At 40.4% G+C, this 72,089-nt stretch overlaps 3 non-coding genes across 3 annotated transcripts; 1 reads left to right on the top strand and 2 right to left on the bottom strand.

Annotated features, from left to right (window-relative positions):
• Nucleotides 1-4,976: 4,976 nt before the first annotated feature.
• LOC141624168 (small nucleolar RNA R71) lies at nt 4,977-5,083 on the bottom strand. Its single transcript, XR_012533979.1, has one exon. It is a non-coding gene; the product is annotated as a small nucleolar RNA R71 (small nucleolar RNA).
• Nucleotides 5,084-27,827: 22,744 nt separating this feature from the next.
• Nucleotides 27,828-27,934, top strand: LOC141624202 (small nucleolar RNA R71). The gene has a single exon (XR_012534013.1). It is a non-coding gene; the product is annotated as a small nucleolar RNA R71 (small nucleolar RNA).
• Nucleotides 27,935-62,581: 34,647 nt separating this feature from the next.
• LOC141624717 (small nucleolar RNA R71) lies at nt 62,582-62,688 on the bottom strand. Its single transcript, XR_012534522.1, has one exon. It is a non-coding gene; the product is annotated as a small nucleolar RNA R71 (small nucleolar RNA).
• Nucleotides 62,689-72,089: the final 9,401 nt, after the last annotated feature.

Raw genomic sequence — 72,089 nt, 5'->3', positions numbered from 1 at the left:
GTTTTGGTTCAGATTATTAGTTCAGTTTTAATCTTACCCAGGTTGTATATATTAGTTATTAAGTATCGATAATCATCATGCATTGCTGCTTGTTATTTTAATTTAGCTTCGTAAACTTCTTATTTTAATTTAGTTTGTTCTCTATCTAAAATAATCATGTCATTGAGGTCCAAGTTTCACAAAATAACCTTCTAGTTTCACAAACTAGGGTCTCTGCTTCACACAAAAAGAAATAAATAAATTTCATCCGTAACCTTCTAGTCCTGGACAAAATGATTGAGTCACGGGTTAAAACCAATTCAAACGTTTAACAACAGAGATTCAAAAAACAAGGCCTAAGATTCACTAAATAAAGTCCGAGATTCACTAAATAAAGTATCAGGATTATTAGTTCAAATAATTAAAAAGATTTTTGTTTCAGATTATTAGTTCACTTTTAATAATGATTTTTGTTGAAGAACATGAGTTCACTTTTAAGAAAAGGCCAAGTTGTATGTATCAGGATATTTTGTTGATTTGTTAAAAACACTTCCATTCCCAAGAAAAGGACATTGAACAATCAGAAAGCATTCAATCAAAAAATTTAATATATGGGTAATGCGAACAGGCAATGTTGACAGTTGTGCCAAATACCAGGCCTATAAATTTCTAATTTCTAAAACATAATAGTATATCCCAATAACCTCTCTTCTCTCTTCTGTAAAACATTTCAAAAATCCCTATTGCACACAATGTCTCATTTATTTGTATTCCCCTATACTTGTGTTTGGCGAATGTTCCAGGTTATATGGATCAAGGGTGGTATGTTTGTCGCGACCTCTCTAAATTGGCAGATTGTTTAACGAGCCAAGGTTATGAGATTGAGTCTTTAGTGCCTATTATGTGCAGGCAGACCTCTCATTTTATGGGAGTAGTACTAATTCAATTTGGCTCAGATGACGCTAGCTGCAAATAAGCTTTTAAGTTGCAGGAGAAATTCGAGCAATTTGGGCGTACCAGATCTGAATGGCTGGCTACCTATTCCCGAGTTCAGGGGCCCTTTCTGTGGGTAGCATCTAGGCTTGATTCAAATTATTTTAACTACACTCCAGTATGTATAAGTGTCCCATATGCGTCTAAACACGTAGGAAGATCACTCGCTGATGAAGATGAATGTTGCACCTATAGCTATATCAATATTGCTCTATGTGCATTGCCTAGAACAAATAGGGGTGCTTGATCAAAAATGATTAAATTCTATTTTTCAGCTTTTTATTTAATTATCGGCTTTATTTATTTTATTTCCGAATGTTGTTGTTTAGTTAATCCGAGTGCCATAAACCTGCGAAATTTTATGTGATGAAAAACTACAAGATTTTTAAGTTTGCTGAATATTACTTATGTTTTAGTTACTTGGGGTACGTTTTAGTTACAAGGACATTATTATCGAGTTATTATTTATCGATCATTTGGCTCAGAATGCAGAGTACTTGACTGAGTAAACGAGTTGAACTCGAGGCTGTTCTCGCTCAGATTGTGCTGGGAAATTATTTCCAATCTCCAGCAGTCCAGCACGCTCTCAAACAACCAACCGACAAGTAAATGTAAAAAAAAAGATGATTTTAGCCATTGACAACCACCAAGTTACATAAAATTAGCTTCTAAGACTCACAAAACAAACTTTAAGATTCACAGAATCACCTTCATGATTCAAAAACTAAAACAACAGTACAAAAGAATTATTTATCATGAGATTATACGATACCTGTTTCAACATGACTATTATCAGCTTTCATTGTAATATCTACAATCTCCATAGAAATATTTGATCTAAAGCGAGCTGCAAAATCGTTAAAGAGTTGTATGAAATCGTTAGGTTATTGAAGAATTGCAGACGATTTCTCGGTTTTTCTGCAAGTTTTATTGTATTGAAGAATGTAGGAGGTCTTCTTGTTTACGAAAGCGCTCAACTTGATCATATTCGAACATTATATCAACAATTTATGAGTGAATTGACAGAATTATATGGAAAGATTAGATTTATATCAAAATATGAAATTACCTTCAAATAAATCGAATAAATCGCCCAAATCGTTGCAATTGATCAGAAAATCACTGGAATTGATCGGAAAATTGCTTCAATTGATCAAATTGATCGGAAAATCGCTGCAATCTACGAACAATCGCTCCAATTGATTAGGTTATGGAGATTGATTTGGGAATGATGGCTGCAAGCAAGGAACTGTAGCTTGATGATGAAGATAGCTCGTTTTTTGATGATGAAGAAAGACCGTTGTTTCTTTGAGTTGGGCGTGTGTTTTGTATAAAGTCATTGAGTAAATTTTTGTTGAGCCCAGTAGGAAGCACGCAAGATATCTGTCCGCCCAACAAGTATCAATTTGGTGAGGCCGGCCGCCTCACCATAATTAACGGCCTCATCGGATCCGGACCGTATATATAGAAATTGAATCATGTGAGACACCCTTCTTAAGGTGAGGCGGCTGAACCATTTACTCACTATTGGATCTAATTATTACAAATTGATGTGACCATAATTAGAGCATAATTAGTCCCCGAATTAGCCTTGTTCCCATGCTTTTTAGTGCATATTTGGTTTATTTATTGTCTTTAGTTCTTTGTTTTGCATATTCTTTGAGGTTTTGTGTCCTTGGTAGGAAAGGAGTGCAAACCTTGCATTTTCATGGCAAAACGAGACTAAATTGATTGAATTCAATGACCATGCATCAAGGAGAGACAAGATTAGAAGGCCTTTGTACATACTATAGTAGATGGACAATGATGAGAAAAGATCCTTGCATCCCCGAGGAAATCCCCAAGGATATTGTGAAGGAAAGGGAAGAAAAGAAGAAGAAAGCACGCTGCAAGACAATCCGTGCGTCTTCTCAAGAAGACGCCCGTCGACTAAGCCACAATCCGTGCGTCTTCCTTACAAGACTCCCGGGCAGCAACAACCAGAAGATGCCCGTCTTCTCCCAAAGACGCCCGGGCAGCAATTGAAGAATCCGGCCGTCCCGTGCCTAAGACGCACGGATTCCAAGACAGCACAACTTCGTTTCTTCAAGCTTCAAGAAAGATGTCCATCCTTCCAAAAATACCGGCGTTTCCCTAAGTAGGGACTTAATCGTCATTTAAGCCCTTAGTTAACCCTAATTCCTACACCTAATCCCCACTATAAATACCCCATTAGTTTAATTAGAAGAACATGTTCTTCTTATCAATTCTTAGAGTAGTTAATATCAATCAAATCTCTCTTTAGTTTTGTAATCAACAATTAATCAAGTTTTAATACAAGTTTTATTTCCTTAATCTCTCTTTTGTTCATCCTTTATTTTGGGTAATTGAAGATTATTTGGGTTATTATTGGGGGATTGACAACCTCTCAATCAAGCATCAAGTACTTCTTTTATTCTTTACTTTATTATTGGAATCATTAGTAGGTATAATTCTCTTAATCCTTTTTTAATTATTGCTAATTACTTTCATTTGTTCATCATGTTTCACTTTGTCGGTATGATTGACAACCTTGCTAGCATGTTCAACATGATAATGAGTGATTAGTTCCATAGCTAGGGTTAATGGGTAATTGGGGGAAACCAACATGGGGAATGATTCATGCTTAAATTAATATGCTTTCATGGTTTTTTTGCTTGCTTGTTATGATCTCAACTCATGCACATGTTATGTTTGATGAAATGCGAGTCTATGAATCCTTGCATTTTTTACCCATCGCCTATCTTTTCTATGAGACTTGTAAGCCATAAACCAACTCGAGTCTCATTAGACCATGCGTGTTGTTGAGTAGGGAAGACTAAGACGACTTGTAGGTGTTGTACAATCTAATCGATTTGGCTCCGGGACCCAAACTTTCCTAGGATTGTAAGATATAACCCAACTCAATCCATCACAACAATAACTGCTTGCTTATAATTTGAGAACATATTTGTATGATCAATTCCCATGAATCCCCTATGACCCCATGACATCCTAGTGCTTTTTATCAATTGTTTACAACCCTTTTCAATTCATCTTGCTTATTTACTTTCATTGCTATTTAGTTTAGTGACCTTCTACATCAACCCAAATTGTGACACCCCTAAGACACCTCTAGTTGCAATAGAAATCTCACTTCAATTCCCGTCCCTTGGGATCCGACCTTTACTTGCCTCTTTACTAATTGTAGAGTTGTTTGTGAAGCTATAAATTGTGTTTTGGTCTAGGTGCTCCTAACGACAAGTTACCGAAAAGATTTAGTCCGACCCAAAGATGGCGCCGTTGCCGGGGACGATGTTAACTTAATTTAGATTTTCTTATATTGTTATTAGTTGTGTCTTTCTTTTCCTTGGGGAATTAAAACTCCTCAAGGTTTGTTCTAATTGTTTTCAAGTTGTTTGATATTTTGCATGTCTAGAAGGTCACAAGGTGACTTGTTACCCTTTGATCGTGAAATTGAAAGAACTTTAACAACCAATAGAAGACTTGCTAGAAGAAATTTGAGAGGTATTAGTGAGGTTGTAGATATTCAACCAACTATTGAGTTCATCAACCCTTTTGCAAGAGAAGGTGAGGAGAACCCAACACAAAATACAACACAAAATCAACCCACAATGCCTAAGTTTTCATCACATTCCGTACCCACCGAGGAGAACCTACCTAATGGTACTCCCACACCACAACATCTAACCGGAAATTTCATTGCCAAATCCGCATTTATCCAATTAGTCGAAAGAAGCCAATTTGGGGGGATGCCTAGTGAAGACCCTCACTCTCATATGGAGGCTTTTTGTGACTATTGTGATGCGATTTCTCAAACCGGTGTAACTCAAGACCAAATTCGATGGGTCTTATTTCCTTTTTCTCTAATTGGCACCGCGAAACAATGGTTGAAGAGCCTTGATAAGGCCACTCTCGAAATTGATTCTTGGAAGAAATTGGCTCTAGCTTTCTACAAAAAGTTCTACCCACCGGAAAAGACTAACATGCTAAGAGCTCAAATTACGAGTTTTAAGCAAAGGGATGAAGAATCTTTGTATGAAGCTTGGGAGCGGTTCAAAGGAATTTGTCGCTCATGTCCTCACCATGGACTTAGCGAGTGGTTCTTGGTACAACAATTTTGGAACGGTGTATATGAAGATTCAAGGAACATTCTCAACATGGGATCAAATGGAATGTTCACCGAAGTTGATGACATTCAAACTTGGAACAAAATCGATGAAATGGCGGTCCATAACTCACAATATAGTAGACCTCGCAAGGCTACTAGAGGAGGAAAGCATGAAGTGGACTCCGTTACTCAATTGGGTGATCAACTTAGTGATCACATTGATACCATCAATTTGAAGTTTGAAAAGGATATGGCTAGACTTGAAGAAGCCTCAAAATCACCAAAGCATCATGTTAATGCCATGATGGCATCTTCATCAATCCCAAGTGGGATATGTGAGAATTGTGGAACTTTGGGACATGACCAAGTGAATGTAGGGGAATAAATGAACAAGTGAATGCTTTCCAAGCATACAAGAGTGGTACCCCTTATTCCAACTATTACAATGAAAACACCAAATTCCATCCAAATCTCTCATACAAAAGCCAAAATGTTCAAAACCCTCAAACAACATACACCCCACCTCCCATGAGAAACCAAAATCAAAGACCCTTTTACAACCAAAACCAAGGTTACCAAAATCAATCTCCATACAATCAACAAAATGACCAAGGTTTTGATGTTCAAAAAGCGGTACTTCAAATGCAAAAGAATCAACAAGAATTTTTCACTCAAATGCAAAAGGATAGTCAAGCAAAGGAAACCACCATCAACAACATCCTAGCTCACACCAAAATGTTGGAAACCCAATTGACCCAACTAGCATCTTCAAGCTTATAAAGACAAAAGAGGCAATTACCACCTCAAAGTAATCCCCTAAGACATGAAACGGTTAGTGCCATTCACTTGAGAAGTGGTACAAGGTATGAAGCACCGAAGAAGCAAGTTGAGGATGAGGTTGTAGAAGCTAGTGACAAGGAAGAAATTGTGCAAAACTCCAAAGATGGAGAATCATCAAAAGAAGAAATTTCAAAGAAAAATGAAGACAAGGTCAAGGAGAAGGAGCCCATTGTGATTAGACTTCCTTTTCCGAGTCGTCAAGCCAAGCCCAAATTTGATGACCAACTTGGAAAATTTATGGAAATTGTGAAGAATTTGGAAGTCTCAATTCCTTTCACGGAATTAATCAATCACGTACCGGCCTATGCGAAATACATGAAAGACATCCTCACAAAAAAGAAGTCGATCCGGAAGCTTGAGACTATCGCCTTCACTAAGGTGAGTAGTGCAATACTTCAAGGGAGTTCACCTCCAAAACTCAAGGATCCGGGAAGCTTCTCAATACCGTGTACCATTGGCGACACCACGATCAACAAAGCCTTGTGTGATATAGGGGCTAGTGTGAGTGTTATGCCGTACTCGGTAAATAAAAGGTTGGGGATGGGAGAGCTTAAATGCACCAATATCACACTCCAAATGGCCGATAGATCGACGAAGACACCATTAGGGATATGGGAAGATGTTCCGTGTGGATAATTGGGAAATTTTTCATCCCGGTGGACTTTGTCATTGTCGATATGGAAGAAGATTCCAACATTCCAATCATTCTAGGAAGACCTTTGTTACACACTGCGGGTGCGGTGATTGATGTGAAATATGGAGAGCTTACTCTAGAAGTGGGAGATGAGAGTATAACTTTCAATCTTGACAAGACTATGAGAGCTCCCCGTTTGCATGAACCATGTTTTATGATTGATCATTATATCCGGAAGGATGATAGGAAGAAGTCGGAACTCCAATGGAAGAAGAAAATTGAAGATGCTCCATTCAAAGAGCAAGTGAATTATAACAAAGAGAGCTTGCAAAGCTCACCAAAGTCAAGCAATGAAGAGGATGGCCTCATTGGCCAAGATAAGATAATGGCAGGGTTGTCTCTATCAACTCAAGAGATCTTTAGTGATCAAGTAGATGAAGTGTGTGGTCTTTTGGACGATGAGTTTGAAGGGATTTTCAATCCCTATATTGGTAATGCTATCGATCAAGACCGACAACAAGGGCAAAGATCTGTTGAAGATCTTTATCACGACAATGAACAAGCTTTTGATTACTTCTTCAAGGTGTTGAGCAACATCAACAACACGTTGGACATGCCCCCTTGACATCTCATCAAGAATGAGAGTTTGGTGGAGTCCTCCCTAAACCACCATTTGTAAATATTTCTAACTCCCTAACTCGCATTTTAATTCTCATATTGCATTTTTTGTCATTTTTGGATTTTTATGCCTTGATCAAGATAATTATCATGTTTGAGAGAAGTGAGGGAGGGACTAATAATTTTAATTGATGTGTAGTGCTTTAGCTTAGTGTGGGGATAGCAATTGCCTAGGCTATCCATGCCTTAGTAGTGCCCCCACAATGAAGAACACGAAATTTTGAAGAATGAAAAATGACAAGGGATATGCTAATACACGGATGGAACTGAATCCGGGTAAAAGGGAAAGAATCCGAGCGTTTTCAAGAGAACCCGCCCGTCTTCAGGCAATCCGGGCATCTTGGTCCGAATCCGCCAGTCCTTCATGAGCTGAATTTTTGAAATTTTGGGACTGTTAGAAAATTCGGGCGTCCTGCAAAGAATCCGCCCATCCTCAGAAAGACGACCGTCCTGCAAGAGAAGACGCCCGTCTTTTTGGCTAAGAAAAACAAGAAAAATCCCTGGAAAGGAATCCGCCCGTCTTCACTGAAAGACGCCTGTCCCGCACTTACAAATCCGTGTGTCTTTGCTAGAATCCGCCCGTCTTTAGGCGAGGATTTCTCAACCCAGAACAGGCAGAATCCGGGCGTCCCGAAGGAAATCCGCCCGTCTTCCCCCTGCATTTCAAAATTTTCGGGTCTTTTATAAACCCCCTCCCACATTCATTTCTTCATTCCTTCATTCCAAACACTACCCATAAACCCCAATACTCAAAACCCTCATCCTCTCCATCACAAAAACAAGATTTCCTCAAACACATTCATCAAAATCAAATCATATCATCCTTTTAACAAAAATTAATCACTCCTCTTTCAACAAAAATCAAACCAAGCAACAAAATCTTCAACCTTTGAGTCGATTTTTGAATTTATAAAGGCAAAGCCTTTCATCCTTAAATTGATTTGGGTACACTTGGAAATTGAAGATTTTCACTCTTTTCTTGGTTCAAGCATCAATGGCAAGGACAAAAGGAGCAACAAAGGCACCAAAGGCAAAGGCACTCTCAACAAGACAAAAGAGTCTTCAAGCAAAGAAAGCCTCATTGGCTATGGTGGTAGCTAGCTCAAACTTGGAAGTACAACAAGAACAACCTCCCTTGGAAGCAACTACTTCTACTACTCCGGAAATTTCTCAACTTTCGAACTATCCGGAGGTAATTTTCATTTCCAAATCCCATAGGGACACTTTTGTCAAGTTTGCTAGAAAATCATTTCTATCCACCAAGTTTATTTGTGAAGATGCCTTAGATAAGTTGGGTGTCCTTGAGGAAACTAGAGCCTTCTTTAAAGCCATGGGGTTGGAAAAATTGTTTGCAACAAAAGAATTGACATACCCCTCCCTTACCTTAGAATTCTTGAGTTCTTTGAAAGTCAATAAGGTAGAGACCATGGAAAACATCGAGTTCTGCCTAGCTAATGTTAGTAGGCGCATCTCCTTTGAGGAAATGGGTAAAGCATTGGGTCTTGATGATTCACATAGTTATTTCAAGAATGTTGGCAAGTATGACCCCGACCCTCTTTGGGAGGCGATTTCCGGAAGGAAATTTGAGAACTATCATGCTAGTCGCGCTCTATTAGTCCACCATCCGGACATTATAGTGTGGCACAAGGTCATAGGAAACACAATCATTGCAAGAAAAGACACCAACCACTTTACCAAGCTCGATTTTGTTCCTATTGAGTCGGCCTTGAACGTTGGAAGGGAATTCACCAAGCCTTTCAACACTCTAAGGCTTTTGGTGGATATATGGCTAAATGTTGATTGTGGGAAGCAAGGCACTACCGTTATTGTGAATGGAGGTCTAGTCACTCTTCTAGCTAAATACTTTGATCCGAAATTCAACAAGGATAGCAAGTATGTGGCAAAAAAGGGGGGTCATCTCATTGATATTGATACTATGATAAACAAGTACAAGTGGATCTCTCATAACCCTCTTGACACCAAGTATGGGTGGCTCACTAGTGAGGCTAGATCTTTTACTTTGCCTTCGAAGATTTGTCGTTTAAGTGTCCACCGGACCAACTATCTACTTCCCCTTTCAAAAGAGGCCGAATACATAATCCGACAACAAAAGAGTGAAATTGAAATTCCCTCCTCTTCCATTGTCACACCACCCTATCCTTTCAAGTACCAAGAGTTCAAACCCGAAGGTGTTGAAGCAAGCAAAGATTTTATGACTCTTCTTATGCAAGAGATGCACAAGCAAGCTTTCAAGGATCGGTAAGATGCTTACTTAGCCCAATATCCACCCCTCCTTCATTTAGCTAGGTAAGGACTACTTGATCCTTCATGTCCTTTGCCTAGTTGGGCGGATAGGAAAGTCTTCTTTCCGAGTGCATCTAGGGATGAGAGTCCGGGTGACGATGAGGTTGTTGGTGATGCGGTTGATGAGGATGATGATGATGAAGAGGCTAGTGAAGAAGAAGAAGAAGAGGATGATGAACAAAGTGAACAACAAAGTGAAGAAGGAAGTAGTGATGAGTCCACTTCTATTGAGGAAGATGATGATAGTGATGATATGATGGAAGATTAGCAAGCTTTGGAGGCTCCTACCCTCTTATGGTTTGTCTATCTCTCTCTTTGTTTTATTTATTTAATCTTGATCATGATTGGTAGTCCTAGCAACATAGAGGACTAACACCTCGGCCCCATTGAGGTGTTCTTATTTCATTGTTCACACTTTTGAAAATCCAAAATGACAAATTTAGTTTCATGCATTGCATTGTGTGTGCATGAACTACACCCAACCTTAGGACATTAGAAATAATGTCTAACTCGGTTTGGGGAAGTACATATATACACAACGGGAGGTAATCTAAATTATCCTCTCCGTCATAAACAAAAACCCATGCATCATGTAGTGTAGATTAGTGTAGCTTGCATTTAGTGTAGAATTCATGCATCATGCTTGCATGATTTCCCATCATTTTGGCCATTGAGGACAATGCCCATAAAAGTGTGGGGATGGGGAATTCTAACTTAACTTTTATTCAAAAATCCAAAAAAAATTGAAAAATTTCGAAAAAACCATAAAAATTTGAAAAATTGAAAAACCAAAAACAAGTTCATTTCCTTTATAGTGTAGTCGTGTATATATTGTTGTATATATTGTGTTTGTTTTACCCTTGTTCACATTGATCGACTACGCCACATCCGAGACATGAGGATATTGAAGACCGCATGGTATGATCTTTCCAATCTCCTTTTTCCTCTTTATGTTAATGACTATGTGACTTTATTTTGATTGATGCGGTACAACAAAGTGAACTTAGGACTTGCATTTAGTTTATATGTCATAATAGTTGGTAGAATAATTTGCATTAGGATGTTCATATGATAGTTGCATCATGGCATGTAGTTGCATATTAGAAAAATTTTGTGAAACCGTCTACTTGGGAAGCTTGACAAGTGTATATAGGCCCTAGTAGATGCTTTTTCTTCTTAAGACTTTGCTTGTTAGAATACTTGTAAAACACCCTAGGATGTGTCATGCTAGTATCCTTTGTTCTACCACATCCATCCATCCATCATCCATGTTCTACCACATTTTTGTCATCAAAGGGAATGGGCACAAAAAGAAATCAATTTGAGTTCAATGAAATGAAAAGTGAAAGAAAGTTTGCAAAAAAATGCATCAAATGAAAAGAGGAGCAAAAATAGAACTCCTAAGGCTTCAAATATAAGCCACCCTCACTACATATGGGGTGACTTTGAAAATGTTCAAAAGAAATGCAAAGAAAGTTGTCAAGTGTTGAAATGCCAAAAATCAAAAAGAAATGGCAAGAAAGTGTTCTCAAATGTTATATGCCACATGAAATTGGGGGGAAAAACAAAAACGAAAGCAAACTCCCAAAGTAAAACTCAAATATTTATCGATCCCTTTATCCACGGTATCCATTTTTGTGCATGGTAGAGAGAGGACGACCCTTCTTCTTGTTTAGGCAAGAGGGGGAATTCCGCGATCCTCCAGTGTTTCTAACACCATAGGGAGTCTACTCTTGACAAAAGCATTTAACGATTGAGGACAAAGGTACTCTAGCTTGACACAACTTGGAGGTGATTTATTGGTATCCTTCTAGCTATAGTAGTTTGAACAAATTGCATCTATGAAGGAGTGTGTACCCTTGAATTGCTTCCCTTGTAGATAATTTCTGCCACTTAGATGAGGAAAGTGGCTATTCTTTTGTAGATGCATCCATTATTTGATTTTGTGTGCTTAATGTTTGGATGTGTCGCCATTTTGGCAAGACCCACCTTGCCTTGCAAGAAGGCATCCTACCTCATGGTTGTCTTGTTGTGAGTTGAAGGGGCGGAGTGAGACCCGCTAATTGCCTCATATCGGCTATGTTATTAGGTTAGTTTAAATAATGGTCCTAGTCTTTGTCACCTCTTTACTCGGGACGAGCAAAGGTTCGGTTTGGGGATATTTGATGTGACCATAATTAGAGCATATTTAGTCCCCGAATTAGCCTTATTCCCATGCTTTTTAGTGCATATTTGGGTCATTTATTGCCTTTAGTTCTTTGTTTTGCATATTCTTTGAGGTTTTGTGTCCTTTGTAGGAAAGGAGTGCAAACCTTGCATTTTCATGGCAAAATGAGACTAAATTGATTGAATTCAATGACCAAGCATCAAGGAGAGACAAGATTAGAAGGCCTTTGTACATACTATAGTAGATGGGCAATGATGAGAAAAGATCCTTGCATCCCCGAGGAAATCCCCAAGGATTTTGTGAAGGAAAGGGAATAAAAGAAGAAGAAAGCACGCTGCAAGACAATCCGTGCGTCTTCTCAAGAAGACGCCCGTCCACTAAGCCACAATCCGTGCGTCTTCCTTACAAGACGCCCGGCAAAGAAGAACCGAAGACGCCCGTCTTCTCCCAAAGACGCCCGGCAAAGAATTGAAGAATCCGGCCGTCCGTGCCTAAGACGCACGGATTCCAAGACAGCACAACTTCGTTTCTTCAAGCTTCAAGAAAGATGCCCATCCTTCCAAAAATACCGGCGTTTCCCTAAGTAGGGACTTAATCGTCATTTAAGCCCTTAGTTAACCCTAATTCCTACACCTAATCCCCACTATAAATACCCCATTAGTCTAATTAGAAGAGCATGTTCTTCTTATCAATTCTTAGAGTAGTTAATATCAATCAAATCTCTCTTTAGTTTTGTAATCAACAATTAATCAAGTTTTAATACAAGTTTTATTTCCTTAATCTCTCTTTTGTTCATCCTTTATTTTGGGTAATTGAAGATTATTTGGGTTATTATTGGGAGATTGACAACCTCTCAATCAAGCATCAAGTACTTCTTTTATTCTTTGCTTTATTATTGGAATAATTAGTAGGTATAATTCTCTTAATCCCTTTTTTAATTATTGCTAATTACTTTCATTTGTTCATCATGTTTCACTTTGTTGGTATGATTGACAACCTTGCTAGCATGTTCAACTTGATAATGAGTGAGTAGTTCCATAGCTAAGGTTACTGGGTAATTAGGGAAAACCAACATGGGGAATGATTCATGCTTAAATTAATATGCTTTCATGGTTTATTTGCTTGCTTGTTATGATCTCAACTCATGCACATGTTATGTTTGATTAAATGCGAGCCTATGAATCCTTGCATTTTTTACCCATCACCTATCTTTTCAATGAGACTTGTAAGACATAAACCAACTCGAGTCTCATTAGACCATTCATGTTGTTGAGTAGGGAAGATTAAGTCGACTTGTAGGTGTTGTACAATCTAATCGATTCGGCTCCGGGACCCAAACTTTCCTAGGATTGTAAGATATAACCCAACTCAATCCATCACAACAATAATTGCTTGCTTATAATTTGAGAACATGTTTGTATGATCAATTCTCATGAATCCCCTATGACCCCATGACACCCTAGTGCTTTTTATCAATTGTTTACAACCCTTTTCAATTCATCTTGCTTATTTACTTTCATTGCTATTTAGTTTAGTGACCTTCTACATCAACCTAAATTGTGACACCCCTAAGACACCTCTAGTTGCAATAGAAATCTCATTTCAATTCCCGTCCCTTGGGATCCGACCTTTACTTGCCTCATTACTAATTGTAGAGTTGTTTGTGATGCTATAAATTGTGTTTTGGTCTAGGTGCTCCTAACGACAAGTTACCGAAAAGATTTAGTCCGACCACAAATGCACCAGATGTTGACACGTATCCCCTATATACTCCCAACTAACTCACTTTCCCTCATTTACAATCTCACTTCCCCTCATTTATTTCTCTCTCTTCCTTCAGCTACTTTTCCGCCATTATCGCCATTATCACCGAGCTTCTACGAGCTCATCTATTCCGCCATTTTCCTTCATCCTCAATCATTTACTCCATCACATTTACTCCGTTCACTCTCTCTCTTCTGCTCGTCTTCAGCTGAGCTCCGTCTTAACCATTCACTCCGTCTTCACCATTCGCTGAACTCCGTCACATTTGTTCCGCCATTGAAGTCGATTTCTCCTCTTCTTCGTATGTTTCTTTCCATTTCTTTACTAAATTTATTTAATTAGTTTAATTACTCAGTTTTCTCTTATTTTTCTATTTTCCTTCACTCGACTTCGTTTGATTTCTATGCATTTCGTTTCTGCTCGATTATGCTCGCAATTTGATTGAAACTTTCTCTTATTTTTCTATTTTCCGTTTCTTTACTAAATTATTGTTGTTATTATGCAGGTTTTGATCTCTTTGTGAGCATAATAGAACATAGTAGGAACGCATAAAATCAATTAGAGTCGATTTATCCGCTTTTTCGTATGTTCCTTTCTATTTCTTTACTTGATTTTGATTTTTTTGCTTATTTAGTTAAATTTTAGGTTATAAACTTCATTAATTAGTTTAATTAAGGAGTTTTGCACTTGTTTTACTATTTTCCTTCAGTCGACTTCCATCGATTTTTATGCGTTCCTTATCTGCTTAATTATTCTTTGAATTGAAGTTTCATTGTTATTGTTCATTGTTAGTTATGGCCGATTTCATGTATCCTATGTTTTTGATGAAATTCTCCTTAGGAAATGCTCCTCAATCTGACTTCTGACTTCTTCTGTTGTTGCTTCATTGTTAATTTTAGTAGTTTTGCCTCTATTTTGCTAGTTTTTGCCTACTTGATTATAATATTTTATGATTAGCTTGTCATTCTTTGGCTGCGTGTTGCATTTTCAGAGGTTTGCATAAATTACAGTAGCTACTTTGTCTTCTTAAATATGTTGTTGCTTGAGTGTTCATTACTAATTAATTTGTTTCTCTGCTTCTTTGTAAGGTCCTTCCCCTTTCTTACCTTATTAAATTACTTTAATCACTGAGTTTTTCCCTTAACTTCAGTTAATTTATGTGCCTTCAGTTAATTTAAACCTTTTTATTTTCCCTACTTTTGTGATTTCTAGATCTAATTCACCAAATAAAGAAAAGAGCAAAATAGATGACTTTAACCACTTATAATGACCAAGTTTCACAAAACAAGCCCTTAGATTCACTGAACAAGGTCTAAGAATTCCCCAAATAAAGAAAATAGCAAAATAGATGATTTTAACCACTTATAACGACAAAGTTTCACAAAACAAGCCCTTAGATTTACTGAATAAGGTCTGAGATTCACAAAACAAGGTCTGTGAATTCACCAAATAAAGAAAAGAGCAAAATAGATGATTTTAACCACTTATAATGACCAAGTTTCACAAAACAAACCCTTAGATTCACTGAATAAGGTCTGAGATTCACAAAACAAGGTCTGTGAATTCACCAAATAAAGAAAAGAGCAAAATAGATGATTTTAACCACTTATAATGACCAAGTTTTACAAAACAAGCCCTTAGATTCACTGAACAAGGTCTGAGATTCACAAAACAAGGTCTGAGAATCTAAACCTTTTTATTTTCTCTGCTTTCGTGATTCCTAGATCTAATTTTGTGACCCTCCTTCACCTTTGTTTATTTTCCCAGCTTGTTAGTCCAACTAACTAGGAATTTGGGTTTTGTATTTTCACATTTTTTTTTGTTTAACTAATAGTTATATTTCACTTGTTTCATGGACAAGTATGACAAATTGGTGCAATGGTTGTGTTGTTAATCTTCTTGACCAAGATCAAGTGTCATTTCGCGAACTTTATGTCACTGAAAAACAAACAGCTATGGATTTCTCTTTTTCGTCGTTAAAGGAAGTTATAGTGCCTGACCGTCACTATCAAGCATATCATTATGTTTTTAATAATCAAGATCTTATGCAACAAATCTTCTCTAAAATTGATCATTACGAAGATAAAGCACATATGGCGCTCGTATGTCAAAATTGGGCTCAACTATTTCTGATCCACAAAAGTGTATCTGGGGTCAGCATGGCATATTGGCTTTCTTTAGACATAAATGATGTGAATTGTGTTCGGACTATTCGTAGGGTTCCTAGAATAGTCTTTCAAACGTGCAAATGTTTCATGACGGAGGATATGACTGCCAAATTCTTACTGCATTATCACCAAGCAAAAATTCCATCTCAGAGTACTCATCTAACTGCTCTTGATGATGTTGCCCGCAGTCAAGTTAATGAGTTATTGCATGCTTTAGCTACGCCGAGTGAAGAACGAGATATAGCTATTGGCATTGCTACTGACTTACTAGTCACTCGTAGAAATATATCATTTCTTGACTTACCTTTGATGATGTATATATAGCCTAGAGTTGTCCCTTGTTTGTAATGTACTATCTGTATAACTAGGGCTTCGCACTTTAAGGTTTTAACTTTGCCCTTTTGTTATTTTGTATAATTTCGTAGTAGTGTCAACCTTCTATATAATTATTTATGTCTTAGTTTAACATTTTGGATAACATAAATTATCATGTAATCTTGTACTTTGTTTTAAATATTTGCATGGATCACTTTTCTATATATAATGCAATGTTCTTTTCTTCTGATTTTCCATTTAATTTTGTATTTGTTTGCTTACATATTGTTCCATGCAATGAACAAGGGAAAAGGTGTAGGGGGGCGGATTAGGCGGATCCGCGGTGCGTCCACCTAATCTAACCCTAAACACTTTCCCGTCCCGTTTTAGGACATCCGACCCCTATTTTAAATCCCGTCCCAAAAAAGGGGTTCACCCGTCCCTTGTAGGGTGTCTTTTGGTCTTCCTGCCCCTCGAATGAGTAGCAAGGGAAAGGGTTTAGTGTTGGATTAGGGGATTAAGCGGATCCGCGGTAGCGGTCCGCCTAATCCAACCCTAAACCATTTCCCGTCCCGTTTTAGGACACCCGGCCCCTACTTTAAATCCCGTCCCAAAAAAGGGGTTCACCCGCCCCCTGTAGGGTGTCTTTTGGTCTTCCTGTCCCTCGAATGAGTAGCACGGGAAAGGGTTTAGGGTTGGATTAGGCGGATCCGCGGTAGCAGTCCGCCTAATCCGACCCTAAACCCTTTTCCGTCCCGTTTTAGGACACCCGGCCCCTACTTTAAATCCCTTCCCCAAAAAAAGGGTTCACCCGTCCCCCTTGTAGAGTGTCTTTTGGTCTTCCTGCCCCTCGAATGAGTAGCAAGAGAAAGGGTTTATGGTTGGATTAGGCGGACCGCGGGAAAGGGAAAGGGTTTAGGGTTGCATGTAGCGGATCCGCCTAATCCAACCCTAAACCCTTTCCCGTCCCGTTTTAGGACACCCGGTCCCCTACTTTAAATCCTGGAACTTATTTTGTGAATCCTGGAACTTATTTTGTGAATTGTGGAACTTATTTTGTGAATCGTGGAACTTATTATGTGAATCCTGGAACTTATTTTGTGAATCCTGGAACTTATTTTGTGAACTTATTTTGTGAATCTTCTAACTTATTTTGTGACTGCTGGAACTTATTTTGTGAATGCTGGTAGTTAATTTGTGAACCTTGGTACTTATTTTGTGAACGTTGAAACTTATTTTGTGAATCTTGACCATAACATTCTGAAACTTGTAACTGAATTGTTGTATACTTTCCTTAGTTTGCATTTCCTTATTAAGGAATTTTGCTATATTAATTTAAATAATAAACAAACTAAATATAGTCAAGTTTTCTTTATTTTGTGAACTTATTTTCCTTGCTTTGTGAATAATAAGCTTTACTAAGTAGTAGGAAGCAAGCCAAGTCAGGATGAAACGACGTGTTGAACAAGTTACTGATTCTACGGAAGCACCTACTAAAGCTACTGAACCACTCTCTGAGCCAGCTACCAAAAAAAAAAAGAATTTACAAAGATAGACTGCCTGTGTTGAGGACTCGGATATCTCCTGCTGGGCTTTACAACTTTCTCAACAATGAGGATAATCCACCATCAGATAACCAGATTCAAGCTATACAACAAATGGGATTTGGTTCTCTCTTGCTTCTTAAAATAGATGTTGTTCCAGGTAACTTGACGTATTGGCTAGTTTCGAATTACGACCCCTTTAAAGGATCGTTGTTTGATGGGAAACTCCCTGTTTTAGAGGAAGATATACATCTGTGCCTGGGATTGCCAATGGGTCCAAACATTGTCGTTGAAGCAAAAATTCGAGATAAGTGCCCTTCTTTTTTGTCTGTTTTAGAGGAGTTCAAAAGTCAATACGAAGGTAGTTCCATTGAGGTCAAAGACATTATGCACAAGCTCTCTACACAAAGAGATGGTGGAGATGATTTCAAGCGCAATTTCATCATTTATATCATCAATGCTCTTTTAGGCGGTGTTGTAGGGAATCTGGCAAGTTTGAGACTTCTTAAAAGTTTGGTAACCACTGACATGATCTCCGAATTCAACCGGTGCAATTTCATCAAACGGAAATTGGTTGCCCAAGTTGAGTCTTGGCAAAAGGAGGAGTTCGAGATTAAAAAGCTTAAAGAAAATTGGTTTGGTGGACCTATTATGGTCTTGGTTTTCATCTATCTAGATCGATGTGTCTTCAAATCACGCCTTGTTACTCGGCAGTTTCCAACGCTCTCAACTTGGACAAAAGAAGCTATATCCAAGAGAGTTAAGGAGGAAGTGAATGACAAAAATTCGGACAAGAAAACTTTCGGCAGGGGTTCTATTGAGCCTCCAATGGTCATCAACCACCATATTCCACAGTTGTGTCCTCCTCCTCCAAAGATTGAGCTTGGCCAGTCTTCTAAGTCAACAATTCAACATAAAGCATCTGAAGCTGAAGCTGAAAAATACCTCTACCTGGGAATGAAGGCACTGGTGAGTTTGTCCATAAACTTGCGCTTTCCGCAAAGGCAATGGCTCAAGCTTTTGCGGACTACAAATCACTTGCTATTCAAGCTCCCTCCAAACTGCCTCAACAACAGTGAAGAAACTAGTTGCAGCTGTAGACGGTATGGCAGAAGGTTTTAAGTTATCTCAACAAGAGGATGATGCTGAAAATGTGGAGGGTGTGAAGAATGAGGAAAAGGTCTCAGACATTGTGGATGAGAATATCGTTAAGAAAGTGGTTGGCGATATTCATGAGAATGTGGAGAAAGGTGGGGAGAATGTGGATAATTTGTATGGGTGGTCTCAGGCTAATTTTTAGGCGGGATTGGATGCGATGAGTGAAAGTTTGCAACCAATATCGCCACATCATTCACCACCACCAAATGCAGAATACCCATCCTTTAGGCTCCTAGCAGCTGATGACCATTTGTTGTCTCAACCTGAACCTGCAACATCTTCTCAACCTGAGCCTGACACATATGCTGCTGTGTCATCCCTCCTTGTGGATGTCATCCCTCCTTTCATTGAGCCTATTCCTTTGGTAGGGAATACATCCTCTCACGCTGCTCTGGATGATGTTCCTCCTGTCAAGGACGTCACTGAGTGATGTGACCAATATTTGAGCATATTTAGTCCCCAAACTAGCTTCGTTCCTATGCTTTTTAGTCCATAATTGGGACATTTACTATCTTTAGTCCTTTGTTTAGCATATTCTTTGAGGTTTTGTTTCCTTGGTAGGAGAGGAGTGCAAACCTTGCATTTTAATGGCAAAATGAAGTTAAATTGATCTAATCTAATGACCAAGCATCAAAGTGAAGACAAGACTAGAAGGCCTATGTAAATAAAGTAGTAGATGGGCAATGATGAAGACAATCCTTGCATCTCCGACAAGATTGGTCGGACTATATCTTTTCGGTTACTTGTCGTTAGGAGAACCTAGACCAAAACACAATTTATAACTTCACCAACAACTCTACAATTAGTAAAGAGGCAAGTAAAGGTCGGATCCCAAGGGACGGGAATTGAAGTGAGATTTCTATTGCAACTAGCGGTGTCTTAGGGATGTCACAATTGGGGTTGATGTAGAAGATCACTAAACTAAATAGAAATGAAAGTAAACAAGCAATATGAATTAAAAGAGATGTAAATAATTGATAAAAAGCACTAGGGTGTCATGGGGTCATAGGGGATTCATGGGAATTGATCATACAAACATGTTCTCAAATTATAAGCAAGCAATTATTGTAGTGATGGATTGAGTTGGTTTATATCTTACAATCCTAGGAAAGTTTGGGTCCCGGAGCCGAATCGATTAGATTGTACAACACCTACAAGTAGACTTAGTCTTCCCTACTCAACAACATGCATGGTCTAATGAGACTCGAGTTGGTTTATATCTTACAAGTCTCATTGAAAAGATAGGTGATGGGTACAAAATGCAAGGATTCATAGGCTCGCATTTCATCAAACATAACATGTGCATGAGTTGAGATCAAAACAAGCAAGCAAATAAACCATGAAAGCATATTAATTTAAGCATGAATCAATCCCCATGTTGGTTTCCCCTAATTGCCCATTAACCCTAGCTAAGGAACTACTCACTCATTATCATGTTGAACATGCTAACAAGGTTGTCAATCATACCAACAAAGTGAAACATGATGAATAAATGAAAGTAATTAGCAATAATTAAAAAGGGATTAAGAGAATTATACCTACTAATGATTCCAATAATAAAGCAAAGAATAAAAGAAGTACTTGATGCTTGATTGAGAGGTTGTCAATCTCCCAACAATACCCAAATATTCTTCAATTACCCAAAATAAAGGATGAACAAGAGAGATATTAAGGAAATAAAACTTTTATTAAAACTTGATTAATTGTTGATTACAATATTAGAGAGATTTGATTGATATTAACTATACTAAAGATTGCTAAGAAGAACATGCTCTTCTAATTAGACTAATGGGGTATTTATAGTGGAGATCAGGTGTAGGAATTAGGGTTAACTAAGGGCTTAAATGACGATTAAGTCCCTACTTAAGGAAACGTCGGTATTTTTGGAAGGATGGGCATCTTTCATGAAGCTTGAAGAAACGAAATTGTCTGCCTGGGAATCCGTGCGTCTTTAGCACGGGACATGCGGATTCTGGGGTCTCTGCCCGTGCGTCTTGGGGAGAAGACGGGCGTCTTCTGGGGTTGCTGCCCGGGCGTCTTGGAGTGAAGACGCACGGATTGTGAAGGTGGAGAACGGGCGTCTTCAGGACAATCCGCACGGATTGCTGTGCAGTTTCATTTCTTCTTCTTTTCTTCCTTTTTCTTCATAAGATCCTTGGGGATTTCCTCGGGGATGCAAGGATCTTTTCTCATCATTGCCCATTTACCATAGTATGTACAAAGGCCTTCTAATCTTGTCTCTCCTTGATGCTTGGTCATTTGAATTTAATCAATTTAGTCTCGTTTTGCCATGAAAATGCAAGGTTTGCACTCATTTCCTACCAAAGACACAAAACCTCAAAGAATATGCAAAACAAAGAACTAAAGACAATAAATGACCCAAATATGCACTAAAAAGCTTGGGAACAAGGCTAATTCGAGGACTAAATATGCTCTAATTATGGTCACATCAAATTTCCCCAAACCGAACCTTTGCTCGTCCCGAGTAAAGAGGTGACAAAGACTAGGACCATTATTTAAAATAACCTAATAATATAGCCGATATGAGATAATTAGCGAGTCTCACTCCGCCCCTTCAACTCACAACAAGACAACCATGAGGTAGAATGCCTTCTTGCAAGGCAAGGTGGGTCTTGCCAAAATGGCGACACATCCAAACATTAAGCACACAAAATAAGTAATCGATGCATCTACAAAAGAATAGCCACTTTCCTCATCTAAGTGGCGGAAATTATCTACAAGGGAAGCAATTCAAGGGTACACAGTCCTTCATAGATGCAATTTCTTCAAACTACGAAGCCTAGAAGGATACCAATAAATCACCTCCAAGTTGTGTCAAGCTAGGGTACCTTTGTCCTCAATCGTTAAATGCTTTTGTCAAGAATAGACTCCCTATGGTGTTAGAAACACTGGAGGATCGCGGATTTCCCCCTCTTGCCTAGACAAGAAGAAGGGTCGTCCCCTCTCTACCATGCACAAAAATGGATACGATGGATAAAGGGATCAATAGATATTTGAGTTTCACTTTGGGAGTTTGCTTTTGTTTTTGTTTTTCCCCCCAATTTCTTGTGGCATATAACATTTGAGAACACTTTCTTGCCATTTCTTTTTGATTTTTGGCATTTCAACACTTGACAACTTTCAACTTTTTGCATTTCTTTTGAACATTTTCAAAGTCACCCCATATATAGTGAGGGTGGCTTATATTTGAAGCTTTATGAGTTCTATTTTTGCTCCTCTTTTCATTTGATGCATTTTTTGCAAACTTTCTTTCACTTTTCATTTCATTGAACTCAAATTGATTTCTTTTTGTGCCCATTCCCTTTGATGACAAAAATGTGGTAGAACATGGATGATGGATGGATGGATGCATGGTTTCAAGGGTCACCTTGGAATAAACGGTAGCCAATGAGTTATCACACCACAAGGTACTCTTGACTAGGCCTTAATCCATGGGTCAAAGGATACTAGCATGACACATCCTAGGGTGTTTTACAAGTATTCTAACAAGCAAAGTCTTGAGAAGAAAAAGCACCTACTAGGGCCTATATACACTTGTCAAGTTTCCCAAGTAGACGGTTTCACAAAATTTTCTAACATGCAACTACATGCCATGATGCAACTAACATATAAACATCCTAATGCAAATGATTCTACCAACTAATATGACATATACACTAAATGCAAGTCCTAAGTTCACATTGTTTACCGTATCAATCAAAATAAAGCCACCTAGTCATTGACATAAAGAGGAAAAAGGGGTTTGGAAAGATCATACCATGCGGTCTTCAATATCCTCATGTCTCGGATGTGGCGTAGTCGATCAATGTGAACAATGATAAAACAAACATAATATATACAACAATATATACACGACTACACTACAAAGGAAATGAACTTGTTTTTGGTTTTTTCAATTTCTCAAATTTTTATGGTTTTTTTCGAAATTTTTCAATTTTTTTGGCTTTTTGGAATAAAAGTTAAGTTAGAATTCCCCATCCCCACACTAATATGGGCATTGTCCTCAATGGCCAAAATGATGGGAAATCATGCAAGCATGATGCATGAATTCTACACTAAATGCAAGCTACACTACATGATGCATGGTTTTTTTTTTGTTTATGATGGAGAGCGTAATTTAGATTACCTCCCGTTGTGTATGCATGTACTTCCCCAAACCGAGTTAGACATTATTTCTAATCTTCTAAGGATGGGTGTAGTTCATGCACACATGATGCAATGCATGAAACTAAATTTGTCATTTTGGATTTTCAAAAGTGGGAACAATAAAATAAGAACACCTCAATGGGGCCGAGGTGTTAGTCCTCTATGTTGCTAGGACTACTCCAACCATGATCAAGATAAATAAATAAAACAAAGAAGTAGACAAACCTCAAGAGGGTAGGAGCCTCCAAAGCTTGCTAATCTTCCATCATATCATCATCATCATCTTCCTCAATAGAAGTGGACTCATCACCACTTCCTTCTTCACTTTCTTGTTCACTTTGTTCATCATCCTCTTCTTCTTCTTCACTAGCCTCTTCATCAATGCTATCATCAACCGCATCACCGACAACCTCATCGTCACCCGGAATCTCACCTGTAGATGCACTCGGAAAGAAAACTTTCCTATCCGCCCAACTAGGCAAAGGACATGAAGGATCAAGTAGTCCTTGCCTAGCTAAATGTAGGAGGGGTGTATATTGGGCTAAGTAAGCATCTTTCCGATCCTTAAAAGCTTGCTTGTGCATCTCTTGCATAAGAAGAGTCATATAATCTTTGCTTGCTTCAACACCTTCGGGTTTGAACTCTTGGTACTTGAAAGGATAAAGTGGTGTGACAATGGAAGAGGAGGGCATTTCAATTTCACCCCTTTGTTGTCGGATAATATATTCGGCCTCTTTTGAGAGGGGAAGGATATAGTTGGTCCAATGGACACTTAAACGACAAATCTTCGAAGGCAAAGTAAAAGATCTAGCCTCACTAGTGAGCCACCCATACTTGGTGTCAAGAGGGTTATGAGAGACCCACTTGTATTTGTTTATCATAGCATCCACATCAATGAGATGACCACCCTTTTTCGCCACATACTTGCTATCCTTGTTGAAGTTCGGATCAAAGTACTTAGCCAAAAGAGTGACTAGACCTCCATTCACAATAACGGTAGTGCCTTGCTTCCCACAATCAACATTTAGCCATCTATCCACCAAAAGCCTTAGAGAATTGAAAGGCTTGGTGAATTCCCTTCCAATATTTAAGGCCGACTCAAGAAGACCAAAATCGAGTTGTTAAAGTGGTTGGTGTCTTTTCTTGCAATGATGGTATTCCCTATGACCTTGTGCCACACTCTAATGCCCGGATGGTGGACTAATAGAGCGCGACTAGCATGAAAGTTCTCAAATTTCCTTCCGGAAATCGTCTCCCAAAGAGGAGCGGGGTCATACTTGACAACATTCTTGAAATAACTAGGTGAATCACTAAGACCCAATGCTTTACCCATTTCCTCAAAGGTGATGCGCCTACTAACATTAGCAAGGCGGAACTCGATGTTTTCCATAGTCTCAACCTTTGTAACTTTCAAAGAACTCAAGAATTCTAAGGTAAGGGAGGGGTATGTCAATTCTTTTGTTGCAAACAATTTGCCCAACCCCATGGCTTCAAAGAAGGCTCTAGTTTGCTCAAGGACACCCAACTTATCTAAGTCATCTTCACAAATAAACTTGGTGGATAGAAAGGATTTTCTAGCATACTTGGCAAAAGTTTCCCTATAGAAGTTAGAGATGAAAATTACCTCCGGATAGTTCGAAAGTTGAGCAATTTCCGGAGTAGTTGATGTTGTTGTTTCCAAGGGAGGTTGTTATTGTTGCACTTCCAAGTTTGAACTAGCTACCACCATAGCCAATGAGGCTTTCTTTGCTTGAAGACTCTTTTGTTTTGTTGAGAGTGCCTTTGCCTTTGGTGCCTTTGTTGCTCCTTTTGTCCTTGCCATTGATGTTTGAACCAAGAAAAGAGTGAAAATCTTCAATTTCCAAGTATACCCAAATCGATTTTAAGATGAAAGGCTTTGCCTTTATGAATTCAAACATCGACTCAAAGGTTGAAGATTTTGGTGCTTGGTTTGATTTTTGTTGAAAAAGGAGTGATTAAATGTTGTTGAAAGGATGTTTTGATTTGATTTTGATGAATGTGGTTGAGGAAATCTTGTTTTGGTGATGGAGAGGATGAGGGATTTGAATTTTGGGGTTTATGGGTAGTGTTTTGAATGAAGGAATGAAGAAATGAATGGGGGATGGGGTTTATAAAAGACCCGAAAAATTTGAATTGCAGGGGGAGACGGGCGGTTTTCCTTTGGGACGCCGGATTACTCGTCGTTTCAGGCTTCGGAATCTCGCCTAAAGACGGGCGTCTTTCAAAGCAAAGACGCTCGGATTGTTCAGTGCAAGGACGGGCGTCTTTCACTGAAACGGGCGGATTCTCTTCCAGTGATTTTTCTTGTTTTTCTCAGCCAAAAAGACGGGCATCTTCTCTTTGCAGGACGGGCGTCTTTTTGAGGACGGGCGGATTCTTTTGCAGGACGCCCGGATTTGTCAACAGTCCCAAAATTTCAAAAATTCAACTCAGAGGGACGGGCGTCTTTCGTGACAAATACGCCCGAGGTTGCACGAAGACAAAGTGGATTCTCTTGAAAACGCTCGGATTACGCCCCATTTACCGGATTCATTCCATCCGTGTACTTGCATATCCCTTGTAATTTTTCATCCTTCAAAATCCCGTGTTCTTCATTGTGGAGGCACTACTAAGGCATGGATAGCCTAGGCAATTGTTATCCCCACACTAAGCTAAAGCACTACACATCAATTGAAATCATTAGTCTCTCCCTCACTTCTCTCAAAAATGATTATTATCTTGATCAAAGCAGAAAAATCCAAGAATGACAAAAATGCAATGTAAGAATTAAAATGCGAGTTAGGGAGTTAGAAATATTTACAAATGGTGGTTTAGGGAGGACTCCACCAAACTCTCATCCTTAGTGAGATGTCATGGGGGCATGTCCAAGGTGTTGTTGATGTTGCTCAACACCTTGAAGAAGTAATCAAAAGCTTGTTCATTATCATGATAAAGATCTTCAATAGATCTTTGCCCTTGTTGTCGGTCTTGATCGATAGCATTACCAATATAGAGATTGAAAATCCCTTCAAACTCATCGTCCCAAAGACCACAAACTTCATCTACTTGATCACTAAAGATCTCTTGAGTTGATAGAGACAACTCTCCCATTTTCTTGTCTTGGCCAATGAGGCCATCCTCTTCATTGCTTGACTTTGGTGAGCTTTGCAACCTCTCTTTGTCACAATTCACTTGCTCTTTGAATGGAGCATCTTCAATTTTCTTCTTCCATTGGAATTCCGACTTCTTCCTATCATCCTTCCGACTATAATGATCAATCATAAAACATGGTTCATGTAAACGGAGAGCTCTCATGGTCTTGTCAAGATTGAAAGTTATTCTCTCATCTCCCACTTCTAGAGTGAGCTCTCCATGTTTTACATCAATAACCGCACCCGCGGTGTGTAAGAAAGGTCTTCCTAGAATGATTGGAATGTTGGAATCTTCTTCCATGTCAACAATGACAAAGTCCACCGGGATGAAAAATTTCCCAATTCGTACGGGAACATCTTCCAATATCCCTAATGGTGTCTTCGTCGATCTATCGGCCATTTGGAGTGTAATATTGGTGCATTTAAGCTCTCTCATCCCCAACATTTTACTCACCGAGTACGGCATAACACTCACACTAGCCCCTAGATCACATAAGGTTTTGTTGATCGTGGTGTCGCCAATGGTACACGATATTGAGAAGCTTCCCGGATCCTTGAGTTTTGGAGGTGAACTCCCTTGAAGTATTGCACTACTCACCTTAGTGAAGGCAATAGTCTCAAGCTTCTGGATAGACTTCTTCTTTGTGAGGATGTCTTTCATGTATTTCGCATAGGCCGGCACGTGATTGATTAATTCTATGAAAGGAATTGAGACTTCCAAATTCTTCACAATTTCCATAAATTTTCCAAGTTGGTCATCAAATTTGGGCTTGGCTTGACGACTTGGAAAAAGTAGTCTAATCACAATGAGCTCCTTCTCCTTGACCTTGTCTTCATTTTTCTTTGAAATTTCTTCTTTTGATGGTTCCCCATCTTTAGAGTTTTGCACAATTTCTTCTTTATCACTAGCTTCCACAACTTCATCCTCAACTTGCTTCTTCGGTGCTTCATACCTTGTACCACTCCTCAAGTGAATGGCACTAACCGTTTCATGTCTTGGGGGATTACTTTGAGGTGGTAATTGCCCCTTTTGTCTTTGTGAGTTTAAGGATTCTAGTTGAGTCAATTGGGTTTCCAACATTTTGGTGTGAGCTAGGATGTTGTTGATGGTGGTTTCCTTTGCTTGACTATCTTTTTAAATTTGAGTGAAAAACTCTTGCTGATTTTTTTGCATTTGAAGGACCGCTTTTTGAACATCAAAACCTTGGTCATTTTGTTGATTGTATGGAGATTGATTTTGGTAACCTTGGTTTTGGTTGTAAAAGGGTATTTTATTTTGGTTTCTCATGGGAGGTGGGGTGTATGTTGTTTGAGGGTTTTGAACATTTTGGCTTTTGTATGAGAGATTTGGATAGAACTTGGTGTTTTCATTGTAATAGTTGGAATAAGGGGTACCACTCTTGTATGCTTGGAAATCATCCACTTGTTCATTTGTTCCCCTACATTCACTTTGGTCATGTCCCAAAGTTCCACAATTCTCACATATCCCACTTGGGATTGATGAAGATGCCGTCATGGCACTAACATGATGCATTGGTGATTTTAAGGCTTCTTCAAGTCTAGCCTTAGCTTTTTCAAACTTCAAATTGATGGTATCAATGTGAGCACTAAGTTGAGCACCCAATTGAGTAACGGAGTCCACTTCATGCTTTCCTCCTCTAGTAGCCTTGCGAGGTCTACTATATTGTGAGTTATGGACCACCATTTCCTCAATTTTGTTCCAAGTTTGATTGTCATCAACTTCGGTGAACATTCCATTTGATCCCATGTTGAGAATGTTCCTCGAATCTTCATAAAGACCGTTACAAAATTGTTGTACCAAGAACCACTCGCTAAGTCCATGGTGAGGACATGGGCGGCAAATTCCTTTGAATCCCTCCTAAGCTTCATACAAAGATTCTTCATCCCTTTGCTTAAAGCCCGTAATTTGATCTCTTAGCATGTTTGTCTTTTCCGGTGGATAGAATTTTTTGTAGAAAGCTAGAGCCAACTTTTTCCAAGTATCAATTCCGAGAGTGGCCTTATCAAGGCTTTTCAACCATTGTTTCGCGGTGCCAATTAGAGAAAAAATGAAATAAGACCCATCGAATTTGGTCTTGAGTTACACCGGTTTGAGAAATCGCATCACAATAATCGCAAAAAGCCTCCATATGAGAATGAGGGTCTTCACTAGGCATCCCCCCAAATTGGCTTCTTTCGACTAATTGGATAAATGCGGATTTGGCAATGAAATTTCCGGTTAGATGTTGTGGTGTGGGAGTACCATTGGGTAGGTTATCCTCGGTGGGTACGGAATGTGATGAAAACTTAGGCATTGTGGGTTGATTTTGTGTTGGGTTCTCCTCACCTTCTCTTGCAAAACGGTTGATGAACTCAATAGTTGGTTGAATGTCTACAACCTCACCAATACCTCTCAAATTTATGCTAGCAAGTCTACTATTGGTTGTCAAAGTTCTTTCAATTTCACGATCAAAGGGTAACAAGTCACCTTGTAACCTTCTAGACATGAAAAAATGTCAAACAACTGGAAAAGAATTAGAGCAAACCTTGAGGAGTTTTACTTTCCCAAGGCAAAGAAAGACACAACTAATAACAATATAAGAAAATCTAAATCAAGTTAACACCGTCCCCGACAACGGCGTCATTTTTGGTCGGACTATATCTTTTCGGTTACTTGTCGTTAGGAGAACCTAGACCAAAACACAATTTATAACTTCACCAACAACTCTATAATTAGTAAAGAGGCAAGTAAAGGTCGGATCCCAAGGGATGGGAATTGAAATGAGATTTCTATTGCAACTAGCGGTGTCTTAGGGGTGTCACAATTGGGGTTGATGTAGAAGATCACTAAACTAAATAGCAATGAAAGTAAACAAGCAAGATGAATTAAAAGAGATGTAAATAATTGATAAAAAGCACTAGGGTGTCATGGGGTCATAGGGATTCATGGGAATTGATCATACAAACATGTTCTCAAATTATAAGCAAGCAATTATTGTTGTGATGGATTAAGTTGGTTTATATCTTACAATCCAAGGAAAGTTTGAGTCCCGAGGCCGAATCGATTAGATTGTACAACACCTACAAGTCGACTTAGTCTCTCCTACTCAACAACATGCATGGTCTAATGAGACTCGAGTTGGTTTATGTCTTACAAGTCTCATTGAAAAGATAGGTGATGGGTAAAAATGCAAGGATTCATAGGCTCGCATTTCATCAAACATAACATGTGCATGAGTTGAGATCAAAACAAGCAAGCAAATAAACCATGAAAGCATATTAATTTAAGCATGAATCATTCCCCGTGTTGGTTTCCCCTAATTACCCATTAACCGTAGCTAAGGAACTACTCACTCATTATCATGTTGAACATGCTAGCAAGGTTGTCAATCATACCAACAAAGTGAAACATGATGAATAAATGAAAGTAATTAGCAATAATTAAAAAGGGATTAAGAGAATTATACCTACTAATCATTCCAATAATAAAGCAAAGAATAAAAGTAGTACTTGATGCTTGATTGAGAGGTTGTCAATCTCCCAACAATAATCCAAATAATCTTCAATTACCCAAAATAAAGGATGAATAAGAGAGAGATTAAGGAAATAAAACTTGTATTAAAACTTGATTAATTGTTGATTACAATATTAGAGAGATTTGATTGATATTAACTATACTAAAGATTGCTAAGAAGAACATGCTCTTCTAATTAGACTAATGGGGTATTTATAGTGGGGATTAGGTGTAGGAATTAGGGTTAACTAAGGGCTTAAATAACGATTAAGTCCCTACTTAAGGAAACGCCGATTTTTTTTGGAAGGATGGGCATCTTTCTTGAAGCTTGAAGAAACGAAATTGTCTGCCTGGGAATCCGTGCGTCTTTAGCACGGGACGGGTGGATTCTGGGGTCTCTGCCCGGGCGTCTTGGGGAGAAGACGGACGTCTTCTGGGGTTGTTGCCCGGGCGTTTTGGAGTGAAGACGCATGGATTGTGAAGGTGGAGGACGGGCGTCTTCAGGACAATCCGCACGGATTGCTGTGCAGTTTCATTTCTTCTTCTTTTCTTCCTTTTTCTTCATAAGATCCTTGGGCATTTCCTCGGGGATGCAAGGTTCTTTTCTCATCATTGTCCATTTACCATAGTATGTACAAAGGCCTTCTAATCTTGTCTCTCCTTGATGCTTGGTCATTTGAATTTAATCAGTTTAGTCTCGTTTTGCCATGAAAATGCAAGGTTTGCACTCCTTTCCTACCAAGGACACAAAACCTCAAAGAATATGCAAAACAAAGAACTAAAGACAATAAATGACCCAAATATGCACTAAAAAGCATGGGAACAAGGCTAATTCGGGGACTGAATATGCTCTAATTATGGTCACATCAAAGATCCTTGAGGATTGTTGGAAGAAGAAAAGAAGAAAAGAAGAAAAAGGTTGTTGAACTAGAATCCGGCCGTCGCAGCATCGGGACGCTCGTCCAAACCTCCACAATCCGAGCGCCCCTCCAGCCAATCCGCTGATCCAACATCTCCGCAATCCGAGCGTCCAACCCACCAGTCCGCTCGTCCAACTCCCACAATCCACTCGTCCCGACCCCTAGGCCGCTCAGATTGTCATCCAGTATAGCATGCCTTCTCCTTGTTCTACTCGGGATGCGCATATTTCTGAAAGACTAGCAAAAAGGAGACTCGCATCTTTCTTCGAGAGGAGCATTTCCTCAACTTTTCTTAAGGGTCTTAATCGTCATTTAAGCCCTTAGTAACCCTAATTTATGTACCTAATCCCCACTATAAATACCCCATTGTACTAATTAGATTATCATCAATCCTTAGTATAATTTATGTTCTTCTAATCTCTCTTTAATCTTGTAATCAACTTTTAATTAAGCATTAATACAAATCTCATTTCCTTAATTTCTCTATTGTTTATCATTTATTTTGGGTAATTGAAGATTATTTGGGGTTTATTTGGAGGATTGACAACCTTCCAATCATTCATCAAGTACCTTCTATTATTCTTTTCTTATTATTTTGGAATTATCACTAGGTATAATTCTCTTAATCCCTTTTTAATTATTGTTAATCATCTTCTTTTATTCATCATGTTTTGCTTTGTTAATATGATTGACAACCTTGTTAGCATGTTAAACTTGATAATGAGTGAGTAGTTTCCTTAGCTAGAGTTAATGGGGAATTAGGGGAAACCAACATGGGGATGATTCATGCTTAATATAATATGTTCACATAATTTATTTGCTTGCTTGTTGTGATCTCAACTTATGCACATGTTATGTTTGATGAAATGCGAGCCTATGAATCCTTGCATTTTTTACCCATCACTTACCTTTTCAATGAGACTTGTAAGACATAAACCAACTCGAGTCTCATTAGACCATGCATATAGTTGAGTAGAGAGGATTAAGTCGACTTGTAGGTGTTGTACAATCTAATCGATTTGGCTCCGGACCCAAACCTTCCTAGGATTGTAAGATATAAACCAACTCGATTCTATCACAATAATAATTGCTTGCTTATAATTTGAGAATATGTTTGTATGATCAATTCCCATGAATCCCCAATGAACCCATGACACCCTAGTGCTTTTAATCAATTGTTTACATCTCATTTTAGTTACCTTGCTTGTTTATTTACATTGTTATTTAGTTTAGTGATCTTCTTATCTCAACGCAAATCTTGACACCCTTAGACACCACTACTTGCAATCGAAAATCCTACATCAATACCCGTCCCTTGGGATCCGGCCTTTACTTACCTCTTTACAAATAGTAGAGTATTTTGTGAAGTTATAAATATTTTTTTGGTCTAGGTGCTCCTAACGACAAGTAACCGAAAAGTATAGTCCGACCAAAATGGAGTCGTTCTTGGGGACGGTGTTAACTTGATTTGATTTTCCTTGATTATTATTAGTTGTGTCTTTCTTTGCCTTGGGTAAGTAAAACTCCTCAAGGTTTGTTCTAATTATTTTCAAGTTGTTCGCTATTTTGCAAGATGGATCTTATAGATTGTTTTGTTGAAGACCACTTGAGTATACCTTTCTTCGAAGACCCCATGCAAGCATTGGAAGCCTTAGAAGCAAGTGAGGCTAGAAATAAGCATTGGGAATTGGAGGTAGATCTTCTTGAGGCCGCTCTAGCCAACAAAGAACTTACTTACGAGCAATCCTAATTAGTACACAACATCCATGTGGAAGCATATCAACCCATGGAACAAGAACAAGTAATTGTAGAAGACATCATACAAACCGAAGAGCAAGTGGAATTTATCATGGAATTTGAGTATGATGAGATTAGTGAGCTAGAAGAACAAGTTGAATATGCCATGATAATGGAGTGTCTAATGGAAATGGAGCAAGTTCTTAGTGAACCTTCAATGGAGGAGAATGTGGTACAAGTTCCGACTTTAAAATCCCTTCCCCCAAATTTGAAATATGCTTATCTTGACAAATCTAAGACCAAACCCGTGATTGTTAATGACAAACTTGATGAGAACCAATTGGGAAAATTACTTAATGTGTTGAAACAACATGAAAAGGCTATAGATTATAGTCTAGATGACCTTAAAGGGATAAGTCCCAACTTTTCTATGCATAGAATTCATCTAGAGGAAGACCATAGACCTACCATCCAATCTCAAAGGAGATTAAACCCCCATATGCAAGAAGTTATTAAAGGAGAGGTTATGAAATTACTTGATGCGGGAATCATATATCCCATATCGGACCCTTTGTGGGTGATGTGACCATAATTAGAGTATAGTCTCCGAATTAGCCTTGTTCCTATGCTTTTTAGTGCATATTTGGGTCATTTATTGTCTTAAGTTCTTTGTTTTGCATATTCTTTGAGGTTTTGTGTCCTTGGTAGGAAAGGAGTGCAAACCTTGCATTTTCATGGCAAAATGAGGCTAAATTGATTGAATTCAATGACCAAGCATCAAGGAGAGATAAGATTAGAAGGCCTTTGTACATACTATAGTAGATGGGCAATGATGAGAAAAGATCCTTGCATCCCTGAGGAAATCCTCAATGATTTTATGAAGAAAAAGGAAGAAAAGAAGAAGGAAAGAAACTGCCTGACAATCCGTGCAGATTGCCCCGAAGACGCCCGTCCACCATCACAATCCGAGCGTCTTCCTCCAGAAGACGCCCGGGCAGAGCCTCCAGAAGACGCCCGTCTTCACCCTCTGGATGCCCGTCCAGGAGCTCCCAAATCCGCCCGTCCCATGCTAAAGACGCCCGGATTCCCAGATAGTTCCATTTCGTCTTCTACAAGCTTCAAGGAAGGATGCACATCTTTTTCTAAGACCGGCGAAAAAGAGACCGGCGATTCCTCAAGGACTTAATCGTCATTTAAGCCCTTAGTAAACCCTAATTTATGTACCTAATCCACACTATAAATACCCCATTAGTCTAATTAGAAGAGCGTGTTCTTCTTAGCAATCTTTAGTGTAGTTAATATCAATCAAATCTCTCTTTAATCTTGTAATCAACATTTAGTCAAGTTTTAATACAAGTTTTATTTCCTTAATCTCTCTCTTTTTCATCCTTTATTTTGGGTAATTGAAGATTATTTGGGTTATTATTAGGAGATTGACAACCTTCCAATCAAGCATCAAGTACTTCTTTTATTCTTTGCTTTATTATTGGAATCATTAGTAGGTATAATTCTCTTAATCCCTTTTTAATTATTGTTAATTTATTTCATTTATTCATCATGTTTCACTTTGTTAGTATGATTGACAACCTTGCTAGCATGTTCAACATGATAATGAGTGAGTAGTTTCCTTAGCTAGGGTTAATGGGTAATTAGGGGAAACCAACATGGGGAATGATTCATGCTTAAATTAATATGCTTTTATAGTTTATTTGCTTGCTTGTTGTGATCTCAACTTATGCACATGTTATGTTTGATGAAATGCTAAGCCTATGAATCCTTGCATTTATAACCATCACCTATCTTTTCAATGAGATTTGTAAGACATAAACCAACTCGAGTCTCATTAGACCATGCATATTGTTGAGTAGGGAAGATTAAGTCGACTTGTAGGTGTTGTACAATCTAATCGATTCGGCTCCGGGACCCAAACGTTCCTAGGATTGTAAGATATAAACCAACTCGATCCATCACAACAATAATTGCTTGCTTATAACTTGAGAATATGTTTGTATGATCTATTCCCATGAATCCCCTATGACCCCATGACACCCTAGTGCCTTTTATCAATTGCTGACACCCCTTTTTATCCATCTTGCTTGTTTACTTTCATTGCTATTTAGTTTAGTGATCTTCTACTTCAAACCCCAATTGTGACACCCTTAGATACCACTAGTTGCAATAGAAATCTCATCTCAATTCCCGTCCCTTGGGATCCGACCTTTACTTACCTCTTTACTAATTGTAGAGTTGTTGGTGAAGTTATAAATTATGTTTTGGTCTAGGTGCTCCTACGACAAGTACTGAAAACTAAACGCCACAAGGGAACACGGCCAAAAATGGTGCCGTTGTCGGGGTAACTTGATTTAGATTTTCTTGTATTGTTATTAGTTGTGTCTTTCTTTGCCTTGGGGAAGTAAAACTCCTCAAGGTTTGTTCTAATTGTTTTCGAGTTGTTTGATATTTTGCATGTCTAGAAGATCACAAGGTAACTTGTTACCCTTTGTGTGGACAAGGCCCTCGGGAACTGCGTCCGCGGGATCCACACTAGGCATAATCGACTCGAGGTTCTTTCGAATCGAATTAAGACAAATTAGAGTCACCACCAAGTTTTATGGGAACTTGGAACCGTTCAGGTCAACTTTACACCTTTTATCGAAAAGCATAAAGCCAATCGACTACGAGTGATTAAAGATAAAGACTTGTACCCTATATCACTCGATTTGAATGACTCTCGTAATCCAATGGTATTTAGACGGATCCACAAACCATAGATCTTGAGTAAGGGGTGAGGGTACGTGTTAGGAAGCCCATAAGGACACCTAACCCCGCCCGTCAATAACGGCCTCTACTAAGTCAAGTATCGGATTTCAAACAAGGTCATAGCTACTACGATATATGATATGCAAACATCGTTTTAAAACCCTAACATGTGAAGTTTCTATGTTGATTTAGATGCAACTAAACTAACTTTGTCAAAGTTGTAATTTAGCATGTGGGTTGATTGATCTAACAACATACAAAACAAAGCAAACAAGGCTTAGGGGGAATGGGGGAGCCGTTGGGATCTACCCTATTACAACCCGGGCATGTCATGCCAACACAACAAGAAATTAAAGATACAACTCGATCTAAATACAATTGCTATATACGACACCATACACGACACCCTACATGGCCAATCCGGCCCAGGAAAACGTGCACAAGGGGTGGCCCACGGCTTACATGACCCACGGCCTTAGGTCACTCCTCGTAATGTGTGCTTTCACTTAATCTTATCGAATTAGACATTGGGTCACACACCAAAGCATGCATTAGCATAAATCGGGCCATGTTGCTTTAAACAACATGCGATTTACTACGTTCTTGCATGCATTGGGGCACAACCATCTAACCAAACAAGACTAAGGTTTTTGGAAGAGGTTTTGACTCGATAAAAGAAAGCTAACTTGAAAATTACAACTCGATGAACAAACGATAAATTACAAGCGACAAAACAATAAAGAACAAACGATGTAAAACAAACGAAACAAGAAAGACCAAAGGACACGACCAAGCCATGGCCACTCTAGACACGGATACCCTAGGTCCTAGGTCAGGTTCATTAGTTAGATCAATTGATTGCGAAACAAGTTCGAAAGTGGGCTAGAAAACAAGTTAGAAACGACGTTGATCGATTGAAAAGATGTCTTGCAAATGTGTATTCTACACGGCCTAAAGGGGTCAAATTAGGTCAAGAAGTTACGATATTAAGGCTACTCATCGAGTGTTAATAGGAAGGTGCTAATCACGCACTCCTATGCTAGCGAGAAATCAAGTGAAAAGAGAGATGCGTTCAATTAGGTTATAGAATTGTTAGTTGATTTTTAAAGCTATGTCGATGTACCCTAACGTGTCTAATTAGGTTATTAAACTGATCTAATGTCATCTAAACGAGTTATATGTTAACAATCAGAGGTCATACTAACATGTGACGGGTCCTAGGGTGGGTCGAATTACACGAAATAAAAGAGGGGTCAAAAGCGAAGAGCGAAGTTAGAATTCATTTTATTAATGCCCTACCTTGAACACGAGGATATGTAAATGAGACGGGGGTTACGACCGACTGATGTAGCGGATTTCTTTCCCATCTCAAGTCAACGCGGGTGTTCATGGTGGTACTTTAACTCATACTCGGACTAAACTAGTTTCATAGTTAATGATAACAAACGATAAACAAAATAAAACGAAACAATAAAAAACAAACATAAAAAAACGAAATAAAAGGGAGAAAGAGGAGGATTTGATGCACCCTCAACCTACATGTATCTTTGACACCGTCTTGGGTCGTAATCGATGGTAGATTTTATCTCGAGAGGCCGTCGTCGACGAAGAAACAAAGCAAACAACACGTTTTTTGCAAATCTGGACAGCAACTTTCAAACTGCGATTTCTCTCTCGTTTCACGGTGAAAATTCGATTTAAAAGATGTTTTGAAAACTAGAAAGAGAGGAGAACAGAGATTTTAAAACAATCCCTGCTCGTTTTGAGTTATTGGGCACGAAAAACGAGCACAAACAGAACTGGACAGACAGGAAAAGCCGCGAAAACAGAGTGTATAACACTCTGTTTTTCGAGGGAATTCGTGTACTCTCAAGGGCAATTTGGCTCGTAAATCTTTGTCTAATGTGTAGATGGATGTTGTATGGTTAATTTGGAACAAGAAACTCGAATTTTGATGGAGGTTTGAAGGGAGAACGAAGGGTTTCAAAGAGGACACACAAACTGATTCTCAGTTTGTAAGTCGGTTTTGTCGAGGGTTTTTGGGAGGCAATTAGGGTTTGTTTCTGGAGTTTAAAGCTTGTAAGTGAAGGTAGTATGTATGGAGAACTTATAGCTATGAAAGTATGGCAGAGGGGGGGTATTTATAAGGAGTTAAAGTAGGGTAAAAGGGAGCCATGAGCAGTCGGGCTCGGTTTGCATAGCTGCTGCCCATCAGCTATTCGTGGGTTTTTTAGGGTTTGTATGGGGGGTTTTCTTGGTGGTTAAGCTAAGGTAATATGGGTAGGATACTAGGGTATGGGTTAGGGTTAATGGGCACGGGTTTTGGTGGTATTTGGAGCGGGTTTTGGGCTCGGGATCTAGCACGCAAAACAGGGGGGCTGCTTTGTGTATGCGGGCTGTTTGGGGAGGATTTGGGACGGGATTTGGGCCGTGGGTAAGGGGGTTCGAACTGGGTTTGGATGGGTAGAGGCCTAGGTTGGTTAGTGTACTCGAGATTCGTGCCAACTCGTAAAGAAAACGGGCTCAAAAACCGAGCTATAGTCGAGCTCCAAAACGCGTGCTAAAACGAGTTTTCGATTTTCAAATTCGATTTTTCAAATCTAATTAACACATTAAAATAAACGATTTTTCAAATCAAATATACTCATAAAATGATTTTTCAAATTAATTATTTATTTTATTTTCAATAAAAAAAACTTGAGAAAATAAATTCAAAATAAAGCAATAAAATGAATTCACTTTAAAAAAACATTTAATTTAAATATCATTTAAATTAACAAAATACTTCGTCGACAACGCTCATTCTACATTGTAAAACGAACCCAAATAATGACAATGACAACTAAAGAATACATGTGTCCTATCATCATCGGGTGTTTGTCGGGTTCTCTATAAATTCCAATATCGACGGATACGGGTATCTACAGAGCCCCCACTTTGACTGAGGCTTGGACAAGGCGAAAGTCAAAGTATACCCCAGTCCCTTTCGACCGAGGATTCTCAAGGGTCGTTTATAGTCCATTAGACTTGCGTATATAAGCTCGCCAGCCATAAGAAGAGATCATACCTGAAACTTCGCTGGGGATTGACTCTTGCTTTTGTTGTGTCAAATTATCATCATTGGTCATCGACCCATAAATTGCATAAATGGTGGATTGAGCCTTATCCTTAGGCGCCTACGTATCCGTTTCTAACGGAATCAAACCCGCGTCGTAGTTCGGCAGCTGCTGACACTTGCCCAAAGTTTATCATCTGCTGGCATTTGCCCAAATTCATCATCTGCTGACATTTGCCCAAAGCTTATCATCTGCTGGCAGGTGTCCAAATGGGACGGGACTTTCCGAGGAGGTTGCCGTCGCTTTCATCATTTGCTTTCAGCTACGGAATTCTTCTATTTCATACTCTTGTATTGAATTGAATTCTTGGTGGATGTCATCCTTTACATCTTGATAATGGTCTCTGAAGCCAACGGCTTCAGAGCCCCCAGTTTGCAATGGCTCTAAAGTCGAAGACTTTAGAGCCCCCAGTTGAAGCATATCCTGCTATATTTGAAACATAGAAAACGTACCAGCAATAATCATCACATAAGCACATTTGGATCATCGATCTTAAAATTGGATCATTTGAAAGATTGGGTCATCGACCCGAAAATTGAATTTGAAAATTTTGAATAATTGGGCCATCGACCCGAAGTTTAAATTTGACATCACTTGGTATGTTGGGCCATCGACCCTTCAAAAATTGAATTGGAAAATTTTAAATGATTGGGCCATCGACCCGAAAAGATTCTACTACTTGGATCATCTATCCACAATTCGCAAAAAGTTTTTGGAATTTTGAAATTTTGAAATTTTTGAAATCGAACCTTGATGGGTGAGCATGAAACACGACACATACACTCTGTATGACTTGCAGACAACGTGGACGTAGCCCGCTACCGTAAAACAAAAAAGAAAATAAAATCGTAAGTGTGCACGAGTTTAAATTCAAATATTGACTTGTTGGGGGTAGAAATGTAAATTGGCCAATATGGTGCCGAAAAATGCGATGAATGAGCGAAAACCCGACGCATCGTGTTAAAGACTGGTGTGAACTGGGGCGGGCCTAAGAGGCGCGCGACCCGAGGCCCACACGACAAAAAAAAAACGCCACCCTAGGGGTGTCACCCTAGGTGTTTCCTTCCCTTATACTTTCTATATATAAGGAAGAGTTGCACTGCAAAATTTATTCTGCTTTCCCAAACTGGTGCAAATAACATAAATCATTATGAATAATCTAGTGAGTGCTATGCGAGCATGGGAGACAGACTTCACTGTCTAAGAGAGACAAGAATTAAAGACCGCTCAACTGGCGCAATTACTTCCCTTACGCCAGATCCGCCTTCAACCTGCTTTGTTAGAATACTGCCTTAGCTATTGGGATCCTCGTAACCATGTCTTTGCTTTTCCTGAGGGGGAGATCCGCCTTTACCGGAAGAGTTTTACGCTCGCCCGGGAGGATGGGATGCTGAGGCCATACCGGCTATACCAAAATTTCATTCGGGGTGGGGTGGAATATATCTAGACTGTCTTGGCCTCTCCAGGACGGAGTCTGAGGATATAGTTACTGGTGACGAAGTCAACTTTCTTGCTATTCATCGGAAATTTTGCATCTTGCGAAACAGTACTTCACTGCCAACGTACTGCCGCAGATCATTTGGATTGATCATGTTACATCTTTATGTCTTCGAAGATAGAATGAACAGGACAACTTGCGTAGGACAAGCGAAGCTCATGTCTATTGTGTCTCAGATGGAGACGGGACATAAATCCTTCCTTGATTATTCTTGCTGAAACCATTAGGGGTTTAGATGCTAAGAAAACGGACCCTGATGTTGAATGGTCGGGATGCTCCCGTCTGTTGCAGGTAACAAAATCTATCCTCTTGATTTCGCTTCTCTTCGCTTTACCACAAATTCTTGTGGTATTGCCACGACTTATCTATATTTTGCCACGATTTTGTTGCATTCTGCCACGATTCTGCCACGATTTTGCCTCTGTTGTCTTTTTTCTTTTTCTTCTTTTTCTTTTTTTTTTTTTACTTTTTCACGTTTTTTTTTCTTCTCTTTTCTCTTTTTTTTTCACGTTTTTTTTTCTTGTTTTTTCTTTTTTTTTCTTTTTTGTTTTTTTTTTGCAGGTGTGGCTTTGTGAGAGATTTTGGCTCTTTGCCCCGCCGCGTGAGCCAAACTCGTACCTCGCCCGTATGCTGACTATGCGTGCTAAGCGGTATGAAGACGAGCATCAAAATGACCTTGCTTATTGGCGAAATAAGATGACAGAAGGAGGAGGTCGCCCCCTTTGCTGGTTTATGCCTTGGCTTCGCCTCAAATCTTTTACTATCCTTCCGGAAGATGATAAGACCAGACGTTTGCAATTACTGGGTTTGGAACGGTCTATTCACATTTACCCCGACCGCGTTCTGCGTCAGATGGGCCGTAGACAAATAATTCCCAAGTGCGAGGTTGTTCTGGGACGAGCAAAAGAGCTACATCCCTCTATATGTGATGACTGGCTCGAGAGGTGGCACCAAAGGCGTCTCTGGTACGTGTCTGCGTGCCCTCAGACTACCTGGGTATCCCCGTCCTACACTAAGTGGCTTAAGGAGAAGACTGAATCAGGTAAGGACTTGTGTCGGAAGGATGAGCTTGTCGACATCAGATATTATGACAAAGGCAGAAGCAGTCGCGACTTCTTCGCTAACGATCTTTCGTCTGCATCTGGACCCGAAACTAAGACCGAGAAAACTTCTAAGACTGACTCACAGGTGACAGGTGTGTGGAAACGGTTGGGTTCAAAGGCACACTCGGGCTCAGCCTTGGAAGGAAGACTTGGCCCTCGCTTGAGTGTAAAAGATAGGCTCGGCCCTCGGGAGGAAATGATGATCCCTCCTAAGAAGCGCGCTAGACAGAACGCGACTACCCCTCCTCCGCAGGAGCCTCGGTCGCGTGACCCAAAAGGCAAAGGGAAAAGGAAGATGTAGGAGCCTTCGACTCCAATCTATTATTTAATACTACTACTTATTATTTGTTGCTGGCTGTCTTTTTTTCTTTTTTTTTGAAGGTTGTAATGGGCATTGCCCGATTTTAATAAGACTTACTATTTATTAAAATTCCCAGTTTCTGCATAAAATTTCATTTTATTAAAAGAAGGGTCGGTTGTACTCTTATAAAGAGTCATCTACGTATCTCGTTATCAACGAATCAAACCGAGCTCGTAGTTCCACAAAACAAATGCGCTGCAAACATCAGTTTATAACGCACAAAAAGCAGCGAAGCAAAAGTGCCGCGGCCTAGACTCGCTCACGAGCACTGCAATTCAAAATTTTATTTCGCGACATTGAGAATGAGTTCTAAGGATAGTATTTCTTCACTTGATCCAAATTCGTCGGATTTGCAAAGTCGTTTCCATCTAGATCTGTTAGTCTGACTGCGCCTCCCAATAATATTTTCTTTACTAGGTAAGGACCGGCCCAGTTCGGCTTGAATTTTCCCCTCGGGTCGATTGGTAGTAAAGCGCGGACAGACTTTAGGACCAAATCTCCATCCTTTATTCCTCGAGGCTTCACCTTTTTGTTAAATGCTCTTTGTATCCTTTTCTGATAGAGTTGAACATGGTGTAACGCATTTAACCATCGCTTGTCGAGCATGACCAAAGAATCATACCTAGCCTGCAGCCAATCAGCCTCCGGAACCTGACTTTCTAACTGAATTCTCAAAGAAGGTACCTCTAATTCGATGGGCTGGACTGCTTCCATCCCATATGTCAAATAGAACGGAGTTGCTCCAGTGGCTGTGCGAATAGACGTCCTGTATCCCCATAGTGCGAACGGTATCTTCTCTGGCCATTCGCGATAATTGTCGGTCATTTTCCTGAGAATCACAGTGATTATCTTGTTGGCGGCTTCCACCGCGCCATTTGTTTGAGGTCGATAAGGTGACGACTTGTGGTGCTTGATTTTATACTTTTCAAGTATCGCAGCAGTTTCAGCCTGGAAGTGAGTGCCATGGTCGCTAATGAAGTCATGCGACACCCCATATCTGCAAATGATTTTATTCTGAATGAACTTTGCTACCTGCTTCGCTTGTAGCACTTTGTATGATTTCACTTCTACCCACTTCGTGAAGTAATCGATGGCGACTAGCATGAAACAATGCCCACCTGTTCCAGATGGGTTGACCTTTCCAATAATGTCGATTCCCCATGTTGAGAAAGGCCACGGTGATGTCAAAGTATACAACAGTGATGGTGGCACATGTTGTATGTTCGCAAAGATTTGGCAATTATGGCAATGTCTGACATATTCGCGACAATCTGTCTCCATCGTGGTCCAATAATACCCTAATCTCATGATTTTAAGCACTAGCATATGGGCATTCATGTGTGGGCCACACTCCCCGTCATGGACTTCTTCCATGACTCTTTTTGCAGTTGGTGAGTATATGCATCGCAGAAGGATATTTTGCGCGGTCTTCTTGTACAATTGTCCATCATTGGTTCTAACGAACTGAGCGGCTAGCATTCGAATAGCGCGCTTTCCGCGGTATCCATGTCGGGTGGATACTCTCCTGATTCTTTAAATTTCAGAATAGCATGATACCAAGGTTCAGCCTCGGTTTCTTCTGTGTCTCCGATTACATTAACGTAAGCAGGTGATGATCTTCGTTTGACACATATTGGCATAGTATCCATATGATCGGTATGTTTATCGAGCGACTAGCTTTGATAGTGCATCAAAGAAACGGGTTTTCATATCCGGGAGGTGCACGTATTTGACATCGGCGAACAACTTTTCTAGTTCTTCGATTTTCGCTTGGTACGGAGCCAGGCTATCACTTCGGGTTTCCCACGTCCCGGCCACTTGATTGATCACTAGTGACGAGTCCCCATGTACTACAAGCTTTTTGATGCCTAACTCGAGAGCACTGTGCAAACCGAGTAGGCACGCTTCGTATTCGGCCGCGTTATTAGTGACATTAAAGTCCAACTTGATCGAAATGGGAACATGTTCACCTTCTGGTGAAATGAGTAGCACTCCTATCCCGTATCCCCTGCAGTTCGATGCTCCATCGAAATAGAGGTCCCACGTATCGTTGTCTATGTGAACGATATCTTCGTCGGGAAACGACCACGTATCTACAACCTCAGTTTCTTCTATCGGGTTATCCGCCAGGAAGTCTGCAACCGCCCTTCCCTTTATCACTTTTAGCGGTACGTATTTTAGATCGAATTCGGAAAGCATTAAAGTCCATCTCGACACCCTGCCGTTTAGAACTGGTTTTTCAAACAAGTATTTGATTGGGTCCATCTTCGAGTGGATGCAGACACTATGACTGAGCATGTAGTGTCGTAACTTCTTTGTCGCCCATACTAAAGCCAAACATGTCTTCTCGAGCTGAGTATACTTGATTTCATACTCCAAGAACTTTTTACTAATGTAGTAAATTGCTCTTTCCTCTTTATCGACTATCTGTGCCAGCATTGCCCCCATTACAGTATCTGTAACTGTAAGATACAACAAAAGTGGTAACCCAGCCGTTGGTGGGCTGAGCACGGGAGGGGAAGATAGTATTTTTGATGGGTCCACCTCGATGACACGGTGGCTAACGATGTGACTTAACAGTTTGCCGGATGTAACTCCGAATGCGCACTTTTGGGGATTCAACCTCATGTTATACTTGCGCAATCGTTCAAAGAATTTGCGTAGTGTACCAAGGTGGCCATCACGCTCCTTTGACTTGACAATCATGTCGTCGACATAAACCTCGACTTCCTTATGCATCATATCAGTTAACAACGTTGTCGCGGTCCTTTGGTATGTGGCCCCTGCGTTAAACAACCCAAAAGGCATTACTGTGTAGCAGTAGGTTCCCCATTGCGTTATGAACGCAGTCTTATGCATGTCTTCTTTCGCCATCTTGATCTGATTATAACCGGCGTATCCGTCCATAAAGGATAATAACGCGTGATTTGCCGTGTTGTCAACCAGGATGTCGATGTGAGGTAACGGGAAATCGTCCTTCGGACTTGCTTTGTTTAGATCCCGGAAGTCGACACAAACCCGAACTTTACCATCTTTCTTTGGCACTGGTACGACGTTAGCCACCCAGTCTGAGTATTCTGACACCTTGATGAACCCAGCTTTGAGTTGCTTGTCGATTTCTTCCTTGACTTTCAAAGACCAATCTGTGTGCATTTTGCGGAGCTTCGCTGATCGCTTATATCCCGGCTTGATTGGGATCCTGTGCTCCGCAATTTCTCTATCAATGCCTGGCATGTCTTTGTAGGACCACGCAAAAACATCTTTGAACTCATGTAACAACCCAATGAACCCTTGTCTCTCGGTGGGACTTAAAGTAGTTCCTATTTTAAGCTCCTGTGGTTCTAAGGTTGTACCTACATTGATGGTTTCGGTATCTTCGATGATCGAAGTTTTCTGTCCGTACTCTTCCAACCCTTTTATCAACTGTAGAGGTGGTTCCATCTCTTCTTCTTCTTCTTCGACCAATGTTCATCCTCGACCTCGCCTCAATGTCATTATTAAAACAATCATTTTCAAAGTTTGAATTGCAATGTAAGTGAGATAAGTCGTAAGCAAACTGGTTCATATTATTATTGATTTGAAATTGCGCGAAATGCGCTTACATTTGAGCCAACTGGTCAGAGCTCAGTGGCGAGATAGGGGTATTCGGGATAGGCCCCGGAATACCACCATTAGGAAAGGGTGCAGAGGAAGGGAAAGCTAGGGGAGGGGTATTTTCAACACCTGACTCCTTAGACTCAATCTTAGGACCTATCTCAGACTCAGACTCGGACTCAGACTCAGACTCAGAATCGGTAACGTCATCTGGCTTGAACATCTCTCCTTCTCCCGTTGTCAACTTGAAAAGAAGTCCCTTGTTGTCAGTCCACTTGATTGTTTTCCGCCATCCCATGTTGGTCCTAAGAGGATCTACATCGGTGATGAGGGTAGATGGGTCGAACCGCTCGCTTCTCAGGATCATGCTTACCAAATCTTCGTTTGGTATTGGTGATTTCCTCTCTTCACCGAAAAGAAGACCCATGGCTCCCTCGTCACTCATTGGATCTGGTTTAGTCCCTACTGGCATCACAGTTAGAATATCTTCAGGGATGTAGTAGCAATCTTGGAATACTTCGATTCCTGGGACCATAAGGTTCTTCTTTGGGTCAAAGATAGGTTCGGGGAAGTCCATGCAGGGAAGTTCTTCCCCAGCCCTCACGAAGTGACCGTTTAGAGTTAGGTGATATGGTCCCATTTTAATATCTCGATCTTCGATCGTTCTTCCCCTCTTTTCCAGGAGATCTTTCCCAGTGGGCTCATATCCAAGCCCGAAAGTTACTCCTTTGGCTACTGGCGGTTTCAACTCGAACGTACCCTCCTTTCTAGGATATAAAGAGAAACCGAAGTATTTCCCAGTCTTGAGAATCACCTCGCAGGCATGACTTCCTGTGTATAGATCCATATTCTCTCGCCGGAGTTCAAATCGATCATGTTGACAATCTCGAAACCACATGCGTCATTGGCGCTTCGACCCTTACTTTAGAAGTAATGTCTCCTCCCCGCCACGATGGTGGCATGGCGTCAATAATTGTTGGGCCCTAAATTATCCCGCCCGACCTGATATAGGCCAGGCAATGCCCAAGGACAACTTCCAGGCAAAAGACATCCGAAACCAGGCATTGATTCAACACGGATAGGCACCAAGCAGAGTTGATGAAAGACAAAGCGAAAGATAACCAAAGCGGACCTAAAAAGGAAAAGCACCAGGCCACTGCAGGCGACAAATAGGCAGTTGATATATGTTCCCTACAAAAAAGGAAGACCAATTCCAGAAAGCTATGATATAGGAAGCAGTCAAAACAACGGCTAATAAAGAGTCAACCACCTCCGGGTAAATAGGGCACATTCCCTATTTACCAGGAAACCCTAAACGGCATAAGAAGGAGGAAGAGATCAGCTATAAATAGAAAAGAAGAGAAGATTAGAAGGGACATCAGATATACCCTCGCTTTTACTTATATTTTTGTATTCTTAAGGTATATATTCGCCTGTCACGCCTGATATAACAATACTCTGTCAGGCTATCTAAAACCATAGTAACAATCACTCCTGGCTTGGTGCCCGTGGTTTTTTTCCCTTATTCCCAGGGTTTTTCCACGTATAAAAATCTGTGTCATTGTTTATTAGTTCATTTTGCACTTAATTATACCAATCAAAGTAGTTGTTTGAGTTAGATCACCCTACATATAAATCCTGGCAGACAATCTAGATCGAGTAAAAAGCCCACAAAACAATTGGCGCCCACCGTGGGGCATCTAACTCAAAAATAATCAAAGCCCACAACCAAATACCACAAAAAATTAAGAAAAAATGGTAGGAGATAGCGTTGAGCAACAATTAGCTGCTGCCAAACAACAGCTGTTGGAGATGGAACAATCGAAACAAAAAAAAATGATCCAGTGAAGCGTAAGTGGCAAAATTGAAAGAATCGAAATCCGACCTAAAAATACAAATGGGAGAAAAAGCTTCAGGATCAAAGTTGAAAGTCCAAATGGCACACCATTCTCCTCAATCATAAGGAACATTGATTTCTCCAATATTGGTACTCCTACTCCATCAAAGGCCAAAGCAGGAAAAGGAACGGACTCAGGAGAACTCCAAAATGAAGAGACCTCATCAGATCGGACTAACACGGCCATTATGATGGCTATGCTCCAAGAAATCCAAAAACTTCACGAGAGATTTGAAAAGATTCCAGGAGTTCCTACCCCAATTGAAGAAGCAAATCCAGAGAGCTATCTTTGATTCACCCTTTGTGGATGAAATAGCAAAAATAGACTTGCCAAAGAAATTTGTGATTCCCTCAATGAGAATCTATGATGGAACCACGGATCCACAAAACCATGTTGCCTATTACAAGCAAAGGATGCTTGGCAAAGATCAATTCCCGATGAACTACGTCAAGTCCGCATGTGTAACGGATTTGGAACAACTCGAACGGACTCCGCCCGCAATGGTACATAAACCTCGCCAAATGGAAGCATCAAGTCCTTTGCCGACCGGTCAACTCTTTCAATCATCGGTTTGCGTGCAGGGAACTAGAAAAGAGATCCAGTGACCTGTACAGGGTTAAACAAAAGCCCGGAGAATCCATCAGATCCTACATGACAAGATTCAACAAAGAAAAGGTTTCAATCCCCGGATGTGATGTTGGAACAAATTTGAAGCTTTCAGACAAGGGCTACCCTGGACAAAGTGACTTCTACGATGCAATGACCATGAAGCCCTGTCATACCTTTGAAGATGTCCAAGCATTAGCCATAGGCTATATCAGTGGAAGAAGACAAAAGCTACAAGGCGTATAATGCGACAACAACTCAGATATGACAAAACCAACGAAAAAGCTCTAACCACAGAGGAAGCGTTCCAGGCCATCTCCCTACACGAGACCCGACGGATCGAAGTCAACTATACACATGAACAACGAGGTAACTCCTATACTATCCTCCCGTCCAGGAATATAACTTCTCTGTTGACATTGCAGATCGATCAAGAGACTTGACCATATGGGAGACATTGTCAAGTGGCCAAAGAAGTCAAACAACCCCAACTCAAGGAAGGACACCACCAGGTGGTGCGAATTTCACATGGACATAGGACACACAAATGAAGAATGCCTGGGATTACGGAGACAAGTGGCTTACCTGCTAAAGAAAGGATACCTGAAAGACTTGATGCCAACAAAGAACAGGAAGATGATGGAACAAGAAAAAACACGAAAAGGCAACAACGTGACTTACCCCCTGCACCACCCATTTATGAAGTCAAATTCATCAATGGAGGATCGAAATTTGTGGCCTGACATTTCTCACCAAAGAAAATTGCCATGGAGTCAAAAATGAAATCTCCTTTTAAACCTATCAATTTACCTCAAATTACTTTTGACGACACGATATGCAGGGCATTCCGGACCTCCACCATGACAAACTGGTGATCACCATGCAAATAGGGACCGCACGTGTCATGAGAATCCTGGTAGATGGAGGCGATTCAAGAACCCGATCATGCTTGATATCCTTAAAGCAATGAAGATTGATGAAAGCCAAATCATAAAGAAGTCTAATGTCCTAGTGGGATTCAGTGGAGAAACAAGAAACACACCGGGAGAAATACACCTGCCCACATACGTGGAAGGAGTATCTTCATACGAAAGATTCGGAGTCCTGGACCGCCTGTCATCCTACAATGCCATATTGGGAAGACCATGGATCCACAACGTAAGGGCCATACCCTCCACCTATCACCAATGCATCAAAATACCAACGAATGGGGAGTAGCAACCATAAAAGGTGAATATAAATCGCCCAGAATGCTATACTTTGAGTCACAAGCCTTCCAAGGCGGTAAGTCCCTCGCCTAGCAATTACAAAGTACCTTGTCAAGACAACTCATGTGGCGTAAAAACCAAAATGGAAACCGATCAAGTAATTTTAGACCACGAGTACCCCGACAGGCACGTCTTTGGTAGGATCGATGTCCCCGATAATATCGGGCGAATTAGTAAATTTTCTTAAAGGTAAATCTTCATGTTTTGCCTGGGCACATTTTGATATGACCGGAATAGATGCCAATATTATTACACATAAACTAAATATAGATGAGTCTTATAAGCCTCATCCAAGAAAAAGAAGAAAGTTTGCATTTTTGAAAGACATGCTATCATTAATGAAGAAGTAGACAAACTATTGGACATGGGGATGATAAGAGAAGTCATGTACCCTAACTGGCTAGCCAACGTAGTGGTGGTACAAAAGAAGAATGGCAAGTGGAGAGTTTGTGTAGATTACACAGCCTCAATAAAGCCTGCCCAAAAGACCCATTTCCGCTCCCACACATAGACGCAATGGTGGATGCTACAGCAGGGCATGAACTCCTGACATTCATGGATGCCTCAAGTGGATTCAATCAAATCAAGATGCACCCATATGATCAGGAACATACTGCATTTATCAAGGAAAGGGGCATATACTGCTACACAGCAATGCCCTTTGGCCTGAAAAATGCAGGGGCAACATACCAACGCCTGGTCAATACAATGTTTAAGGACCAAATAGGAGACACCAAGGAAGTCTATATTGATGACATGGTAGTTAAATCAAAGAAAGCTGAAGATCATGTCAGGGACTTGGAGACAGCCTTTAAGATCCTGGAAGAATTCAATATGAAACTTAACCCATCCAAATGCCATTTTGGAGTATCTTGAGAAAAAATTCCTAGGTTACATGGTGACCAAAAGAGGAATAGAAGCCAGCCCAGAACAAATAAGAGCCATACTAGAACCGAATCCCCAAGTCACCAAAGATATTCAAAAACCGACAGACGAGTTGCGACCACTGAATAGATTCATTTCCGGATCATCGATGGTGCAAGGCATTCTATGACCTACTCAGGAAGAATAAAGCATTCAAATGGTTGCACGAACACGAGTCGACCTTCCAGGAGCTCAAAACATACCCGACTACACCTCCGCTACTTGCCAAACCAGGACAAAGGAGAACCCCCGACGGTCTACCTATCTCATCACGAAACAAATGAAAGTGGAGTCCCGACCAAAGAAATTGATGGCCAACAGCATCCAGTTTGCTATGTAAGTAAAAGTCTCCTAGACGCAGAAACCAGGTATGGGCTACTTGAAAAATATGTACTTGCTTTAGTAATGTCCTGCACTAAACTTCGACCTTATTTTGAAAGTCACCCAATCATTGTAAGAACCAACCCGCCTATCAAATCAAATCTGTCCGAGAAAGCCCGAGTTGTCGGCGTAATGGCTAAATGGTCGTCAAATCGACCTATGATATAACCTTTGAACCCAGGACGACAATTAAATCTCAGGCACTAGCAGACTTCGTGGCTGAATTGAGTCCTACCTTAGAACCAGACCTCATAAAAGAGGTCAATCTTCTTGACACCCAAAAGACAGACCAGGAATGGACTCTCCATGTAGATGGGGCAACAAATATGAAAGGCACTGGCCTAGGACTAGTCCTAAACTCACCACAGGGAGACCTAATTGCGCAAAGCTATTAATTGTGAATTCAAAGCCACGAATAATGAGGCTGAATATGAAGCCCGATTGCTTTGGATTAAAGGTATGTATAGAACTCGGTGTAGCAAATCTCAAGGTAAAAACTGACTCTCTCTTAATTTCCAATCAAATCAAAGGAGTATATGCTGCAAAAGATTCAAAGATGATAATCTATTTGGAATATGTCAAAAACCTTTGCAAAAAATTCAAAACCTTTGACATTGACCAAATACCAAGGGACTTAAATACCCAGGCAGATGCCCTAGCCAGCCTGGGATCAAACTTCAGCCCTGCTGTGTTTGACAAAATACCCACCGTCCACCTGTTGGAACCAACCATAGAAAGGCCTGAACAAATTTGCCCTATCCAGGAAGATACAACCTCCTGGACTAAACCTTACTATGATTGTTTCCTACAGGGGATACTCCCTACAAATAAAAACGAAGCAAGGGCCCTGAAAATCAAAGCATCCACTTATACCATTATAAATAACACCTTGTTTAAAAAGTCTCAGTGGACCTTACTTACGTTGCACGGAACCAAATGAAGCCAGCCAGGTCATAGAAGACATACATGATGGATATTGCGGAAATCATAAAGGTGGAAGAAGCCTGGCAAGCAAAATTTTCAGACAGGCTACTTGCCAACCCGAGAGCCGATCGCATAGCATATAGCTCAAAATGTGAAGCCTGTCAAATCCATTCCCCTTATATCCATCAACCATCAGAGCTACTACATTCCATCTCAGCCCCCTGGCCATTCATGAAATGGGGCATGGACATAGTAGGCAAGCTACCTCAGGCGCCTAGACAAAAAGTCTTCATACTAGCTATGACTGACTACTTTTCCAAATGGATAGAGGCAGACTCTTACAGGCAAGTCAAAGAAAAGGATGTCATATCATTTATCAAAAGGAATATCATATGCAGACATGGAATCCCTTCAGAAATAGTCTGTGACAATGGTACACAATTTGTGGGAAAAAGAACAGCAAACTTCTGTGCACAATGGAATATCAACCTAGTCACATCTACACCAGGCTACCCTAAAGCCAACGGCCAAGCAGAATCAAGTAACAAAGTAGTAATCAGCTGCTGAAAAAAAAGTCAAAAGAAGAAAAGGAAGATGGGCGAAGAGCTCCCCTAGTCCTATGGGCCGACAGACCACACCTAAAACAGCCACAGGTCGGACACCATATTCCCTGGTCTATGGTCACGCGAAGCGATAATACCAAATAGAATTCATGTGCCAACTACCGAAAAACAACACAATAGAAGAGAACATGCCCCTATTACAGGATAACCTACTCTTACCGTAAGAACTAAGGGATGCAGCCAAAGTCGGGGATAGCCGCCTACCAACAGGCAAAAGAGCCGGAAGTTACAACAAAAATGTCAACATCGTAGTATTCAAAGAAGGAGACCTGGTACTAAGGAAAGTTTTCCCCAACACCAGAAAAGAACGCAGCAAACTAGCCCCTACATGGGAAGGCCCGTACTTAATTGATTCAATAGTGGGACAAGGAGCTTACAGGCTACAAACTTTGGAAGGAGAAATGATCCCCAGATCTTGGAACATTTCCCACTTAAAACTATTTCATATCTGAGAAGCAGGTAAAACTACCTATCCTATATACATGTCAATAGAACTTCCTGCTATGTGCTAAGTTGCTTGCCTGTTATTCTTAGCTTCACCTAAAACTTTATTTCAAATCCTGAAAACTTGTTTTACGCCTTCTTTTCACTTATTATATGTTACACTTTAGGCTTAAACAAATGTTCGGGATTGAGGGCCACTCCACCCCACCCGAACAAAGATTTCTAAAAATGCTCTAATTTGGCACCGCCGCTCGACCCGAAAATTAAACGAGCTCAAGATATAAAAAGATAAGTACAAAGGTGTAATAGACCATAGTACTTGTCAAAGAAGCCCTCTGACAGGCCGAGGGCCATAAGCCCTCCCGACCGCAACCACCCTCATTCTCAAAAGCTCTCCTGACGACGAGATAGAGCCACCATTCCCATAAACACAGGAATGAGGGCCATAAGCCCTCCTGACAGGATTTACTCTAACAAAAAAATCACATGAATGTACAGGTACAAATTCCAGTCAAACACAGCAAGAAAATCAAGAGAAGAAAGGATATATATATATATATTAAAACCTACCCAGAATATACCCTTCCCAGGCAACAAACCGTTTATCCAGGAAAAGCCAACAAAAACCAAAACAAATCCTAAATTATTTGTTCATGGAACATCCCCCCTGAATAGGCCAAAACAACACAAAATTCCACAACAGAAAAAAATCAAACTAGCCCGCCTTGGACACATGAGCGAGCCAATCCCCTCATCGCCAGCCTCCTCTTCTTCATCTCCCTCCCCTTCAAAGATCACTATTTTTCCCTTTGGATGGAGGAGAGTCCACTTCCTCGTCGAAAGATGCAACTTACAAAGCTCGGGATAAGTGGTATTGAGATCGCCAACTCCCGATCAGGATTCCAAAAAGGCCTGACTTCAAAGAGGCTCTTTCATAGCATCCACACGGCCTTTGCCAAAGAAATACATTGCGAATCTTTATACCTAGCCCGGACCTCATCCCTCTCTACACCAATTCTTCATTTACTTTTAATCGCTCCCGCATAGCCTCGCTTTTCACCTTGAACACTTCCCGGGCAATATCAAACTTAGCCTCGAAGAGCTTTCGCATCCCGAGCGATTTCACTAGAAGACTCCACCAAAGAACCGAGCCTTCCCTGCCTCATTATCCTCCTTCAAAGAATGATTCTCACCTTGGACACCTCCACCTCGACTTTAAACTTGTCAAAGATCTTTTTTCAAGATTTGTACCTCCCAATCCAAGGCATTTTTAGACCATGGACTGATTCCAGTTGACAAAGGCGCTCCTCAAAGACATCATTAACATTCTAAAACAAAAGAAAAATGCCAATCTAAGCCACAAAAAAGAAAACACACACAAAAACCCACAATAAACAAAGACATAGAATATATACCTCCCGAAGCATGGTAATCGGGTTGGCGATAGTCCCCGGAACGATACATAGCAGCCAAAGCACGGCGTAAGCTTCCTCTGCGCTGGTACTTGAAATAGGGATCATCACCACAAAAGCCCGAGCCTGAATTTGATCCTTGGCAACCGGACCTCATCCATACGAGCCCCGACCCCCGACCTCATGAACTCCTCTAGACTCATCCACTCTCTTCCTCTTCTCAGGACGGTCACTATCATCCACAATCTTTTTAGGAGACGCCAACTGAACCTCCTGCACAGGTTCCTGAACTTGAACAGCACTATCACTTCCCGTTGCCTCACTGCTCTTTGACTTCTCCCCTATAATCTGGGAGACCCCTGCCTTCACCAAAGACAGACCAAAACTAGCAATTCTGGCAGAAGCCCTGGTAGCTGCATGACGAGTTTCTAAATCAACAATATAAGCATGAATCCAATACAGGAAACAGAATGACAAAAATAAGCAAAAGAACTTACTCCCTGACGAAGATGCCCCTGGAACCTTAGTGCTCTTTACAGGCTTATACGTACTCAACTTAGCCTTCTTAAAACGAGGCATAGAAGCTTGCCCTGCAGACAGGCGGGCTAAGCCCTCTCCTCTTCAGCAACGCCATAAACGTCGTATCCTGGCACCAACCCCTCAAAGATCGGGATCATTCACCCAATCATTTACTAAAAGAAAGCACGGGCAAAGTAAGTAAACTCTCCAAAACATATTATTACCAAACCAAAAATAATGCAGAAAGAAAGTTACCTCCTTCAACAAACCGGGTAATTTAGATAGTCCAGTCGGGGCAATCGAATCACCTTGATAAACATATAAGTTTGAGCCCATCCTTTATCATCCCCCAATCAAAGTTGGTAATCGGGTGAGCCATCTTTGACTGACTCGAAAATTGAACCTCCCAAAGAGAATGACTCTTCAGGTGATAGACATTCTTGAAATCATTCAAGGTAATAACCAATTTATGCTTAGAACATAAATGCTCAATAGAATGGACAATTTTCCAAACCATTGGCATGAGTTGAAACGGAGGAACCCTAATAGCCCTAATCACCTCGATCATAAAAGGAGAAAGGGAAGCCGACCGCCACCCCGAACGCCCACTCAAAAATACGAACCAACCCGGCTACTCTAATTAGCCCCGACAGACCGTTCTCGGGAATCCAAACCTCGGCCCATGAGGAATAAGGCCCCCCCCTTTATATAATGCTCAAAAGCGGGTTTCATTGATTGGCTTCTTGAAAAGAAGCCGCCAAAGCCTTATTAGGAGAATATTCAACCCCCTTATAAGACATGGACAAAACCTCGGAGGAGCAACAACCTCCACCACATCATCCTCGGGGATGATATCGTGGACCCCTTCAACCTCAAAGAGAAACCATTTCAACTTCAACAGAACTTTTTCAAATTTCAAATAGAGAGCTTTTGAAGTCTTTGTCCTTCTCCCCGCCACCACCATATCTTATTTTTTCCGGAAGATGAATTTTTCAAAGAGAGAATTTTTTAGAAAGGGAAAGAAGAAATTTGGGGATTGAAATGTGGAAGCAATCACGGCAAATGAAGGATATTTATAACCGCAAATTCTAAACGGCTAGAAAAGCAAGTGGTAGAGACTAATCATGACTCTCCTAGGCTTTTGTGAACCTACCCTATTAATGACAAATAACCGTTACAAGAAGTTGAATCAAACACCAATTCTAAATCCGATAAAAAGACCCCGCACAAATCACTTGCACTGGCCCAAATTTTTATCTCCTTATTCCCGGCCGACCCAATAATGGAATAAGCGAGATAAGGGGCAATTGTTGGGCCCTAAATTATCCCGCCCGACCGATATAGGCCAGGCAACAGCCAAGGACAACTTCCAGGCAAAAGACATCCGAAACCAGGCATTGATTCAACACGGATAGGCACCAAGCGAGTTGATAAAAGACAAAGCGAAAGATAACCATCGGCCCTAAAAGGAAAGGCACCAGGCCACCGCAGCGACAAATAGGCAGCTTGATATATGTTCCCTACAAAAAAGGAAGACCAATTCCAGAAAGCTATGATATAGGAAGCAGTCAAAACAACGGCTAATAAAGAGGCAACCACCTCCGGGTAAATAGGGCACATTCCCTATTTACCAGGAAACCCTAAACGACATAAGAAGGAGGAAGAGATCAGCTATAAATAGAAAAGAAGAGAAGATTAGAAGGGACATCAGATATACCCTCACTTTTACTTATATTTTTGTATTCTTAAGCTATATATTCGCCTGTCACGCCTAATATAACAATACTCTGTCAGGCTATCTAAAACCATAGTAACAATCACTCCTGGCTTGGTGCCCGTGGTTTTTTCCCTTATTCCCAGGGTGTTTCCACGTATAAAAATCTTTGTGTCATTGTTTATTAGTTCATTTTGCACTTAATTATACCAATCAGGCGAGTTGTTTGAGTTAGATAACCCTACATATAAATCCCTGGCAGGACAATCTAGATCAGTAAAAAGCCTGTCAAAACAATAATGATGGTTTTACCGTTGAGTGGGACCTTGATTTTTCGATGCAGCGTTGATGTTACGGCCCTTGTAGCGTGAATCCAAGGCCTTCCCAATAATAAGTTGAAGGATGAGCAAATGTCAATTACTTGGCAACTTATTTTCTTTTCCACTTGCCCTGTCTGTACCACTAGATCGACAAGTCCACTTACTCGACGCACAGTGCCATCGAATGCCCGAACTGTCTGTGTAGTGGGAATGAACTCATTCTTCTCCAGGCCCAGAATATGCGCTGTTTTCAAAGGGAGCACGTTGGCAGCCGATCCGTCGTCAACCAAGGTCATAGGAATATGCTTGTTGAGACACACGGTAGCAACATAGAGGGCCAAGTTATGTCGGGGCCCGAACGGTGGTAGATCTTCGTCGGAAAATGTCACGGCGTTGGTAATCTGAGGCCGATTCTGGGCGATGTGAGTGACCATGTCAGCAGGAGTAGTATTTGACGACACGGTCATGTTCATCAAGGCTTGCAACAACGCCTGACGATGTTCGAAAGAGCTTAAGATAAGTTGCCAGATAGACACGTCGGCCTTAGTCTTTTGGAGTTGCTTGATGAGGGAAGCCTCGGAGGTCGACCCTTCACCAAGAACTTCGACCACTACCGGCTCTTTGGGAGGTGTCTTGTTCGGGATATCCTTAGCTTTCTCCACGCGGTACGGGCGCCCTGATCTAGTCAGATGGTTTGACTCTAGGGCATGTTGCCTCACTTTTAAGATTTCTTCTTGGGTGTGAGGATTGTCGCACCTTTGACGACGTAAACATCATCTTCGTCATCAGCCCAAACGCCATTGATTTCATTGCCGCTCCGGAGTATGTAAGGAGTGCAATCGACAACAAAATCCCCGAATGTAATCTCGTTTCTCGAGCTTGGTAGGAATTCGGAGCAATCCACGAATATTCTTCCGATGAAAACCCCTTTTAGACGACATGGGCAAATAAAGTGAGAGTAATCGACACTATCTTCGGTAGAGACAAAGTTAGTGTGGTCCCCAAAGGGGTTGGTGACGTTGTTGGGCTTTATGGCCGGGATTGGGAGTGTTCCGTTCTCAATCATGTCTCGAATTTCGTGCTTTAGTCTAAAGCACCTTTCAGTATCGTGTCCCTTCCCTTGATGAAAGGCACAGTAGGCATTCGGTTTGTACCATTTGCCTTGTTGTTCAGCAGGTAGATCCGGAGTTGGACCAATGGGCTTCAACTTTCCTTGGGCCATGAGCCTTTGGAGAGCGTAGGCGTAAGTGCACCCGATATCGGTGAATACCCTCGGAGCTTGACGCGGAGGCCTTTTTGATTGTCCATCTAAGAGATTGACAGTTTCAACAACGTGGGCCGCTGCTGGTGCTTTTGCTTTAGATGACGAGGCCCCTTGGTATCCTTTTGGCTTCTCAGCTTCAGCCATTCAGACATCATCTTCTACCTTTATCCCGATTCTTATCAATTCTTTGAAAGAACCAAAATTCTGGTATTTCAGAGCATTACGGTAAACAGGTCGTAAATTCTTTACGAACTTATCTACCATTTCAACTTCATCAGGCTTTTTGGCTAGTTTCACGCTTTCAGCGCGCCATCTTGCGAGGAATTCAGTAAAGCCCTATTTTTTCCTTCTGTGTCATTACTTCCAAAGTCCTTATGTTGGTTTGAATCTCAACATTGTCAGCATAGTGCTTATAGAACTCCACCGTAATATCTTCGAAAGTGGGGAAGTTCTTAAGGTCAAGATTATAGAACCACGCCTTCGGGTGTTCATCCGAGAGATTGGGCAAAAATTTCGAGAGCATGTCAAATAGGTACTCCCTTCATGCTAAGTACCCTTTATAGGCCTTAACATGGTGGATGGATCTTGATGCCCTTGAACTTTGGGATGTCAGTGAGTACCATGTTCGTGGGCAACTTATCCTGAACTGGGGCATAGGCCCTAGCATTCTCATAGTGGATGTTCTTCCCCTGGGAGAGTTTCAGACGGTCTTCGATGAACTTGAACCGTTTCTCCAGATCAGTCAGAGGTGGGGTAGATAGAGGGGAATCTTCACCCAGCTTATATTCGATTGCATCTATTCGGGTCATCATGAGGTTCACAGCCTCAGTGAGCTTGTTAACAGCATCTTCCATTGCTTGACGTCGGGTTTTTGGCGGCCTTTCTACAAGGAAACCCCGAACCGAGTCAATATTTAAAGTAAGAGCCCCTGCACACTTAAGGACACGACACCAACTTGACTCAAGCAAAGACTCGACTTGAGACTGACTAACCAAAGGTTCGACTCACGGTTGGATTTAGAACTCGATTTATTTTAGACTCGACAAGACGACATGACTCAAGTTGTCATAGCTCGATTCTAAACTGGACTCGGTGTGACTAAACCCGTGATTGGACTAACATAGCCCATAGGTTCGGGTGAGACGCCCTAAATGGCCTAGCTTGGACGTTTCTGTGGACTATCCTAGACCAATTGGTCGACCCACATGACTCGAATCCCAAGAGGTGAGCTTGGGTGACCCAACAGGGTCGTGTTCTAGAATCTTGGGACAAAACATGCCTAGCCTAACACGGCCAGGACCCGGACATGACTCGACGTATTTCATGCTTGGTTAAGGTTCGAGAAATATTTTGGATTGAATTTGAAAAGAACGAAAGATCGATTTGAAAATGAGATTTGAAATGGGCAAAGATGCCTCTTATAAAAGCTTATTTTGGGCCGAAAAATCTAGTCCTATTTGGGCAGCATTCCGCGTTTTTAAAACCATGCTATTTTGAAAGTAAGTTGTTCAAAAGTTCGGTTTTGAAATAGATATGGAAATTTTGAAAAGACTCGGAAAAACACCTTGCACATTGTCATTCTCATGTTATAAGGATGTATGCTCCTAGACATCTCTAAGTCTCGGCAAGTCTTCTACAAGAAGGTCTATGCCCTCCATCCTTTTTGGGTCTTATAGAGCAAGGGCCTTTAGGTAGAGTACCTAGAAGAGCATCCCCACCATCAAGAACCACGACGAGGAGGAGCGGAAGCAAGCAATGTGCAAGTTCCTGGCATAGTGGGACGTCGCCCCCCACGCATCACAAAGAAACGCTGGGACGGCCCGGGAAAGTCCTTAAGGGTTTATGCATGAATCGTAGCACTATGAGTAATGTTTTACTTTCCAATACTTTTTTTTCAAGTTTCACCTCGGAGGAAAAGACCCTAGAAACAAAGTGTAACTAGTCCTCTTTTCCCTAGTGGAGTCGCCAAACTGTGGACAAGGCCCTCGGGAACTGCGTCCGCGGGATCCACACTAGGCATAATCGACTCGAGGTTCTTTCGAATCGAATTAAGACAAATTAGAGTCGCCACCAAGTTTTATGGGAACTTGGAACCGTTCAAGTCAACTTTACACCTTTCATCGAAAAGCATAAAGCCAATCGACTACGAGTGATTAAAGATAAAGACTTGTACCCTATATCACTCGATTTGAATGACTCTCGTAATCCAATGGTATTTAGACGGATCCACAAACCATAGATCTTGAGTAAGGGGTGAGGGTACGTGTTAGGAAGCCCATAAGGACACCTAACCCCGCCCGTCAATAACGGCCTCTACTAAGTCATGTATCGGATTTCAAACAAGGTCATAGCTACTATGATATATCATATGCAAACATCGTTTTAAAACCCTAACATGTGAAGTTTCTATGTTGATTTAGATGCAACTAAACTAACTTTGTCAAAGTTGTAATTTAGCATGTGGGTTGATTGATCTAACAACATACAAAACAAAGCAAACAAAGCTTAGGGGGAATGGGGGAGCCGTTGGGATCTACCCTATTACAACCCGGGCATTTCATGCCAACACAACAAGAAATTAAAGATACAACTCGATCTAAATATAATTGCTATATACGACACCATACACGACACCCTACATGGCCAATCCGGCCTAGGAAAACGTGCACAAGGGGTGGCCCACGGCTTACATGACCCACGGCCTTAGGTCACTCCTCGTAATGTGTGCTTTCACTTAATCTTATCGAATTAGACATTGGGTCACACACCAAAGCATGCATTAGCATAAATCGGGCCATGTTGCTTTAAACAACATGCGATTTACTACGCTCTTGCATGCATTGGGGCACAACCATCTAACCAAACAAGACTAAGGTTTTTGGAAGAAGTTTTGACTCGATAAAAGAAAGCTAACTTGAAAATTACAACTCGATGAACAAACGATAAATTACAAGCGACAAAACAATAAAGAACAAACGATGTAAAACAAACGAAACAAGAAAGACCAAAGGACACGGCCAAGCCATGGCCACTCTAGACATGGCTACCCTAGGTCCTAGGTCAGGTTCATTAGTTAGATCAATTGATTGCGAAACAAGTTCGAAAGCGGGCTAGAAAACAAGTTAGAAACGACGTTGATCGATTGAAAAGATGTCTTGCAAATGTGTATTCTACACGGCCTAAAGGGGTCAAATTAGGTCAAGAAGTTACGATATTAACGCTACTCATCGAGTGTTAATAGGAAGGTGCTAATCACGCACTCCTATGCTAGCGAGAAATCAAGTGAAAAGGGAGATGCGTTCAATTAGGTTATAGAATTGTTAGTTGATTTTTAAAGCTATGTCGATGTACCCTAACGTGTCTAATTAGGTTATTAAACTGATCTAATGTCATCTAAACGAGTTATATGTTAACAATCAGAGGTCATACTAACATGTGACGAGTCCTAGGGTGGGTCGAATTACACGAAACAAAAGAGGGGTCAAAAGCGAAGAGCGAAGTTAGAATTCATTTTATTAATGCCCTACCTTGAACACGAGGATATGTAAATGAGACGGGGGTTACGACCGACTGATGTAGCAGATTTCTTTCTCATCTCAAGTCAACGCGGGTGTTCATGGTGGTACTTTAACTCATACTCGGACTAAACTAGTTTCATAGTTAATGATAACAAACGATAAACAAAATAAAACGAAACAATAAAAAACAAACATAAAAAAAACGAAATAAAAGGGAGAAAGAGGAGGATTTCATGCACCCTCAACCTACATGTATCGTTGACACCTTCTTGGGTCGTAATCGATGGTAGATTTTATCTCGAGAGGCCGTCGTCGACGAAGAAACAAAGCAAACAACACGTTTTTTGCAAATCTGGACAGCAACTTTCAAACTGCGATTTCTCTCTCGTTTCACGGTGAAAATTCGATTTAAAAGATGTTTTGAAAACTAGAAAGAGAGGAGAACAGAGATTTTAAAACAATCCCTGCTCGTTTTGAGTTATTGGGCACGAAAAATGAGCACAAACCGAACTGGACAGACAGGAAAAGCCGCGAAAACAGAGTGTATAACACTCTGTTTTTCGAGGGAATTCGTGTACTCTCAAGGGCAATTTGGCTCGTAAATCTTTGTCTAATGTGTAGATGGATGTTGTATGGTTAATTTAGAACAAGAAACTCGAATTTTGATGGAGGTTTGAAGGGAGAACGAAGGGTTTCAAAGAGGACACACAAACTGATTCTCAGTTTGTAAGTCGGTTTTGTCGAGGGTTTTTGGGAGGCAATTAGGGTTTGTTTCTGGAGTTTAAAGCTTGTAAGTGAAGGTAGTATGTATGGAGAACTTAGAGCTATGAAAGTATGGCAGAGGGGGGGTATTTATAAGGAGTTAAAGTAGGGTAAAAGGGAGCCATGAGCAGTCGGGCTCGGTTTGCATAGCTGCTGCCCATCAGCTATTCGTGGGTTTTTTAGGGTTTGTATGGGGGGTTTTCTTGGTGGTTAAGCTAAGGTAATATGGGTAGGATACTAGGGTATGGGTTAGGGTTAATGGGCACGGGTTTTGGCGGTATTTGGAGCGGGTTTTGGGATCGGGATCTAGCACGCAAAACAGGGGGGCTGCTTTGTGTATGCGGGCTGTTTGGGGAGGATTTGGGACGGGATTTGGGCCGTGGGTAAGGGGGTTCTAACTGGGGTTGGATGGGTAGAGGCCTAGGTTGGTTAGTGTACTCGAGATTCGTGCCAACTCGTAAAGAAAACGGGATCAAAAACCGAGCTATAGTCGAGCTCCAAAACGAGTGCTAAAACGAGTTTTCGATTTTCAAATTCGATTTTCAAATCAAATTAACACATTAAAATAAAGGATTTTTCAAATCAAATATACTCATAAAATGATTTTTCAAAATAATTATTTATTTTATTTTCAATAAAAAAAACTTGAGAAAATAAATTCAAAATAAAGCAATAAAATGAATTCACTTTAAAAAAACATTTAATTTAAATATCATTTAAATTAACAAAATACTTCGTCGACAACGCTCATTATACATCGTAAAACGAACCCAAATAATGACAATGATAACTAAAGAATACATGTGTCCTATCATCATCGGGTGTTTGTCGGGTTCTCTATAAATTCCAATATCGACGTATACGGGTATCTACACTTTGATCACGAAATTGAAAGGACTTTGACAACCAATAGAAGAATTTCTAGGAGAACTTTGAGAGGTATTGGTGAGGTTGTAGATATTCAACCAAATACTATTGAGTTCATCAACCCTTTTGCAAGAGAAGGTGAGGAGAACCCAACACAAAATCAACCCACAATGCCTAAGTTTTCATCACATTCCGTGCCCACCGAGGAGAACCTACCCAATGGTACTCCCACACCACAACATCTAACCGGAAATTTTATTGCCAAATCCGCATTTATCCAATTAGTCGAAAGAAGCCAATTTGGGGGGATGCCTAGTGAAGACCCTAACTCTCATATGGAGACTTTTTGTGACTATTGTGATGCAATTTCTCAAACCGGTGTAACTCAAGACCAAATTCGATGGGTCTTATTTCCTTTTTCTCTAATTGGCACCGCGAAACAATGGTTGAAAGGCCTTGATAAGGCTACTCTCGGAATTGATTCTATGAATAAATTGGCTCTAGCTTTCTACAAAAAGTTCTATCCACCGGAAAAGACTAACATGGTAAGAGCTCAGATTACGGGCTTTAACCAAATAGATGAAGAATCTTTGTATGAAGCTTGGGAGCGGTTCAAGGTAATTTGTCGCTCATGTCCTCAACATGGAATTAGCGAGTGGTTCTTGGTACAACAATTTTGGAACGGTCTTTATGAAGATTCAAGGAACATCCTCAACATGGGATCAAATGGAATGTTCACCGAAGTTGATAACAATCAAACTTGGAACAAAATTGAGGAAATGGCGGTCCATAACTCACAATATAGTAGACCTTGCAAGGCTACTAGAGGAGGAAAGCATGAAGTGGACTCCATTACTCAATTGGGTGCTCAACTTAGTGCTCACATTGATATCATCAATTTGATGTTTGAAAAAGCTATGGCTAAACTTGAAGAAGCCTCGAAATCTCCAAAGCATCATGTTAATGCCATGACGGCAACTTCATCAATCCCAAGTGGGATATGTGAGAATTGTGGAACTTTAGGACATGACCAAAGTGAATGTAGGGGAACAAATGAACAAGTGAATGCTTTCCAAGCATACAAGAGTGGTACCCCTTATTCAAACTATTACAATGAAAACACCAAATTCCATCTAAATCTTTCATACAAAGGCCAAAATGTTCAAAACCCTCAACCAACATACACCCCACCTCCCATGAGAAACCAAAATCAAAGACCCTTTTACAACCAAAACCAAGGTTACCAAAATCAAACTCCATACAATCAACAAAATGACCAAGGTTTTGATGTTCAAAAAGCGGTCCTCCAAATGCAAAAAAATCAACAAGAGTTTTTCACTCAAATGCAAAAGGATAGTCAAGCAAAGAAAATCACCATCAACAACATCCTAGATCACACCAAAATGTTTGAAACCCAATTGACTCAACTAGCATCTTCAAGCTCACAAAGACAAAAGGGGCAATTACCACCTCAAAGTAATCCCTCAAGACATGAAACGGTTAGTGCCATTCACTTTAGGAGTGGTACAAGGTATGAAGCACCGAAGAAGCAAGTTGAGGATGAAGTTCTGGAAGCTAGTGACAAAGAAGAAATTGTGCAAAACTCCAAGGATGGAGAACCATCAAAAGAAGAAATTTCAAAGAAAAATGAAGACATGGTCAAGGAGAAGGAGCCCATTGTGATTAGACTTCCTTTCCAAGTCGTCAAGCCAAGCCCAAATTTGATGACCAACTTGGAAAATTTATGGAAATTGTGAAGAATTTGGAAGCCTCAATTCCTTTCACGGAATTAATCAATCACGTGCCGGCCTATGCAAATTACATGAAAGACATCCTCACAAAGAAGAAGTCAATCCGGAAGCTTGAAAATATCGCCTTCACTAAGGTGAGTAGTGCAATAGTTCAAGGGAGTTCACCTCCAAAACTCAAAGATCCGGGAAGCTTCTCAATACCGTGTACCATTGGCGACACCACGATCAACAAAGCCTTATGTGATCTAGGGGCTAGTGTGATTGTTATGCCGTACTCGGTGAATAAAAGGTTAGGGATGGGAGAGCTTTAATGCACCAATATCACACTCCAAATGGCCGATAGATCGACGAAGACACCATTAGGGATATGGGAAGATGTTCCCGTAAGAGTTGGGAAATTTTTCATCCCGGTGGACTTTGTCATTGTTGACATGGAAGAAGATTCCAATCATTCTAGGAAGACCTTTCTTACACACCGCGGGTGCGGTGATTGATGTAAAGCATGGAGAGCTCACTCTAGAAGTGGGAGATGAGAGCATCACTTTCAATCTTTACAAGACCATGAGAGCTCCCCATTTGCATGAACCATGTTTTATGGTTGATCATTATAGCCATAAGGATGATAAGAAGAAGTCGGAATCCCAATGGAAGAAGAAAATTGATGATGCTCCATTCATAGAGCAAGTGAATTGTAACAAAGAGAGCTTGAAAAGCTCACCAAAGTTAAGCAATGAAGAGGATGGCCTAATTGGCCAAAACAAGAAAGTGGGAGAGTTGTCTCTATCAACTCAAGAGATCTTTAGTGATCAAGTAGATGAAGTTTGTGGTCTTTGGGACGATGAGTTTGAAGGGATTTTCAATCCCTATATTGGTAATGCTATCAATAAAGACCGACATGAAGGACAACAAGGGCAAAGGTCTATTGAAGATCTTTATCATGATAATGAACAAGCTTTTGACTACTTCTTCAAGGTGTTGAGCAACATCAACAACACCTTGGAGATGCCCCCATGACATCTCACTAAGGATGAGAGTTTGGTGGAGTCCTCCCTAAACCACCATTTGTAAATATTTCTAACTCCCTAACTTGCATTTTAATTCTTACATTGCATTTTTTGTCATTTTTGGATTTTTATGCTTTGATCAAGATGATTATCATTTTTGAGAGAAGTGAGGGAGGGACTAATGATTTAATTGATGTGTAGTGCTTTAGCTTAGTGTGGGGATAGCAATTGCCTAGGCTATTCATGCCTTAGTAGTGCCCCTACAATGAAGAACACGGGATTTGAAGAATGAAAAATGACAAGGGATATGCAAGTGCACGGATGGAACTGAATCCGGGTAAAACAGGGAGAATGCGAGCGTCTTCAAGGGAATCCGCTCGTCTTCAGGAAAGACGCCCGTCTTTACCAGAATCCGCCCGTCCATTTTAACTGAGAATTTGAAATTTTGGGACTGTCGAAGAATCCGAGCGTCCTGGTAGAGAAGACGCTCGTCTTCAGAAATCCGCCCGTCTTTGCAGGAAGACGCCCGTCTTTTTGCCTGTGGAAAACAAGAAAGCTTGCTGTCTAAGAATCCGCCCGTCTTCAGAGGAAGACGCTCGTCCTGCAATCAAAGAATCCGAGCGTCTTTGCTGAAAGACGCCTGTCTTTAGGCGAGAATCCTGAACCCAAAATAGGCAGAATCCGAGCTGATACCCGTCGTTGTGAGTACCAAAGATGAAATTTATAATTCCTATTAGGACTAACCTAGGCTAGTGGTAACAGGGTCGAACCACAAGGAGGCAGATGTAAATTTTAGTTGATTTATGTTCAGTCTGAGGTAACTATTATGGGGGTTGATTTGAGTTGGTCTACAGCTAATAGTAAACAAAGATAATAAACTAAAAAGATGGATTAAACAGATAAAGAAGGGGTACTAGGATGATCGGTTCATTATAGCTTCGGCGGCAGCAAACTAAGTCGGTCTGAACTAACACAGGTGAGGCGGGAAATAAAGAGGTCCTCTCGGTCCACTCTTAACAAATAGCATCTTTCGATCTTGCTATAGGTCCCTAATGTCACTAATACTAACTTTCGTCCTGAAAAGTGACTAACGGTCTAAACTATACCTATCTTTCGATCTTAGCACAGTTTAGTCGAATCAATTGATGGTCTAACAACTTACCCTATCTTTCGATCTATTGGGTCAGTCATAAACTAGGTATCTAACTGGTCGCATGCATTCGATTCGTTAAATACAACATTAAAACAGCTAAAACGAATATAAAACCCTACGAGGTCAGTCGATCGACCTACAATGTCAGTCGATCGACCAACACGCGAGACAGTCCGTGTATGATCTATTGCCGCCTATGCCATAAATCGCCTACATCCTAGCACTATAGATTTAGCTACTCATGCTAAGGGTAAAAACAACATTAAAACTAATAACGATTACTGAATTCATGCTTAAAGTAAATAAATAGCGATAATACGATAATTGGCTTTTGGGATACTAACTAGCAAATCTATACTAATGATGAAAATAAAACAATAAACTGAAATTAGGGCAGAGAGAATACCGAGATTTCAGAGGAGAGATTAAGAACAAGAACAGAATTCCAATTCTAAAACGATGTTCCAAACCCTAATTACTCGAATGAACAAAAAACTGGAAGTTACTGTATGAAACTTAGATAAAAACTTCGATCCTAAACTGAATGTTTTATGTTACGTTATATAGCAAATACGTAACAATTATTATCAAAACCTAAAACATAATGGGCTTCAAGATTCACGGCCTTTCAATTCACGTCTGGAATAGCAAGCTGGTCGATCGATCGATAGATCGGGTCGATCGATCGCTCCTCAAACAAACAAGAGCTTCGAACCCGAACATTGGTCGATCGACTGAAGGTGATGGTCGATCGACCACTTGAGCTGCTACGTGACTTCTCAAAACACGTGGACTTGTCTTTTGGGCCTCGAATTGCGCACCAAGCTCGTTCCTTAAGTGATTCCTTTACGTCAAATGCAATGCAGATTACTCGGGGACGGATTTGGCTTGATTTTCCCGTTGAATTCTTCACATTTCTGCAATAATGTACAAAATACGGAAGTAGACGGAAATAGGGAGAAATGTAGCATAAACTACAAGAATGAGCTCTGAAATGCGTGTAAAATGGGATGTAAAACATCATATAAAAGACACGCATCACGAGCGTCCCGAAGGAAAGACGCCCGTCTTCCCCTGCAGTTTTTGAAATTTTTGGGTATTTTAAATACCCCCTCCCACATTCATTTCTTCATTCATTCATTCAAAACACTGCCCATAAACCCCAAAACTCAAAACCCTCATCCTCTCCATCACCAAAACAAGATTTCCTCAACCAAATTCAACAAAATCAAATCCAAACTTCATTTTAACAACAATTAATCATTCCTCTTCCAACAAAAATCAAACCAAGCACCAAAATCTTCAACCTTTGAGTCGATTTTTGAATTACAAAGGCAAAGCCTTTCACCTTAAAATCGATTTGGGTATACTTGGAAATTGAAGATTTTCACTCTTTTCTTGGTATAATCATCAATGGCAAGGACAAAAGGATCAACAAAGGCACCTAAGGCAAAGGCACTCTCAACAAGACAACAATGTCTTCAAGCAAAGAAAGCCTCATTGGCTATGGTGGTAGCTAGTTCAAACTTGGAAGTTCAACAACAAATTCCTCCCTTCGAAGTAACAACATCAACAACTCCGGAAATTGCTCAATTATCAAACTATCCGGAGGTAATTTTCATTTCTAACTCCCATAGGGATACATTTGCCAAGTATGCTAGAAAATCCTTTCTACCCACCAAATTCATATGTGAAGATGCCTTGAACAAATTGGGTGTCCTTGAACAAACAAAAGCCTTCTTTGAAGCCATGGGGTTGGGAAAATTGTTTTCTACAAGAGAATTGACATACCCCTCCCTTATCTTAGAATTCTTGAGTTCTTTGAAAGTTACTAAGGTAGAGACTAGAGAAAACATCGAGTTCCGCCTTGCCAATGTGAGTAAGCGCATCACCTTTGATGAATTGGGTAAAGCATTGGGTCTTAGTGATTCACCTAGTTATTACAAGAATCCCGAAAAGTATGACCCCGCTCCTCTTTGGGAGGCGATTTCCGGGAGGAAATTTGAGAACTATCATGCTAGTCGCGCACTATTAGTCCACCATCCGGGCATTAGAGTGTGGCACAAGGTCACCGGGAATACTATCATTGCAAGAAAAGACACTAACCACTTTACCAAGCTCGATTGTGTTCTACTTTAGTCGGCCTTAAATATTGGAAGGGAATTCACCAAGCCTTACAATTCTCTAAGGCTTTTGGTGGAAATATGGCTCAATGTTGATTGTGGAAAGCAAGGCACCACTTTTATTGTAAATGGAGGTCTAGTCACTCTTTTGGCTAAGTACTTTGATCCGAATTTCAACAAGGATAGCAAGTATGTGGCGAAAAAGGGGGGTTATCTCATTGACATGGATGCTATGATTAACAAGTATAAGTGGGTCACTCATAACCCTCTTGACATCAAATATGGGTGGCTCACCAATGAGGCTAGATCTTTTACTTTGCCTTCCAAGATATGCCGTTTGAGTGTCCATCGGACCAACTACCTTCTTCCCCTCTCAAAAGAAGCCGAATACATCATCCATCAACAAAGGGGTGAAATTGAAATGCCCTCCTCCTCCATTGTCACACCACCCTATCCATTCAAGTATCAAGAGTTCAAACCCGAAGGTGTTAAAGCAAGCAATGACTACATGACTCTACTTATGCAGATGCACAAACAAGCTTTTAAGGATCGAGAAGATGCATATACTTAGCCCAATATCCACCCCTCCTTCATTTATCTAGGCAAGGACTACTTGATCCTTCATGTCCTTTGCCTAGTTGGGCGGATAGGGAAGTCTTCTTTCCAAGTGCATCTAGGGGTGAGAGACCGGGCGACGATGAGGTTGTCGGTGATGAGGTTGTTGATGAAAGGATTGATGAAGAGGTAAATGAAGAGGAAGAGGCTAATGAAGAAGAAGATGATGAAGGAAGTGAGCAAGGAAGTGAAGAGGGAAGTGGTGATGAGTCCACTTCTATTGAGGAAGATGATGACAATGATGATATGATGGAAGACTAGCAAGCTTTGGAGGCTCCTACCCTCTTGAGGTTTGTCTAATTCTTTCTTTGTTTTATTTATTTTATCTTGATCATGGTTGGAGAGTCCTAGAAACATAGAGGACTAACACCTCGGCCCCATTGAGGTGTTCTTATTTTATTGTTCCCACTTTTGAAAATCCAAAATGACAAATTTAGTTTCATGCATTGCATCTTGTGTGCATGAACTACCCCCAACTTTAGGACATTAGAAATAATGTCTATCTCGGTTTGGGAAGTACATGCATACGCAACGGGAGGTAATCTAAATTACGCTCTCCGTCATAAACAAAAACCCATGCATCATGTAGTATAGATTAGTATAGCTTGCATTTAGTGTAGAATTCATGCATCATGTTTGCATAATTTCCCATCATTTTGGCCATTGAGGACAATGCCCATATTAGTGTGGGGATGGGGAATTCTAACTTAGCTTTTATTCAAAAATCCAAAAAAAATCAAAAATTTTGAAAAACCATAGAAATTTGAAAATTTGAAAATCCAAAAACAAGTTCATTTCCTTTGTAGTGTAGTCATGTATATATTGTTGTATATATTGTGTTTGTTCTATCCTTGTTCACATTGATTGACTACGCCACATCCGAGACATGAGGATCATGAAGACCGCATGGTATGATCTTTCCAATCTCCTTTTTCCTCTTTATGTTATTGACTATGTGGCTTTATTTTGATTGATGCGATATAACAATGTGAACTTAGGACTTGCATTTAGTTTATATGTCATATTAGTTGGTAGAATCATTTGCATTAGGATGTTTATATGCTAGTTGCATCATGGCATGTAGTTGCATGTTAGAAAAATTTTGCGAAACCGTCTACTTGGGAAGCTTGACAAGTGTATATAGGCCCTAGTAGATGCTTTTTCTTCTTAAGACTTTGCTTGTTAGAATACTTGTAAAACACCCTAGGATGTGTCATGCTAGTATCCTTTGACCCATGGATTAAGGCCTAGTCAAGAGTACCTTGTGGAGTGATAACTCCTTGGCTACCGTTTATTCCAAGGTGACCCTTGAAACCATGCATCCATCCATCATCCATGTTCTACCACATTTTTTCATCAAAGGGAATGGGCACAAAAAGAAATCAATTTGAGTTCAATGAAATGAAAAGTGAAAGAAAGTTTGCAAAAATGCATCAAATGAAAAGAGGAGCAAAAAAATAGAACTCCTAAAGCTTCAAATATAAGCCACCCTCACTACATATGGGGTGACTTTGAAAATGTTCAAAAGAAATGCAAAGAAAAGTTGAAAGTTGTCAAGTGTTGAAATGCCAAAAATCAAAAGAAATGGCAAAAGAAAGTGTTCTCAAATGTTATATGCCACAAGAAATTGGGGGGAAAAACAAAAACAAAAGCAAACTCCCAAAGTAAAACTCAAATGCTATCGATCCATTTATCCATCGTATCCATTTTTGTGCATGGTAGAGAGGGGACGACCCTTCTTCTTATCTAGGCAAGAGGGGAATTCCGCGATCCTCCAGTGTTTCTAACACCATAGGGAGTCTACTCTTGACAAAAGCATTTAACGATTGAGGACAAAGGTACCCTAGCTTGACACAACTTGGAGGTGATTTATTGGTATCCTTCTAGGCTTAGTAGTTTGAAGAAATTGCATCTATGAAGGAGTGTGTACCCTTGAATTGCTTCCCTTGTAGATAATTTCCGCCACTTAGATGAGGAAAGTGGCTATTCTTTTGTAGATGCATCCATTACTTGATTTTGTGTGCTTAATGTTTGGATGTGTTGCCATTTTAGCAAGACCCACCTTGCCTTTCAAGAAGGCATCCTACCTCATGGTTGTATTGTTGTGAGTTGAAGGGGCGGAGTGAGACCCGCTAATTATCTCATATCGGCTATGTTATTAGGTTAGTTTAAATAATGGTCCTAGTCTTTGTCACCTCTTTACTCGGGACGAGCAAAGGTTCGGTTTGGGGATATTTGATGTGACCATAATTAGAGCATATTTAGTCCCCGAATTAGCCTTGTTCCCATGCTTTTTAGTGCATATTTGGGTCATTTTTTGTCTTTAGTTCTTTGTTTTGCATATTCTTTGAGGTTTTGTGTCCTTGGTAGGAAAGGAGTGCAAACCTTGCATTTTCATGGCAAAATGAGGCTAAATTGATTGAATTCAATGACCAAGCATCAAGGAGAGACAAGATTAGAAGGCCTTTGTACATACTATAGTAGATGGGCAATGATGAGAAAAGATCCTTGCATCCCCGAGGAAATCCTCAAGGATTTTATGAAGAAAAAGGAAGAAAAGAAGAAGGAAAAAAATTGCCTGACAATCCGTGCGGATTGCCCTGAAGACGCCCGTCCACCACCACAATCCGAGCGTCTTCCTCCACAAGACGCCCGGGCGGAACCTCCCGAAGACGCCCGTCTTCACCTCTGGACGCCCGTCCAGGAGCTCCCAAATCCGCCCGTCCCATGCTAAAGACGCCTGGATTCCCAGACAGTTCCATTTCGTCTTCTATAAGCTTCAAGGAAGGATGCACATCTTTTTCTAAGACCGGCGAAAAAGAGACCGGAGTCTCCCAAGAGACCGGCGATTCCTCAAGGACTTAATCGTCATTTAAGCCCTTAGTAAACCCTAATTTATGTACCTAATCCCCACTATAAATACCCCATTAGTTTAATTAGAAGAGCATGTTCTTCTTAGCAATCTTTAGTGTAGTTAATATCAATCAAATCTCTCTTTAATCTTGTAATCAACATTTAATCAAGTTTTAATAAAAGTTTTATTTCCTTAATCTCTCTCTTGTTCATCCTTTATTTTGGGTAATTGAAGATTATTTGGGTTATTATTGGGAGATTGACAACCTTCCAATCAAGCATCAAGTACTTCTTTTATTCTTTGCTTTATTATTGTAATCATTAGTAGGTATAATTCTCTTAATCCCTTTTTAATTATTGTTAATTTATTGCATTTATTCATCATGTTTCACTTTATTGGTATGATTGACAACCTTGCTAGCATGTTCAACATGATAATGAGTGAGTAGTTTCCTTAGCTAGGGTTAATGGGTAATTAGGGGAAACCAACATGGGGAATGATTCATGCTTAAATTAATATGCTTTCATAGTTTATTTTCTTGCTTGTTGTG

The sequence above is a fragment of the Silene latifolia genome, chromosome X, assembly GCF_048544455.1.
Source record: "Silene latifolia isolate original U9 population chromosome X, ASM4854445v1, whole genome shotgun sequence".
In the NCBI taxonomy this organism is placed as follows: Eukaryota; Viridiplantae; Streptophyta; class Magnoliopsida; order Caryophyllales; family Caryophyllaceae; genus Silene; species Silene latifolia.
Note: the sequence above shows the minus strand (reverse complement) of the source record. Positions and strands in the feature narration are given on the sequence as shown.